The 55,178-nt window shown below is 45.1% G+C and overlaps 3 protein-coding genes across 3 annotated transcripts; 2 read left to right on the top strand and 1 right to left on the bottom strand.

Annotated features, from left to right (window-relative positions):
• Positions 1 to 34,493: 34,493 nt before the first annotated feature.
• LOC127199817 (C-C motif chemokine 3) lies at positions 34,494 to 35,908 on the bottom strand. The gene is made up of 3 exons (XM_051157806.1): positions 35,672 to 35,908; positions 35,000 to 35,111; positions 34,494 to 34,799 (listed from the first exon to the last, which is right to left on the bottom strand). The coding sequence occupies exons 1-3, from the start codon at positions 35,745 to 35,747 to the stop codon at positions 34,709 to 34,711; spliced, it is 279 nt and encodes a 92-aa protein (XP_051013763.1). The 5' UTR covers positions 35,748 to 35,908; the 3' UTR covers positions 34,494 to 34,708.
• An 8,019-nt stretch (positions 35,909 to 43,927) lies between these two features.
• Positions 43,928 to 45,767, top strand: LOC127199818 (C-C motif chemokine 4). Its single transcript, XM_051157807.1, has 3 exons — positions 43,928 to 44,246; positions 44,757 to 44,871; positions 45,421 to 45,767. Exons 1-3 carry the CDS (start codon positions 43,991 to 43,993, stop codon positions 45,506 to 45,508), a joined length of 459 nt encoding a protein of 152 aa, XP_051013764.1. The 5' UTR covers positions 43,928 to 43,990; the 3' UTR covers positions 45,509 to 45,767.
• A 5,193-nt stretch (positions 45,768 to 50,960) lies between these two features.
• Positions 50,961 to 54,918, top strand: LOC127200462 (WAP four-disulfide core domain protein 18-like). Its single transcript, XM_051158728.1, has 3 exons — positions 50,961 to 51,039; positions 51,623 to 51,771; positions 54,868 to 54,918. Exons 1-3 carry the CDS (start codon positions 50,961 to 50,963, stop codon positions 54,916 to 54,918), a joined length of 279 nt encoding a protein of 92 aa, XP_051014685.1.
• Positions 54,919 to 55,178: the final 260 nt, after the last annotated feature.

Raw genomic sequence — 55,178 nt, forward strand, 5'->3', positions numbered from 1 at the left:
TTTCATCCATCCCCGCAAGGATAGCTTCCAAACAGTGCGACCCTATTCAGCGCCCTCCCGCCCCACGGGCTTGACACCACGGCTCATCTTGTTAACTGCATGAAGATTGCTTCAATCCCAAACAGGTGGCGAGATGTTTCCTGCTCCTAGATTGTGGAATAAAGGCTCAAAGGTGAGTTAATGAGGCACACGAAAGCCAAGAGAATACACCATCCTCCTTCTGGACCCCAGTCATCAGGGATATTTCTGACCTCCTTTTTTTGGGGAGGGGGGAGGGCTCAGCCCAAAGATGAGCAAAACCAAAGAGGTCTCTGACCTGGGATGATTGAACGTGTTTCAATAAGTGATCCCAAACAACGGTGCAAACTGAGAAACAGCCATAAGGGTATCTGAGACAGTTCTGTGTTGTTTGTTTGTTTTTAAAGGATGGCTACTTTGTCCATTTTTAAAGTGGGAAATTACAAATACTGTGGTTTTTTTCAAAATCATTGTTTGCCAGCTCAGTTGCTCATTCACCCATCCTGTTCTTTTTGTTTTTTTAAATTTTATTAATTTATTGAGATTACAACTCAATTGTTATCCCATCACTTGTAACCTCCCATTCCTCCCTCCCTCCTGCTTTTACCCTATTCCCTTCCCCTAGGTCTATGACCGAGGAGGACCTCCTCCTCCACTATATGGTCATAGGCTATCAAGTCTCATCTTGGTAGCCTGCTTATTCTTTCTCTGAGTGCCATCAGGCCTCCCCACCAAGGGAAGGTGGTCAAATATGGAGCACCAGAGTTCATGTCAAAGTCAGTCCCTGCTCTCCATATAACTGTGGAGAATGTCCTGTCCATTGGGTGGATCAGAGTAGGGGTTCAGTGTTTACTATTGTATTGTCCTTGGTTAGTGCAATAGTTTGAGCAGAGTCCCCTGGGCCCCGATCCACCCATCACGATGTTCTTCTTGTAGGTTTCTAGGACCCTCTGGGTCCTTCTATTTCCCCATCTCCTATATTTCTCTTACCTAGAGTCTCAGTAGAAAGTCTTCACATCTATCCTAATCTCCTGGGAAGTGAAGACTTTCGTGGGACATGCCTTTTGGGCTAGTGCCAAAAGTATATACCATGTGAGTATATACCATGTGAGTCTTTCTGCTTGGGTTAACTCACATATTCTAATCATTTCTATTCCCATCCATCTGTCCACGAATTTCAGAATTTCCTTGTTTTTAATAGCTGAGTAGTATTCCATAGTGTAAATGTAGCACAGTTTCTTAACCCATTCTTCAACTGAGGGACATTTAGACTATTTCCAGGTTCTGGCTATTATGAATAAGGCTGCTATGAACATGGTTGAGTATGTCCTTGTTGTGTGGTGGAGCATTTTTTGGGTATATTCCAAGAAGTGGAATAGCTGGGCCTTGAGGAAGCGCTATTTCCAGTTTTCTGAGAAAGTGTCAGATAGATTTCCAAAGTGGTTTTACAAGTTTGCATTCCCACCAGCAATGAAGGAGTGTTCCTCTTTCTCCACATCCTCGCCAGTATGTGGTGTCACTTGAATTTTTGATCTTAGCCGTTCTGATGGGTGTAAGATGGAATCTCAGAGTCGTTTTGATTTGCATTTCTCTGATGACTAAAGACGTTGAGCATTTCTTTTTTAATTTAATTAATTAATTTATTTATTTTTAATTTATTCTTGTTACATCTCAATGTTTTTCCCATCCCTTGTATCCTCCCATTCTTCCCTCCCCCCCCCATTTTCCCATTATTCCCCTCCCCTATGACTGTTCCTGAGGGGGATTGCCTCCCCCTGTATATGCTCATAGGGTATCAAGTCTCTTCTTGGCAACCTGCTGTCCTTCCTTTGAGTGCCACCAGGTCTCCCCCTCCAGGGGACATGGTCAAATGTGAGGCACCAGAGTATGTGAGAGTCATATCCCACTCTCCACTCAACTGTGGAGAATGTTCTGACCATTGGCTAGATTTGGGTAGGGGCTTAAAGTTTACCGCCTGTATTGTCCTTGGCTGGTGCCTTAGTTTGAGCAGGACCCCTGAGCCCAAATCTGCCTATCATAATGTTCTACTTGTAGGTTTCTAGGGCCCTCTGGATCCTTCTACTTTGCTATTCTCCCATGCTTCTCTCATTTAGAGTCCCAATAGGATGTCCTCCCCTCTGTCCCAGTTTCCTGGTAAGTGAAGGCTTTCGTGGGACATGCCCCTTGGGCTAGTATGCAGATATAAGTGAGTATATACCATTTGAGTCTTTCTGCTTCTGGGTTAACTCACTCATTGTGAACATTTTTTAAAGTGTTTCTCAGCCGTTTGATATTCCTCTGTTGAGAATTCTCTGTTTAGTTCTGAGTCCCATTTCTCAATTGGGTTATTTGGTTTGGTGGTGTTTAATTTCTTGACCTGTTTATGTATTTTGGATATTAGACCTTTGTCAGATGTAGGGTTGGTGAAGATTTTTCCCAGTCTGTAGGCTGTCGCTTTGTTCTGTTGACAGTGTCTCCTGCCTTACAGAAGCTTCTCAGCCTCATGAGGTCCGATTTATTAATTGTTGGCCTTAAGGCCTGGGCTGTGCACAAAACTCAAGTCCAAGTGGATTAAAGACCTCAACATAAAACCAGAGACACTAAATTGGTTAGAAGAAAAAGTGGAGAAGAACCTGGAACACATTGGCACAGGAGACAACTTCCTGAACAGAACACCACCCATCCTCTTCTTTAGTCTCTTCTTACCCTTCTTCCTTCCTCCACTACCAACTTTATCTGGGTCTGCCTCTAGTTGGCAGGCTCCAAGGTCAAGCCTGAGAGCTCCTTCCCCCTGTGTCTGCACAGCTGCAGGCCCCTGCTGACCTGGTCTCTAATAGTCTTCATCCCACTGACGGCAGTGGGAGGGTGGCTCACAGGAGGGCAGCTCACAGAAAGCCATGCATTATGGATGTGACAGAGAAGAATGCATCAGCTCTCTGGAATCTTGTGGCATCCTCAAGAGATACAGAAGCAGTTTCTACCATCCCTTTTTATAGCTGGGAGGAAGCAGACAGAGTGAGGACGCTAAGCCATTCCTCAGGGACTCAGACATGCTACCCTGTTCCCCAAAATGGCTGGAGGTGACTTACTCTCATATTACAAATGGGTCTAAATTAAAAACCAAACAAACAAACAAACAAAAAGAAAAACCAAGCCAGAACAACAACAGCAAAACCAGAATTGCCGAGCAGCCATCACAATCAGCCCTTTCTCTGTGTGTAAGCATCTTCATCCTCCACTCGTATTTAACCAAGTGCAGCATCCTTTTTAGGGGGCCGTCAATAAACTGTACATTGTGAAGGAGTTGAGGATATGCTACTTGAAAATATGCTGCCCTGACATTTGGGGCATATAGATTATTTTGAATTAAAGGCATTTAGAGAAAGCACACGTGCTTGGGGTAGGTAAAAAGTATGGAATGGAAAAGTGACTCTGAAGATAAAGATAACAAAGTTTACCCAGAATATATGGGAATTTACCTGCTTTCAAGAACCACAATGAAGATGGAGTAATCTCCTGCACACTGGGATTACTGGGAGAAAAGTAGTGTATTTCTTTAATGCATGTGTTGAGTAATGCAGGGCCTCCTAAGCCCATGAAGACCCAAGGAAGCTGCTATAGTCAGTGACTTACAGGCTGAGCCAGGCAAAGAATAGAAGTTTATTAAGACTCAGGAGTGCTCTGTGGGAAGGTCTTGGAGTCTCCACTTGGACCTGCAGACAGCGGATAGGTAATTAAAAGCAGGATACATCTTAGAATCTCTGCCCCCATTTTGTATCTGTCTCCACCGTCCTAGAACCTTGGGTTAGGCTCCTGCTCAGTTCTGCATGTTGATGTGGTAATCATTTAAGGAGTTCCTGCCTACACACGAGTGATATAAGGTTGTTTAGCTCCTAACTGACCTCGCCTTTCTCAACCTGCCTCGAGACTGAAGACGTCAAGATAAGTGTGACTAAAGTATTTCATTGTTTGCCTTTATAGCGTCTTGTGCTAGATCCCTGGAAAGAAGGCATTGCCTGAAACCCGAAGTCACCCTGGATTCCAGGAACAGTGGGCTCAGACAGTCAGCACATGAGAAGCCTGTCCTTCCACCCAGTGGGGGCAACAACAACCACATGATAGTAGCTGAGAACCGATCATCTCATGGGCACAGAGCTACCTCCTGGAGTGACATAGCAGTGGCATCTCCTGAGTCACTACTGTTTGCCCAAGAGTGCTGACCTAGGCATGGCTCTCTCCCCTTACCCCAATCCTTACTCTGTGCAAGCCTTTAGTTCATGCCAGTACACGAAGATGTCGGGATGCCTGATCTCCATCTTTCCATTGTGGTCATATTGATTCATCCTTCCCTGCTTTCTGCCGTTCATTTCCAATTTTGATTCATCTATGCACCTGTTTATAAATATCATAGTGCATATATTCGTTCAATGAAAGATAATTGTGTTATTTTTCAGTTTGGGGCTATTGCAAGTGAAGATTCTATGGATATTTGTATGCAGAATTTAAATAATAATTAATATTACCTTTAATAGTTGTTTATTTTCTTATATACAGAGCTAGACCTAAGCGCTGCAGAAAAAGAGCTTGGTCAGAGTACTAGAAAAAAAAATATAAACCCTTCTGTGATAACAAAAAAGTTAAACATATCAAGTTAGAGGTCTTTAAGAAAAGTTATACGGAAAAAAAAAGAAAAGTTGTACAAGTTATTATATGTAAGAAAATATACAGATTTTTGCTTGGATATTAAACATTGATTAAGGCAAAATTTAAAGGCGAAACCCAAACAGAATACTCATCTTTCCTTCCAAATCACAATTCAGAATCTAATGTTGAGCTAGTATTCACTATCTATCGGTTTATTGTTTAGTGAGTGGATTGAATGGCTGATTAAAAGTGACTCATAGTAGTTGAGACCAGAACAAGAAAACTAGGATCGAGTGGTAGGTGAAAGGGATGTGCATTCTCATGACAGTTAGATGCTAAAGAAATGGTTATACAAAACTCTCAGATCACAAACTCTGATGTGTGACTGGAAGGAAAATCCCAGGATGCTTTGCGAAAGGATAACAGAAGCTCCTGAAGGAAAATCCCAGGATGCTTTGCGAAAGGATAACAGAAGCTCCTAATGAGGATTTCTGGGGCAAGGAGCCTGTGAACTGTAGAAACAGTGAGGTAGAAAGGCCAGTGAGAATTTTGTCTGGAGGGAACAAATCTGCAACTGTGTGCAAATTTATTTCAGCTCTCCTGATTACTAGTAAAAGCGTGTGTGTCTGGATTCTCTGTCGCATCATCTTTCCTTTGCGTATGAATATCTAAATGTTCTAGCAACATTTGCCCAAAGGACTCTCCTTTTTTTCCCCACACTCCTGACTTGGCTTGCATACTTGATTAAAATGTATATATGCCATATAGAAAGAAAAATATACGTGCTATAAATGTGAGGTTAGCTAGACTCTTAGTTCTGTTCCGTTGATCAAAACCTTGGTTCTCATGCCCCAGTCTACACCAACTTGATTACTTTAGCTTTGTGGTAAGTTGCAAAATCAGGAAGGGTGAGTGTTCTGGCTTTGTTCTTCTTTTTCTTATGGTACTTCATTGTTTTTTGTTCTTGGTTCCTTGTGCTCCTGTTCGAATTTTGTTCTGAGCTGGCAGGAATAAGGGTTCTGAGTAGCGATGTGTTGAGTGGGAGAACCAGGGATTGAAAAATAGAAAAACAACCCCCCCCCAAAAAAAACCAAAACCAAACCAAACAAAACAAAAATAGAAATGCAATAGCTGGGACCAGATGACTTGGGCTAAGCAAGTTTACCAGGAAGTTCAGTGTCTTTATACACTATTTGCAGGGAGGGTGGGTGGGTTGCAGCCAAAGTCAGCAGAAAGCTAAGTCAGATGACATTGGCAAAGACAACAAGGAACACCCTAGGCACAGCTGCCTAAGGACCGATAAACACAGCCAGGGCTGGGGGGAGTCTGGTACCCAGAAACTGAAACTTTGACTCCCCCAAGGCTCTGGCTTCAGCATCAAACCAGCCTTGCCAACTCTGTTCCCGGGCAAAAACTTTTGTCTTCTCATCAGGGCCTTTGTCCTCTTAGAAAGTCTTGGGTCAGTCTGGCTCCCCACACATTTTATACCAGGTCTGTCAATTTCTGCAAAAAAAAAAAAAAAAGTGGGTTTTGGATAATAATTGTGTTGCTTCTGTAGCATGGTTGGAGAACACCACCGTTTTAATAACATTGTCTTCAACTCTGTATATTTACTGACATTTATATTTATTTAGCTTTAATTTCTTCAATATTTTTCTTAGTTTTCAGCATACAAATCTTGTGCTTCATTTTAAAATTAATCTTAGATTAGTAGGTGAAGTAATGGACTTCATTACAACAAATTCATATATTATATGCATCGTTGTCATGTTTTTTCAGAGTTGTTTCTCTCTCCTGTGAGCCTCCCCGGTGTTCCCTGTTTTCCCCTCAGCTGCTTTTCTTCCGCTGCTCAAGGAGCTCTTACTTTGGCTTTTACTGTCTCTTGCTCTCCTTTCTGCGTTTCTCTTGTTAAGCTTTCTCATACATATTTTATTCTTTTTGATATTATTCTAAATGAAATTCAATTTCATGTGGAAGTGTTGATTGATATGATATAGAAACATGGTTGGTTTTTGCATATCAACCTAGAATCCTGCAAACCCTGCTGAACACATCTATTAGTATTAGTGATTTTTAGTGGATCCCTGTGAATTTTCTGAGTGAGGGAAAAAAAGGAAATAAAAAGGAAAGGAGAAGACATGACTACTTCTAGGTATGGCAGAGAAAAAGTTAATTATAGATACGTGGGAGAGCATAGACAGAGGCAGACACATCTGGAAGAGTTCAGAATTGTCATGACCCTGAGCGAAGGGAGAGGAGAGCCAATTACAACAGTTAGGAGGCCAAAGGCACAAAAGAACAGAAGAGGAGGGTAACCAAAATGTCTGGATTACATAGGTCAGAGCCTCCGGGGGAAGGGGAGCCCTGCCCCTGGCCCGGAAAGCTGTGGGTAGGGGCAAGGATATGCCAACCATACTCTGTAACAGGCAAGGACTGAAGGATGCTGGGAGAATCTGGAGGCCAGGTATGCTTTGATATGTCAAATAGGCACCTCAGCTCCTTGCCCTGGGTTTGAAACTTAACATTTTCAATGTGTTAAGGCTGTGTCTGAATTCTCCTCCCGACTAATTGTACCGGCTTATTGCTTGTTTACTTTATAAGTAATTTAGTAACAATCTTGATACTTTTTAAAATGTTCATATGGGAATTATTAGTTTAACTGATAGAAACTATTACTCTTTACCAAGAAACAGCTTATTGGGAGGAGCAGAAGAACAAGCTGATGTTTTTGGGAACTAAATTTGCATTGGTTGGGGAGCTGGGAGAATGGGGAAGAGAAGATGGCGAGAAAGGCAGAGGTCACACTTCACGAGACACTGGAGAGCAGATTAAATAATTTATGCTTCTATCCTAAAAGCAATGGCATGCCACTGAGAGTTTAAACCTGGGACCACTCTCCACGGGGGGGAGGAGGGGAATGGAGACAGATCCTCATGTAACTGGATGATGCTATGGCCGGATGCAGATGCGAGGTGATGGTGGCTGGAATGCGCTAGAGACATCGGGGATAGAACAGACAGTGAATTTGAAAGGTATGGTGTTTGGGAAAATAAGGAGCTTGAGAATTACCCATGGAGAAGGAAGGATAGAGGGGCTGACTACTAACTTCTTTGGCTGTTATCAAGTGAGCATAATGCCTGTTGGGTACCATGGATGTTTATGGTACTTGAGCTGTAACAAACATTAACATGGCAGCAAAGAGAGTACTCAGGAATAACACACAGACTTGCTCCCACCTAACCATTCTTCCCATGCGAAAGAGAAAGGAAGATAGCAGCGTGTGTGTGTGTGTGTGTGTGTGTGTGTGTGTGTGTGTGTGTGTGTGTCCCCTAAAGAGTTGTTAAGCAACAACTCACTTAACCCACAAAGCAAACAGAGATGCTGTAAACCTGGACTCGAGGTTATTGAGGGTCACGGTCACAGAGTCCATGACAAAGGCGAACTTGAGACCGCAGTGTTCTGCTCTATGCTCTATGCTCGTGACCAGGTAAGCCTGGGTAAGGATATCAGCTTTCTTTAATCTTGTTTTTCATAGCTGTGAAATGAACCAAATAATATCTACCTTACGGAGTTGTTCTGATGGGCACAGGCAGTATTTAGTGAGGATCCACATGAGTTCCTAGTGCCTAGTACCAGAAAAAAATGGACCTCTTGATAATGATGCCTATTTGACTTCTTGTGAGGTGATTTTGTGTTTGCAATAGACAAACGTGGCCTACTTATAAAGTGTTTATTGATTTTTTTTTTTTATTTTGCTACAGGCATGCCTATTGCTTGCCCCACAGCCCTATATCCTCCTACACTGCCAGTTTATTTATTTAGCTGACAGCAAGAGGAAAGCCCCGACAGAGACACTTTACCTCATTATCTCATCATCTGTCTGACCTCTGGGCCCCTGGACATCATCAGCTGGGAGTGTGGAAGATTCTAGAAAGGGCATCCCTCAGTGGTATTTCTACAGCCCCAGGCGACGAACAATAATTGCTCCTCCCACCGTTACCATGGCAGTGCCAACAAAGGGGTTTCGTTTCTTTTTTAAAAGTTTTATTCTCTTACTGAAAATAAAATTATCTCCATACGGTGTATTCTGATTACAGTTTTCTCCCTCCCTCATCTCCTCCTACACCCTCCCCATCTTCCAACTCCACACCTTCTTCTTCTCCTAAGGAAACAAAGAAGCCAACAAAAAAAAAGGCAAACAAAGAAGAAGAAAGCAGAAGAAAGCAGCTAAGAAGGAGTGTGACAAATGCATACACTTGCCCATCTCAGTGCTGGGGCTCTGTTTAGCTTGAACCTGTTCTGCTCTTATGTATGCTGCCACAGTCTCTGTGACGTCATACGTGCACCATTCTTCTTGTGTCTGGAAGGCAGTTTCCTTGCTGTCCTCTATCCCCTTTGGCTCTTACACTTTTTCCCACCTGAATCCTGAGGGGAGGGATTTGGTGAAGACATCTCATTTAGGATTGAGCGTCCAAAGGTCTCTCACTCTGTGCACACTGTCCAGTCGTGGGCACCTCTCTCTGTTCCCATGCACTTCAGGAGGAAGTTTCTCTGATGATGGCTGAGCAAGACACCGATCTATGGGTATAGCAGAATGTCATCGGGTGTCGTTTTGTTGTTAAGTTCTTTAGCAGAACAATAGTATTTGGTTTTCCCCTAAGTCCACAGCCTATCTGGCTTCAGATCCTTGGCCACCCAAGTAGTGCTGGGCAATGGGTTCCGTTTCATGGAGGGGTTTTTAAATCCAATCAGATAGTGGTTAGTCACTCCTACGACATTTGGGTCACTACTGCACCGGCGTCACGCAGGCAGGTGACCACTGTAGATAGAAGCATTTGTAGCAGGCTTTTTACTTCAAGTATTATTTTGAATAGGTATGGAAAGTGTAGACAACCTCGTCTTGTTCCTGACTTTAGTAGAAATGCTTTGAGTTTCTCTCTGTGTAAGCTAAGGCTGTCTGTGAAATCACCTTTACTATGCTGAGAAATGACCCTTGTATGCCCAGGGTCACCAGGACTTTTATCATGAAGGGATGTTGGATTTTGTCAAAGACACGAAGGAGGTTTCTTAATAGGAACAGTCTAGGTTCAAGGGCTTGCTAAAAACAGCAGTGGCTGAAGGTCATAGAATCATCTCCACTGCGCTCATCTGCAGCCCACCCACTGCCCACCCACGGCCCACCCACTGCTTATCCACAGCCTACCTACGGCCCACCCACTGCTCACCCATGGTCCACCCACGGCCCACCCACGGCCCGCCCACTGCCCACCCATGGCCCACCCACAGCCCACCCACGGCCCACCCACTGCTTACCCACAGCCTACCTACGGCCCCCCCACGGCCCCCCCACGGCCCGCCCACTGCCCACCAACGGCCCACCCACGGCCTACATACGGCCAGCCCACTGCCCACCCACGGCCCCCCCACTGCCCCCCCACGGCCCCCCCACGGCCCGCCCACTGCCCACCCACCGCCCTTTGGGAAGCTGATTCCTTCCTGTTGTTTCCTTGCCTTTGGTATTCTACAACCTGTCTGCCTTCCAACAATGTGCTGAGTTTGTCAGCATCTACCATGCATTGTCTCAACTGCTGAAAAATGGCTCCATCCACACCAGGGGCTTTAACACCACCTTTGTGGCACTTTCGTTCTCATCTCTGAGTGTTATGCCCTTTACAGCTTATAATGTGCCCAGGAAGAACTAATAAAAAGTGGAGACCACATGTTCTTCCTGATCTCATTCGCCTTTCAATGCCTATTCTTTCTTTCTTTATTTATTTATCCACTTATTTTGTACATACAGTTGTTCATCAGAGTATGTTGGGGACCAGTTCCAGGACCCCTAAGGACACTAAAGTCTGAAGAAGCTCAAGTTTCTTATACAAAATGGCACAGTATTTACATATAACCTGTCCATATCCCCCTGGGTTCTCTCTCTCTCTCTCTCTCTCTCTCTCTCTCTCTCTCTCTCTATATATATATATATATATATATATATATATATATATATATATATATATATATATATATATATTACCTTTTGACTTTTTGAATAGAGTCTTGCAATGCAGCTCAGGCTGGTCTTGAACCCACAATCCCCCATCTTAGCTTCCTAAGTACTAGAATTACCGGTATGAACCACAATCCCCAACTTTCCTCCTATGTGATAAAGTTTACATTATTTATCATACCTAATACTATGTTGCCAAGAGCCACCCTGTCAAGGGAGCTCATGAGATATGTAGGCTGTATAGGAGGTGATCCAGTATTTGCAAGGTCTGTACCGTGATGCATCCCCAAACTGCTTCCAGCCTCTGACATGCTCTCAGGAGCCATTGATTTGGGGAAGTTCAGTAGGCATGAAAAATCTCCGGAAGTGAACTAGTATTTGCAAGGTCTGTATCGTGATGTACCCCAGAATTGCTTCCAACCTCTGACTGCCCTGTCAATTGTGCTTTGTGGCATCTCTCTAAAATCTGGCATTAGAGCCGGGCGCATGCCTTTAATCCCAGCACCCGGGGAGGCAGAGGCAGGTGGATCACTGTGAGTCTAAGGCCAGCTTGGTCTACAAAGTGAGTCCAGGTCAGCCAAGATTACATACACAGAGAAACCCTGCCTCGAAAAACCAAAAGTAAATACATCTGGCATTGGTGTGAACTGTTGCTTTCTGGGTATTGAGCAGCTCTGATTGAGCAAACTTCCTATAGGATTTTGTTGAAGATGTACTGCTTCTTATTCAGACGAATTAATCCCTGATTATGGAATTCCTGATTTGATTCAAATAGTTTTAAAAGTTAAAGTTAGCTTATGGCTGCAATAAATACCTTTGTGGACCTCCAGATGCCTCACTAGGGATAGCCTCGTGGCAGATTTGTGGCTTCAGATAAGCCTCCACTCCAGATGGCACCAGGAATCCTGGTATTTCACCATAAATATACGCAAGTTGGTTTAAACTTTGCATGAACCCAAGGTAGATCGTGGCTACCCAGAGATGTCTAAATTTACTCTGTTTCTTAGAATTAAAGACAGATAAAGTTATTGTCCTAAACTGATTATGAACTAAGCGATAGGTGGATAATGTATAGTTAGGTCCGTCCTAATTGATAAGTCATATATTCTTGTAACCTTTAGACCTTTGTCGCTCTGAACTCACTGTGAACTTATGTAATGGATACTTAAATAAGAAATGCTTATATTTAAAACATGTAACCTGTTGTATTTTAGAATTCATCTGTTTTCATGATTAATTGCCTTTTTTCCGACTATGAGGTAATGCGCTTTTCTCAGAAGTATAAGTGTGGTCACTACAATAAACGGTGCTGAAATTGGGAAGCTTAACGTCAGCTGAAGTCGAGATGCCTAATTTCATCCACCTTTTCTCTTGAATGCATGTGTGTGAGTGGTTTATTTTCTATCTCTTTCTTATTTCCCTGTAGATTCGCAAATAAGTTAGCAGACTCAGGGCAATCAGCTTTTTATGGCTAATAAGCCCAAGTTTACATTGGCTTACTGGAGATCTCCGCAAGGAGGCCTATCTATAGATCAAAGGGCCTCCTTTGACAACCGCCCCCGCCCCCGCATCCCCACCCCACCCCCCTGCAGTCTCTAGCCAGAAGCCACTCTTACAGCCTCAGCCATAGGAAAATGGTGGTCAGTTTAAGTTCTCCTCCTCAGCCGCAGCACAGCCAGTCCCTAGAGAAGAAACCCTGGGCTCCCTTTCCTCTTTCTTCTTTCAATCCTGATCAGTTGCCTGAGCCATGGCGACCCAAGAGATGAAGCGAACTGGAGGGGCATCCGCATCCAGCACCGGAGACCCTACCCCGGACCTCTTCAGAGCCGCAGCCAGGCATTCACACTATGTAAATGGTAGATAAACAATCGTGGCTGTATATTGTGTAAGGGCTGACAACAAGAAAAGAGTTAAATAAAGATGCAATTAAAAACATCTCCGGTCTGTCCTTGTTGAATTCTGATACATGGTACCCACAGCTACTCAAGGCCACAGTATGTACTGAGTACGGTCTGAGAGCACTGGCATCTCAGTCATGAATAAGAAACACTGGTATTCTGAGTTAAACAGTAGACATTTGGTACTCTCTGCTTAGGACAAAACAAAAGCTTTGACTGTCATTCATTAATTTAAAAGCAGCTATAGGGAAAAACCTAGAAGACATTTAAGTAAAGGGGAATAATAAAAAATATTTTCTCTCTGCATGCTTTCCTTCTGGATGGGATTATAACAAAAACGTGTAAAAAGCCCCTATTTTGATGATTATGAGTGATTTCATTTAATTTTCATATGAACATATTTTTTATATTTTATAAAAATTATTTGGGGTGTGTGTGTGTGTGTGTGTGTGTATGTATGTGCTATGCACATAACTGTGGGTATGTGATCCATGTGCATGCATGCAGAGGCCCAAGCAAGACCTTGGTGTCTTACAGCACTTTCAGCCTTACTGCCTTCCCCGAGCCAAGCTCACCTTTTCAGCCAGGCTGGCTGGGGACAGCTCTTGCTCACCTATCTGCCTGTCTCCAGCCCTCATCTGTGTCTCTGCCCCCATTCTCTGCCCTGATTTCCATGCCCCAGTTCTAGGCTTAGAGGCATGCTCACCATGTCTAGCTTTTAAAGTTGGTGCTGGGGATCTGAACTCTGGTCCTAGGGCCACTGAGCCATTTTCCCAGGCGCTGGGCAAGCGTTCTATGCAAGGTAAAGCCAGCCTTTTCATAGCGTTGTTAAGGAAGAAGAGAAGAAGATCCCTGCTTATCAGTATGAATATTGTAGTGCTTAACAGCATTAATATTTTCCAGCAATTTTATTAAACCTGATAATCATATGATATATTCAACTGACATCATATACAATGTATTTTTTTTCCTATTCTGGTTTCTTGTATTTATCATGATTATTTTGACTACCATAAATATTTATGCTTAAAACAGTTTTTTCTTTTTTATTCTCTTTTCCTCTTTTTTTTTTTTTTTTAATCAGATAGCTTTTAGTATCCCTTTCCCCTTATTTCACAGTTTTACAGGACTGTATAAATGGTGTAAACATCTTACCACACTCTCCAGCTGTTTTCTCAGGCTGTGTTTGCACTTTCACTGTCTAAAGTTTTTCTTCTTTAAGCACTATTTATTTCATAACACATTTATTTTTGCTTACATGGTTGATATTATTATAAATAATATTATCTAACAGTACCATAAGGGCTGGGCTGTACTTGAGTTGGTAGAGCGCTTGCCTGGTATATAGGAAACCCTGAGTTCAACCTCCAGTACACCATAAAACTGGGCTTGGAGGTACAGACTTGTAATCCCTTCATACTGGAGATAGACAATGGAGAACCAGAAGTTTAAGGTCATGCTTGGCTGTATTTGGTGTTTAAAATATATGGGCTACATGATACTGTGTCCTAAAGGAGAAAGAGAAGGAGGAGGAAGAATAGGAGAAAGATGTTAAACATTTATTCTATTTTCCAAAATATTTATCATTTTTGTTTTTCTTTATTTCTCTTCTGTGGGTCTAGCATTCTAATATTTTTTCCTGTTGTCTTAGAACTTCTTCTTCTTTTTTTTTTTTTTAAGAACTTCTTAAATAATATTTGACATCAGTTCATTGGAGAGATGGCTCAGCAGTTAGGAACACCTGTTTCCTTTTCCAGCATGGAGAAGGTATCTGACCATTTTCTGTAATTCTAGTTCCAAGGAAGTTGATGCCTCTGACCTGTGATCACTAGGTGCACACCTGGCACGCGCACACGTGCGCGCGCGCACACACACACACACACACACATTCATTTTACTGTGTTTAATCTTTTTTCCTGTGTCTGATCTTTTTTTCATATTTAAATTTTATTTCCTCTACTTATTTCACCACAAACTAAATTAGTATAATAGCAAATAAAAGGGAAAACACTCAAACATATAAAAAAGTTCACAGTATAAAATGGAAACAGAAATTTAAACGTAAGTTCCCCAAAAAAATAAGTATGGTAATAATTTAATTAAAAGTGCAGTTTTCTCCATCTACTTAGTAGTCATGCTCTGAGGATTTTCTGTTATCATTCACTTTCAGCCATTATATTCTGACTCACTGTCACTTTGTAAATTGTATGGGATCCCTGAGAATCTGATCTGATTTCATTCATCATTTGTTTCCATTTTTCTTCCTTATGTTCACTCTCTTGGACTCCAAGTTCAGACACATGATGTTACTTTACATTCTAGTTTCCTATATGCCTTAATTTCCTTTTTAAGTTCTTAGAGAAAAACTTTCTTGCTTCCTCACATATATCATAATGTGTGACTGCATATTGGGCTTTCTAAAAATAAAACACCGATCAAGATGGAGATCAAGAGCATACCCAGAACAGATGTGCCTCTCCTTTCAGGCTGCTGTGATGTGACATCGGTTCAGTCTGACCTCTAGTGGGATGTGGGCTTTGGTGCAGTTTTAGATTGACTCAGTTTCCCCTGGTTTCAGATGTCCTATGGGTGAGACCAGAACTCTCTCATAGAACTTGATTTCTGACCTGCACCAATTGGTATAATATGCTATTGGCACAAGATAAACCGACGGGACAGAATTCAACAATAGACTATACAGAGATCTGTCTAAGATGGAACTACAGAGCGATGGAAAGTGACACTTATGATGGTTAAATTTAAGCATCAGCTTGACTGGGCCAGAAAATACCCAGACATAAGACTCAGGATTTCTGTGAGAGCGTTTTTCAGATGAGACCAAGATCCACATCAGGAAGCCAAGGGGAGCACATCGCCCTTCTTAAGGGGATGGGCCTCAGTCAGCCAGCTGATGGTGAGGTTAGAAAAAAAATGTCTGACTCTCCTGTCTGTGAAGAGGGTTGGTTGTTCTTACTTCTTTGGGCTGAACAATGGGACTACGCTATTACCCCTCAGTTTGCCAACTTACCCCTAAATATTGGGGCTCATTAATTTTCATGATTACATTAAACAACTCCCCAATTTTATATTAGGGTTCTCAGGGTGGTTCCCTGGAGAGCTCTGACTAGTACAATAAAATGTATAATCAAATAAAAGATGCTAGGTCTATTAGATCCTAACTGGTGGGTCTTCAAAAAGGCTTTTTTATACATCTTAGTTGTGGCGAACTTATCCACTCCCTCTCCCCTTCCCCATCCCTTCCTTAGCCTCACTTAATCCTTTAAACCCCTGTCAGCATTGGCCCCTCTTCGCTCATTTCACACACAGTCTATTAGCCTTCTAATTAGCTTTTAAATTGGGTTTTAGCATAATTGTAGAGGTATGTTAATTCAGAACATGGCTGTTCTGGCAAGAGATCATATTCAAAGACCTTCTAGGGCTATGTGATCTGGCTGGAATACAAACACACCTTTAATCCAGGAGACAGAGGCAAGCAGATCTGAGTTCAAGGCCAGCCTGGTATAGAGCAAGTGTCAGGTAAAGAAAAGCTTAGGTCCAGACGACTTTAATCCCAAACAATGAAGGTAAAGTTAGTTTGACAATTGTTTGACAATTAAGTGGCAGAAAAAGTGACGAATCAGAAAAGATTTGGCAGACTAGGATAGGCCCAATTCTCACAAGAAGAGAGAGGAAAGGGAAGCTACTTAAGAGGCATTTCTTTTTTTTCAGAGAGAGGAGGCACTTTTACTAGGACAGTAACAGAGAGATGGGTTGCAGAGAGAGAATTCAGGTGAAGATGGAACAAGCCAGAAAATGAGAAGAAGCCAGGATTAGAGAAGATTGTTGAGTTAGTTTGAGGCCAAGAGAGAAACCAGATTGTATAAATCATCTGGGAGAAGAATTTGATCCTCCAGAACAGCTGAGTTGAACCAGGCAAACCAGAGCTCAGAAAGAAGAAAGGGTGAGCTGATTAAGCAGCAAGTCTCAGTGCTGAAAACATTCTAGGCCTAGGTTAGATTGTAGGACGGCTAGAAGCTTCCAGAACTAGGCCCAGGGCAGCAGAAGGAAGCAGTAAGCTTCCCAGGCTACAATTGAGTCAGGAGAAAAAAATTAACTTTTACAGAGAATAGGCTGCCATGGGGGTTTTCATACTCTCTTCCTGCTAGCTCTCCTGTGCACCTCTGGTTGCCCTCACACTTATGAATCCCTCCCTGCTTTAGCCTTTCCATACCTCAGCTTTAATTTTGCCTATAATCTAATGTAACACACACACACACACACACACCCCTCCGTTCTGATAACTTTGAATGTCCTATTCTCCTACCTCCATCTCCCAAGTATTGGGATTACAGCTGTGTGCCATTACACTAAACTCAAGATCTCCATTTTCCCAACTAAAAACTGGCCCCAGCCTTCTCTTGCTTCTCAGACCCAGAAACCAGGACAAATAGGAGTCCTCAGAAACGACCCCGAACATTTCGCCACCAGAAGTGAAATTCTTTGATTTTTTTTCTTCTAGATAGTCAGAAGCAACAGGGATATAGATGGCTCAAATGTGTGACCTTCGCAGTAGTTGCATAGCAGATATTTTCATTATGATTCATAACAGTAGCAAAATTACAGTTATGAAGTAGCAACAAAATAATTTTATGGTTGGGGTCACCACAGCGTGAAGATCTGTATTAAAAGGTCGCCCCGTTAGGAAGGTTGAAAACCGCTGGACTAAGCTGATAGCTGCAGTGAGAAGGTTGTGGAGACCTGTATGGGGTCGGACCAGCAAAGGATTGTGGGAAAAGGCAAGGTGGGGTGAGCAAGGCCGCCTGCACCCTTCTGGGGCTCCAGCCATGCTCCCTAGTCTTGACTAGGAGCAGTTGAACGTTAGGGATGACCAGAGGAAATTACTTAGTGCTGCACACTCCAGGGCATGGTGAGGACCACAGAGTCAGGATGTACAAAAATAGCTCGGATGTTCACTTGCTGAGGCTGACCGTATGGAAACGTTGGTGGCGACGAGTGGAGGCTGGGATGCGAGCGTGGTGGCCGCACGAGAATCCACAGACGAACATTTCCTTCCACAGAGCCAAATCCAGAGAGAGTTACCATCTCTCTGACCACAGAGGGTAATGTGCGTGGTGACAACATCACGACCTGGGCAGTGTAAGTAACATTTCAACCACACTTTGGGTGAGAAGGGTTGTGACGTCATGGAGCTTGGATGTTTCTAAGAGAAAAAAAAAAACCATGCTAACCAGCCAGAGGCGGGAGCCTCAGAGACTGACGTGCAGGCTGAAGATGTGATAAGAACAGTGAACTCATCGTGCAATCCTAGCAGCCCCAAGACACAGACAGGGAGACCTCACGTTTGAGCAAGTTTGAGGCCAGCTTGACCAGGACTCTGTATCAAAACAAGAAAAAGAGTAATGAGCTCAAACTAATGAGCTCAAACTTTAAACAGTTGTTTAACTTATCAAAGCCGTCACAGTTTCTCTCTCTCTTTTTTTTTTTTTTTTTTAATTTGATTTTTAAATTTATATGCATTGGTGTGAGGGTGTCAGATCTTGGAGTTACAGACAGTTGTGAGCTGCCATGTGAGTGCTGGGAATTGAACCCAGGACCTTTGGAAGAGCAGACGATGCTCTTAACCACTGAGCCAACTCTCCAGCCCCACAGTTTCTTATTAGGATTTTGACTATGCTTTTGATATGGGACAGATTTTTTTTTTTCTTGAGAAAGGTCTCTCTGTATACATATGTATGATTACACATACATAGTACGCATGTACAATGAACACACATGTCTACATCATATACACATAAATATGTACGCACATATATACATATACCATACTGGCCTGGAACTTACTAGGTAGTACATGGTGGCCATAAACTCATGACGGTCCTCCCGCTTCAGGCTCCCAAATGCTAGGATCACAGATTTGACACACCACACCCTTTGCCAGTCTCAATCTTGCTTCTCCTGCAGCTGTGGCTTTCCTAATTCTGCTATCTCCATGCAAGGCATGGTCTTAACTTGGGTTGTGCTTTTCACGACTCCATGGCACACAACACTGTTGGGATAACTGGTGAGGCTGGCTGTCAGTAAGCCCAAGCTTACTCTGTGGGACGAATGCTTGGTATGCAGATCTGCTCTGGTGAGACATCACCAGCTCCCCAGCCACACATCACACCTCCTCTCACTGCGGAAACCATTTCCCCAATGAGTAAGCAGCTGGGCCATTCTTGCAAACTGCCTGAAACCTTGTGGTGACCCAAGGCTCTCCTGGGCCATGCGGTGTAGGTGTCAGTAACATGGTGAAAAGTCTTTCCTTTGTCTGCTCAGTGTTTCATCTTCCAAAGCCCCACAGTGCCTATAAAGAGGGGTGATGTCTTAGACCCCAAAGGCATGTCCTGCACTGGAACCCCTTTTTCTCACAGATGCTCTGCCTCCTGTGAGCCTATTACCCTTCGTGTCTGTGTCTGGCTATGGCTAGGACCACAGTGTCAAAGAATGTGCCTGACACCCTCTAAGTAGGGAGCCTTAGAGGGACTTGTAGATCACTTCTCAGAGAATTCTCCTTCGAGGAAGGGTCTGGTAATTCTATTTTTTTCTGGGAGGCACAGAGAGTGAGAGTCCTAGTTTCTGGATGGGAAATGGAGGCCTAAAAGATTTTGACAGGAAGTAGAACACTGACAAATAGTAGGTCCAACTAGGTTCTCGCAGCGTGGCAGAGCCCTCACTTTCCCAGTGAGCTCCAGGTAGCATTTCTCAATGAGAAGCGAAAGTAATTTCATCAGAAAATTAAATTGCCCATAGAGAGATGTGGAGTTTCAAAACCAAAAGCAAGAAACACCCTAAGAAATGAAAACACAGCGAAATCTAGTAAAAAATTGGCTGGCTTCCTTTGTCCTCTCTAAGAGTGTTGTCTGCATACACTTCTGCCTGTTTCTCAGGGCCAGGGCACAGAGTGGCTAGCTGGCCTTTCTTCTGCATGGCTCCTTCGGTGTTTCCATTCTGTCTCTCATAGACAGACACACTTGCCACAGAGAGACCAACTGCCCGATGCGTCTTGATGACCTCATGGAAGATTCCACAGAGATTAGAAATGGCTGTCATATGACCAGGAAGCTGATGGAGCTGAGAGTACTTGGTTCCCTAGGTCCATCAGGGAGGCTCCTGGCTGCTCAGACCTGGTCTAGGGCCTGCACAGCCCCTGGGCACTGCAAAGACAGGGTTGTCATAAGGGATGTCAAAGACCTCAAAGATGCTCAGAGTAGACCCATAATTCCTAAGATTGGAGGAAATTTGAAGAACATAAGGTCAGACCCTGGGATGTATAGGAAAAGAGGGATGTAGAGGGTCACAGGAGTCCCCCAGTGGGTGTCCTTAAGGTTCTACCATTCTACCATTCTCTGGAGTTTCCAGGTCAAGAGAAGCTGGCAGATCTGTGCTGATCCCAGTCAGTACTGGGTCCAGCAGAACATCACTGACCTGGAACGGCACTCTTAAAGGTTCTGGAGGCATCAGGAAAGTATAACATCTGTGAGCTAAACAAGGAAGAAATGCTTGCTCTGCATCTCTTCTGCGGCCCCACCCTAAAGCCCAGCCACGCTCTGGGCTCCTCCTTAATTCAATCTTGCTTATGCATCTCATTTCATGTTTGCACCGTGTTTTCATTTTTAAATGGCGTTGTGCAACGAATGCTCTGTGGCTGTCTCATGACTTCCTCTTCGTCCTTCTCCCTTCTCCTCAGCTCTTCTCAGCTACCCTCTGTGAATTAGTGAGTGAGATTAGCTTTCTGGGGGGGGGGGGCGGAGAAACTGAACCACACGTATCAAGAGTGGCCAACACACTGAAGGTACTTCAATCAAACGTCAGCGAGCGTTTCCTTGGGATGACTCTTGCTTTTGTTTTCCTCTCAAATCCGAAGCACAGATTGACAGGGAAATGGTAAGAGGCCAGGAACATCTGAGAAGAGGCCGAAGCCACAGAGATGGGAGCGCGTATATCAGATGCTTCCCAGGGGATGGTTTCCTGGGTAATCGAAACTGACAGTATTTTGTAAAGTAGATCAGGATTAATATGGTCTAGGGTGGCAGCTCTCATCCTTTGGGTTGCAACCCCTTTCAGGGTTAACTGAACCTTTCACAGGGGTCACCTAAGACCATCAGAAAACACAGATATTTGCAACTCATAACAGTAACAACATTACAGTTATAAAGTGGCAACAAAAGTGATTTTATGCTTGGAGGTCACCACAAGGTGAGGAACTGTATCAAAGGGTCGCAGCATCAGGAAGGGCTGAGAACCACTGCTCTGGGAATACTCCACTGGAACAAATGCAAACGTAGTGTGTTCTGTGTATGCCCTTAAGCTCATTTTCATAAACAAGCCACTGCTGAATGACAGCTAGACTCTGGACTGGTAGCTGGCTGGTAGCTTGGCTATATCCCCTGTTGTTCACATCTTTATTTTCTGGAGAATTTTTTTCCACGGCCATCTCTGTAGTGAGGCTCAGATGACAAATGAAAACACAGAATGAACAGGCTTTAAGGATAAGTATGCCTCGTGTATATTTAGAATATATGGAAATTGTTTTTTGTCCAGGTTTTGAATTTTCCTGAGTCTTCCTATATTATACCTGGCCACTCTCTTTGGGGTGAATATCTTTTATTCAAATATCCATTTCCTGATGGAGATACCTGCCTAAGGTTGGCTTAAATGTAAAGAGGTTATTCCAAAGTTGAGCTCAGATAGAGTCAGCCAGAGCCTTTCCTAAATTCCAGAGTGGGCTCTCACTTCCAAAGTTCAAACTCCATTACCAAACTTTAAAACTCCCCTGGTGTTATTAAAGTGAGTCAGGACTGAGAACCACCATCGAGCCTACAGTTGCGGGCTGGTTTGAGTCAGAGACAAGACAGGGCAGTGTTTCCTGAGTTTCGGTGCCTTGGATCTGGTGGGTTTTGTTAATTCTGTCAGCTGGCTAATCAGAAGCACAGGCCACCATGCACAGTGTGTCTCCAGCAGGTCTGGGAGCCACGCTGAGCCCTAGCTGTCCTCCAGCTGCTCTTTTGTATTAATTTCTATCCCCACATTACCCCCTGCTGGTGGAACAATGTCACAGGCGTGGCAGCCAACAAGGTTGTTCCCTGACTGTTGTACACCAGCTGCACCTTCGCAAAGAACACAATTGGGACAGTTAATTCTATGGCGTCAACTTTACCAGGCTAATTATTACTTAGATAAAACCTTATTTCGGGGTGTGCTTAGGAGGTGTTTCCAGAGGAGATTTAGCATTTGAATAAGAGGGTGACCTAAATTTGATCCCCAGAATCCACACAAAGGTAGGAGGAAAGAACTAATTTCACAAAGTTGCCCTCTCACTTCCATACGTGCACCATGGCATGTGCATGCCAATACATGTGTATCCATACATGTGCATAACACACAATACCATCATCATCATCATCATCATCAACAACAACAACAGTTAAAGTAATTTGAGACTGAAGTGTTATTTGGAAAGACATTTTATGGCTGGGTGTGGCCATAAAGTGATGACAATGCTGGAGACGCTAAGGAGAAGCATAATTAGGAGCTAAGATGGGAGAAAAGTTAAGCGTCCTGTTTTCTACTCTACAAGAGTCAGTAAATTCTGCTAGCCCAGGTAACAAAACCCGCCAGGTTTTTGTTTTATATACACAAGTTTTCTGTCCACACAGCATCAGAATTCCCTCTAGGGCACTTTTCAACAGATTTCCAGCATTCTCCCGGGAGACCCCGAGTCTATAGGTTGGGGACTTAGCTCAAGATTCTGCCTTTCTATTGAGCACTCAGGCGAGGCTGATAGGTCCAAGGACTATGCTTTTTGTGATTCCCATTTCAAAGGAGCTTCATTCCAAGTGGTGACTTGGGCCTTCAGGATGCTTCTGTCTTCATCTATAGGCTCTGCGAGGGGAAAGGCTTGAAGGCCACACTGACTTAACTGTGTTGTCTACAATTAATCTATGAGCTTCCTTGTAGTGATATGAACCTCCGCCTCTCCCCTCCCCCGCTCCCGCCAAATATTATCCAGAATAGACTCCATCTTCAACAAGCGTCCATGTGGATGCCCTACATCCCGCCCCCTTCCTCACAGCCAGACAGTGTTTGCTAAGGCCAACAAAGTCCCTTGTAAAAGCAAGGACAAAGACACACTGAGACACATGGAAAATAGAGTCTGCCTTTGCCTGGGCCATGTGTGGTCTTACCCTTTTGTCACCTCTGCAGCTTTAACCCTAGCTAAAAGCTCTGAACCTGGGTTTGCAGGAAGCCTGCTGCAGAGTCACAGCCATCTAAACTAAGGGCTGCCTAGGTAGGGTGGTTGGTGACTTCAGGGAATTTCTTCCACTTGCATTCATCCACTGCTCTGTAAGTAAGCCCCAACAAACTCGTTTAACCTATCAAGAGGAATGCGTATGGTGGTTACCACTGACTGCCAACTTGACAGGGTCCAGGATCACTGAAGAGACAAGGTTCATGGCATGTCTGTGAGGAATTCTCTACATTAGGTTAACAGGAGCAGGAAGACACACCCTACATGTGGGTGGCACCGGTCCATGCTTTGGGATCCTGAACTGCACCCAAAGGAGAAGCTTAGCTGAGGGCCAGTATCAGTCTCTCCTTTTGGACTGCGGCAGCCATGTGACCACCACTCACCTCCCACTCCTGCCATCATGTCTTCCCTGCTGAGATGGACTGTGTCTCCTCAAACTGTAAGCCAAGATATACCCTTTCTCCCTCATCTTGCTTTTTAGCAGACATTTTGCCACAGCAAGAAGAGTTTATTGATTTTTTTTTTTTGTCTTTTCATGCTATCCAAAATTAACATATGTTATTTTGTGTCTCCCTGGAAAGTCACTCAACAACTTTGCGCCAGCGCTCTGAGTAGCTTCTCCTATTTACTCATTAAAAAGTTTTACCACTGAGGACTGACTTTCACACGAACGCTGGTGCCCCATATTTGACCATGTCCCCTGGATAGGGAGGCCTGGTGGCACTCAGAGGAAGGATAGCAGGCTACCAAGAAGAGACTTGATACCCTTTGAGCATATACAGGAGGAGGAGGGTCCCCTCAGTCACAGTCATGGGGGAGAGGAGTAGGGGAAAGCGGGATGGAGGGAGGAATGGGAGGATACAACGGATGGGATAACAATTGAGATGTAATATGAATATATATATATATATATATATATATATATATATATATATATATATATATATATATATATATATATAAAGTTTTACCACTGAAAGTGACACAAACCAATGTGAACTCACATACTGATAGAATTTTTTATTTTTTTTCCCCATTCCCCCTGATTACTATAGACTGTCAACTTAGTATTCTTTGTCCCTCTTCTTCTGACCCTCTGGGGAAACTTGTTCAGGGAGCTGCTCCAGACTGGCATGCTGCTGCACGGAGGGCCTGGAGACCGGATGGGCTGGGTTGTGGGTCAGTGAAGCCCAGTGGCTACTCTCCTAGAGGGCGTGCAGGCGAATCCATGCTCTCTCAGACAGAGAGAATCCAGGTTCTCGGGCCTCTCTGAGGGAAGACGCCCACCACTGCACCGTCTCTCAAGCAGGGAGGGAAACCTCGGCTTGGGAAGTGCGAAAGAGACAGCCAGATTGGGGAACATGAGGCAGCTAAAAAGCTTTAATGTGCACTCTAAGTCTCCCCCGCAGTCGGTGTAGAAGAGGAAAGTCTAAGCTGGGCCAAAGATCAAAGATTAAAAGGAAAAAAGGGGACTGAAAGAGAGGGAGGAGGAGGAAGGAAAGGACGAGGGAGAAGGACCGGGAACGTGACCAGAAGGAGCCAAAAGGCTCAAAAGGCCACCCTCACTCAAGAAGTTTTTGTTTGTTTCTCTGTTATTGTTTTGGTTTCCTGTGACACTTTTCACCAAATGGGATCTAGGGAACTGATGAGATTAAAAAAAAAAAAAAAAAAAAAAAGGAGCCCCTGACCTTTCCTAGCACAGATGTACCACCTTTCCAGATGGGAGTGGACCAGCAATGCCCCACAATTCTTGTTACATATGAACACTTTGTGAAATATTCTTGAATTTTCTCTTCTTGCATTTTATTTAAAAAAAAAAAAACCCACAATATAGGGCATGTGTCCTCAAACTTTTCCTGTAAATGTTTTTAGCTTTGCAGCTATTCCTGTCTATCTTACTAGTGAAGAAGCAGTCAAAAATAGCAATGAATGAATGGACATGGCCCTGTATCAATAAAACTTTATATATAAAAACAGATGGTATGCTGGATTTCTCCTGAGGATCAGAGTTGGTGAGCCCTGATCTAGGCGATTGGTCTAGTAGGAAATCTGGCTGCAACAAAAGCAGTCTAGCAGCATAGAGCTGTGGTTTTTCACAAGTTTCCCCCCAAATACCCGTGTATTAAAGGATTGCTGTTGTATTGTGGGAAGGTGGTGGAACCTTTAGCAAGTGGTAGAAGGAAGTTGGGTTATTGGAGACATGCCCTAAGGGATTTGAAGTCTTAGTCTCTGTCTTTGCTTCCCCATGCCATAAAATGAGCAGTCAGTAGTTTTTGATTTGCATCCCCATGGTGATGTGCCATGTTGCCACAGGTCTAGAAGGATGGGACCAACAATCATGAACTGAAATTTATTGATGATTTAAAATAAATCCTTTTTCCAACTTGATTATCTTAGGAGGGTGTGGTAGTGGACGGCTTTAATCCCAGCAGAGGCGGGTAGAAGTAGAAGCAGGCCGATCTCCGAATTAGGTCAGCCTGGTCTACAGAGAGAAAGGGTTCCAGGACATCCAGGCAGCCAGGGTTAACCAGAGAAGCCCTGTCTCAAACAACAACAACAAAAAACCCTTGATTATCCTGTGTATTTTTTAACAGTAATGGAAAGCTGACTAACACATACATTGGTCAGTTTTCTTTTATTTAATGTAAATTACTGATTTTTGTGGGAAATAACATTGTGAAACATGCCCATTCCCATATGTACCTTGTTTGTTTGTTTGTTTGTTTGTTTAAATTTTTATTATTTATACAGTATCCTGCCTGCATGTATGCCTGCACACCAGAAGAGGGCAGCAGATCTCATTATAGATGGCTGTGAGCCATCAAGTGGTTGCTGGGAATTGAACTCAGGACCTTTGGAAGAGCACCCAGTGCTCTTAACCTCTGAGCCATCTCTCCAGCCCCATGTACCTTGTTTTTTAAAAATAGTTAAATTGTGCATAGTTATGCCAGTAGTTTTGGGTCTGCATGTAAATCACTTAGGGAACTAGAAAAAAAAATCCTAGATCCAAACCTAAGAAATTCTACTGCTTAAAATTCAGTATTTTAAATGAACATTTTATGTGATTCTAGAAGTCTCAGTCAAGCAAACATAACATGTTGGTCATAGTATTGATTATCTACACGATCCTGGACCATGGGCAAGTTATTTTAACTTCTTAGCCAGCGGTTACCATTCCACCAACCCTGTGCTTAGCCTTTGGTAGAACTGTTAGAATTTAAAGACGGGCATGCACTTTTTTTCTTTTTGAGAGAAAGTCCAAGCTACTCTTAAACACGAGACCACCCCTGTCTCAGCCTCTCAAGTGCTGGGATAACAGGTATGGACCACTAAGCTGCGCGTGGTTGCAGGATTCTTACAAGACAGTTTGTCAGAGCTGGAGAGATGGCTCAGTAGTTAAGAGCACTCGCTGCTCTACCAGAGGACCTGGGTTTGATGCTTCTAGCCGCCACAGGCACCAGGCATGCACATAGTAAATTATACAAAGATGCACAAACATGCAAGCCGAACACCCACACACATAAAATTAACCTTCTAAAGACTGACCGTATCTATGTACAGGAGCATTATATGTCAGTTGTACAATATTTTATAAGATAATCATGGTTTCATAAATAACGTTTTACTTCAGACATCTGAAGCTAGAGACACTCTGGCCATTTCCTGTCGATGACTCCCTCAGATATTTCCTCTTCCCCCACCATTTTTCCTACCAGTAATGTTGACTTTGCAGAACAAAGACGGCAGAATCACCAGTCTTTGGAGTGGGTCATTCAGAAAATAAGCCATTATCTCACACATCTGAGTGTGGAAACAGTAAATGACAAGCTATGAATATTTATTGGTTGACGGCTTTGGAACAAGGTCTTACAGACAAAACCAAACAATTACTCAACTACATATAGAGTAAGTGTCAACCACTGTGTGATTGGCAGGGCTAGAGGAGGGGTGGCATAGACAGTTACAGGAATCTCTTCAGCAAGCAGCTAAGAATGCACGGAAACGCCGTACAAAAATCAGCTACGCTAAACAGGCATGGCGATGCGTATCTGCGGTACTCCTAGGGAGGGGAGGCAGGAAGATTGGGAGTTTTGGCTGAGGCTGGTTGCCTCACAGCTCCTACTGTAACAGGGAGAATAGCAAAGCTGCCCAAGATTCAAAACACTGTGTCATTGAGAACAGCTAGGAAGTAAACTGTTTGTAATAGTAACTAAGGTTACTATTTAATCTATAATATAAAAGTGCCTAGTGAGGAAAAGAGAAGACAGAGGCTCACCTGGAGGGAAGACTCGATTGGGAATTCCACATAACTTCAAAGTGTTTCCCCAGTTGTCTCTGTTAAGAGATGTTGATGATGTTAACTTTTGTTTGCTCTCTCAACTGGGACTACTCAGCCGTGGAGCAGCATATGGCTCTCTGCTTCTTATACAACAGAGGACTATTTCTAGAATAAATAAGGAAGTAAAAATAATTAAAACACACACACACAAAGGCAAGTAATTCCATCAATAAATGGGCATATAAACTTCAAAGACACTTCTTAAAACAAGCACCCGCGGCAAACACATACAAGAAAAGGTGTTCAATCTTTAGCTGTCGGTCAACTGCAAAACAAGATGACACTGAGTTCTATCTCAGCCCAGCCAGAGGGGCTAAAACAAAAAATACAGGTGAGGGGTGGAGGCTGAGGAACCCTTGTGGACTGCTGGCAGAAATATAGCACACAGCCACGATGGAAATCAATATAGGGCCTCTTCAAAAACAATGAAAATGCCACCACATGATTCAGCTATATTGTCTTGGGCATATACCCAAAGATATCAGAGTCAGCATAAGGCAGAGACACCCACAAAGCCAGGTTTATCACGATACTAGCCACAAAAGCCAAGTGTTGGAATCAGCCTAAGCGCCCATCAACAGGATAATAAACAACAAAAAAGCCAGGTGTGATAGCGCACACCTTTAATCCCAGCACTCGGGAGGCTTCAAAGCCAGCCTGGTCTACAAGGTGAGTTCCAGGACAGCCAGGGCTACAAAGAGAAACCCTGTCTCAAAACGGCAAAAGGAAGGAAGGAAGGAAGGAAGGAAGGAAGGGAAAAAGGAAAGAAAAGAAAGAGAGAATATCATATATATATATATATATATATATATATATATATATATATTTGAATATTAATCTTCCATACAGAAGAACAAAGTCAGGACATTTGCAGGAGAAATGGATGGAACTGAAGGTCATTGTGCTAAATGAAAAGAGCCAGCCGTGGGAAAACAGGTGTCTCGTGCTTTCTCTTATATGTACAATATACTGGAAGGAAAAAAAGATACAATCAAAGTAGATGGGGCACTATCAGGTAGCAGGCAGGGAGGAGGAGGTAATAGGGGAGAGTGCATATGATCAAAATATGTTACACACATGGATGAAAATGTCCCAGTAAAGTCCGTAGTTTTGTATAATTAATGTGTACACATACATTTTTAATTGATATGCCTAAATAAATTCATTAAATATCCAGAGCATAGTTTCTTGGTAACCAGCCTGTCCTTGGGTCTCTGTTTCCTAATCTGCCCAAGATGTAACTGGTATTTTTATTGTTTCCAGGACTCATAGGAATTCATTTCTGTGTTGTACTTGATTGACACCAGGTACCTGAGAAAGACCTATTAGTTTTTGACCTAGACACTATGAAGACTGAGAAACAGGCAAAGGGAATTTCCGGTCTCACTCTTCTCTGCACCTCCTTCGGCTTGGGAAACCGGGGGGGTGGGGGGGGGAGCGGGGGGAGCTCAGGCTCATTCCAGTTTCTCAAGGCTGTCTCCCCAAACCTGTCACCTCTAGGTCTTTTCATAATAATGGGGGTGGTGGTGGTGATGGTGGTCTCATAGCTGCTAGCCCCTCTTCCTCTGCAGCTCCTGCCTGACTTCCTGCTGCTTCCAGGCCAGGCCCGGAAGTCCCCTCCTGGCCTTTCTGTGCATCCTCAAAGGGCAGGACTCCCTAAGATTGTCCGCAGCCACCCTGTGGGCCTTTTCAGACTCTCCTACCCTCATTCCTGATGACTTTATATGTCCTGCCTCTTCCAGAGATGGACAAGAAGACTGATTTTTACCTGACACCACCTGTTTCTTTCCTGATAATCACCTACGGATTTGTTAGGGGCCTGCTGCCGGTGTGTGTGTGTGTGTGTGTGTGTGTGTGTGTGTGTGTGTGTGTGTGTGTGTGTCATAGAAAGATTCACAGATGCTTGGGGGTCTGAGCCAACTCTGAGGGAAGGCACAGGCTGAGACTAAAGGAGTTTACATAGAAACAAATGAATCAGTTCCGTTTTTTTTTTTTTTTTTTTAACCAATGATAAAATCAGAAGACAGCAGGGAAAGACTGCTGCTCCGCGTGAGGACTGGGGGAAACTAGAAGGCAGCTGGAGATTGCTCTTCCTGTCCTGCCCCTTCCATTTCTGTTTCTGCTTGGCAGCTGGTCACTACCTCCCCCTGCAGGAAATGCCGCTGACTGAATGAATAGTCTGTCTCTTGTTTCCAGCTCTTCTGAGGAACTCCCCACAATCTAAGAAGAGACCAACCCGGAAGATCACCTGTGACACAGACTAGGGAACCCTCAGTACTCAGACGGCGACCCAGAAGCAAGTGTCGCTGGGTTCTACGGCTTGATGAAACTTGTTCAGCTTCTCCATTTCCCAAATAGGACAGGACTCAACCCTTCTTCTAAGCTGTATAAAAATAGGAAGCTAAAGTATTTGGCAAAGAACCCACCACCACCGAACCTATAGCCAAAGGCTCTTTGAAAATCCCTTGTGAAATTGTTTCACATGGTTACTTTGGTCTTCGGTATTTTGGTGGTGTGGTCTGACCCAAGCTAGAGGCAAGAACCACAGTCGAAGGTAGACTTACAGGAAGCCCAGGATGGCGGGGGAGCAGGGGGCGAGTGAGGAGAATAACATGGGCTTCTGAGTGTGGGCAGAACGAGATGGGGTCTGGATGCTCACTTGTCAGCATCCTTCTTGGGGCAACCTACATCTTAGTCTCTTAGTAGGTAGACCCTAGGCTGTGGGGAGGAGGGAACTGGGGGTGGGGTGATTGGAAAGGAAGTATTTTAACACAGCTGCGTCCTGTTGACTTGTACATGCAAGAGGGGTCTTGGGTAACCACTGAGCTTGGCATATCCTCAAGAACAGGTCAGGTGCTCACCCAACTTGGGCTGTTTACAGGGAAGTGGTTTCCACAGTACAAGGAGGTGAAATGTCAGTGCCATCCCAGGATCACACTTCGAGGGCTCCTTCTCACTAGAGCTCTGCAATCATAGTTTCCCCTACAGAGCAGAAAGTTCTGTCATAGTCCACAGCTGTTCTAACCACACAGACGTGAATAAACAAAGATGCCACACTCTTGGACAATACGACCCAAATGATTCCACCTAGGCTGCTTGGGATAGTACCAGCAAAGGGCTGGGCTAGTGAGCAACGAGGGCACAGCCAACCTTTCAGATGATTCTCCCTCCAGAGACCTTCCTCAGGAGCCAAAGTACACTAGTCAAATGGCATCAAGGTGTATCGGATATAGGGCTAAGCATAACGAACCAATTCTAACTAACCTGAAAATGCACTTAGGCTTTGGCCAAGGAAGTCTGCACTGAATAATTCATTTCTTCCCTTGAAAAATCCAACCCTGGGGGAGAGGTCATTGCCTACACATGTTTAATCTCCAATGCATTTACATCAACTTGAAATTGGATGTAATTTAGATCAATTACCACACAGAAGAATTCGGTAACCGTTACAAATTGGAAATCTTTGCATTATGATAATACATTAGAAAAAAGTCCAAAATGCAAATTAGCCCATTTTAAACAAGACCCGCCCACCCAGGCTCTGGGAATCTGGAGACTCTGATACAATCTTTCTATGTTGATGATCTTGCCAGAAAAGAAGGGAACTCCTAAGCTGAAGGTGGGTCCCATCTGTGTCTTCACTATGAAAGGACTCTCCTGTGTTCCTTAATGTGGGCAATCTCCACAAGTTCTATCACTTCCCCCATCCTCCATCGTCTGTAAGTGGAGGTGGGTGGTACTGGTGAGAGACGAGCTGCATGCATTCTTTCCGGAGTGGGTGTGTAGCTCCGTTTTCTGGTGATTACCTTCATGCCATAGAGAGTAGTAATTTTTCTTGAGTTTCAGATCTGGACAATAGACCTTTGTGGGGAAGCAGGAAGTACACAAGGCAAGACCTCTAAGCCAAAGGGCTCCCAATGGCTGACCTTTTCTAATTTACAGGGCAAAAGAGAAGAAATACACATCACATGCAAAATATCAGTGCGCTTCATATGCCTACAAAGGAAATCAAGGATAGCCCGCACTGCAGTCTATGCTACATCCCTCCCCAAAACAAAAGCCTGTATTTCCTTGGGCATGACACTTTTCTTTGTATTTCTTTTCCTCCTCCTCCTCCTCCTCCTTTTCCTCCTTCTCCTTCTCCTCCTTCTTCTTCGTTTTTCAAGACAGGGTTTCTCTGTGTAGCTTTGGCTGTCCTGGACTTGCTTTGTAGAACAGGCTGGCCTCAAACTCACAGCGATCTGCCTCTGCCTCCTGAGCGCTGGGATTACCAGGCGTGAGCCACTGCAGCCTTGTATTTCTTCAGCTTTAAATTGATATGAAATTATGTAGACATATGTATCTTGATTAACCTAAGCAAATAACAAAATTCACCACCAGTAATTGGCTAAGAAGCAAAAAATAACCCAGATACTTTTTTTTTTCTTTTCAACCATAACACACGCTTCCTTGATCACAAACAAACAAACAAACAAAAAAGGATTCATGGGCCAGTGGCGAGTAGGCTTCCTGGAAATACATCTAAGGGAGATGTGATTGTAGCTGGGAAGCTGCGTCTGGGTCACCTCAGCCCACAGCCCACTTTGTACCTGACAGACAGTTCATTGGCTCAAACCTCTTTGGTTTGGGTTGCATTGGCTTCCTCCTTAAAACAGCTGACACCCGGAGAAACACAGAGCATCTACCATATAGAAATATGGCCCTGGCTGAAGTACAGAGTGGTCTGAATAGAACACAGAGTTTCTAAACTCGAATGTGCACCAGAGGGTTGTGAAAACACAGCTAGATGGGCCCACTGCTTGGAAAAGGCTTGGAACGTGGGTTTCTGGTTCCTAGGTGATGCCCACCCAGATGTCCATGCATCACCTTTTGGTAACCACCACTGCCTTACCAGTCTGCTTTGGGCCCTTTTCTTCTATTCACACAGACATCACAGATAGCCAAGCAGAGCCCCTTTCTTTCAACTGGGTTCAGCCTGGTCTTTGAGAGCAAGGCCCAACACCTGGTTAGAGCTGATGTGTGTAATTGTCAGGCTTCTTGGGCGGGTGCTCTTTCTCAGCTCTCCGCCACCACAGCTCTTAGCCACCACAGCTCTTAGCCTTCTGCAGTCTCTTTGTTCTCTGAGGACTAGCTCAGTTCTCTGTGGTCTCTCACTTTCTCAGAACTTCTGCCACTGTTTGAAGACTCAGCTTGAAGGTACTGCTGCCAGACCTACCCTGAAGCACTTCGGACTCCTTTCTGGCCGCTGGGTGAGATGAGGGCTGCTAGGCCTGCACTTGTCTGTGTTTTGTGCTACCAACTCAACCCACTCTCTCACTGTTAAAAGACCACAAGATACCAATAAAGCTGCTTAGATGAGATCTTATTGGGGCTTAAGCTGCAAGACATCTTGGGATCTCTTGGACTGACCTAAAGAGTGAGGGGGGCTGTTTGCTCAACCAGCCACACACACTGTTGGCTAACCACACTTCATCGCCGCAGTGTGTACAATTTTACTGAGCCTGCCCACACTAGCTGTCATAAGCACAAGCTTCTCCCCTGTCCTACTGAGGACATCTTAAAGATGGACAGAAACATCCAGAACAGTTATAAGCAGTGCCACCCGAAGCTACTGGGTTACTGGAGGCAAGCTGGTACTTCTGGCGCTATATCAGGGTGCCTAGAATAATGGTGACTGAAACAAAGACACCCACATAATGTCCCTCATAGCTTAAGCAGGAGTTTCCACAGTGGCCGTGACAGCTGTGGCCGTTTCTGTGGGTAGACTGAAGTCTCCTGACGTTTGGGAAGCTGGACTGGCATCTCATCTCACTGGACACAACAATGTCACTTACACATGGGAGCAAGGAGGACACAGCAATGGTAGCCTCTCCCCTTTAAAAAATACTTTTTTGTTTGTTTGTTTGTTGTGTGTATGTGTGTGGAGGTCAAAAGATAATTTGAGGGAGTTGGTTCCCTTCTCCTACCACATAGGTAGAAGCCTGGGGCTCAAACTGAAGATGTGAGGCTTGGTGGCAGGACCTCTTTACCCACTGACCATCTTGTAGTGGTTCTCTATGAACGGCTGACCCGCTTGACCTGGTGTCATTGCCTGTTTGGGCAGTTGCTGCAGGTCAGTAGTTAACAGAATAGTCTGTAAGCAAAAGCTGAGTTTGGCAATTCTGTTGTATCACCTGTGCTCTGACCTTGGCCAAGTTGCTTAAGCTTTCTGAGGCCTGGTTTACTTTCTCATCAGCCTGGTTGGTTCATCAAGCAGTGTAAGGTATACAACTGCACCGGCAGGTGCTTCAGTCTGCTCTCGGCCACAGTGACAGAATACCCGAGACTCAGCACAAAGGAAGGGAGCATTATTTCGGCTCATGGTTTCTGGAGCTGGCCAGGGCACCTTCAGGCACATGGTGAGGCCTCGTCACGGCAGAAGCGTGTGGAGAAAAGCTGCTTGTTAGTGGCAACCAAGACATAGGTCTTGCTTCTACCACAGAAATCCCACCCCAAACTCCCCAAATCCATAGGACATCATACAATTCATGGGGTCAGAGCCCTCATGAGCCAATCACTTGCCAAAGGCTCCTCCTCTGAGCCCTGCTGTACTGGGGACCAATGCTCTGATGCCTGAGCTTTTGGAGGATGTATAGCTCGGCCCTTTAACTTCAGCACTCAGGAGGCAGAGGCACACAGATCTCAGAACTTCGGGCCAGACAGCACTATATAGTGAGACTGCATCTCAAAACAAAAGCAGGAACCAAGGTCAAGTGGACTCAAAACTGTTCTTAAGGAAGCCTGATTTATGGTATGCCTGACGGCTACTCCACTGGATAGTTATTTAAATGGTGACTTTTTCTAGAGCAGGTTCATTGTGAGCTGGTTCACAAAATAGCCACCATTCCTGTGTTCCAGAACCAGACTTCCAGGATGAAGTGGAGTGACTCCATGACAGCCCACCCACTCCCAATGCCCACCCCTTCCCACCACCCCTCCCCCATCCCCTGTTGCACATCTTCCTGGCAGTTTTTTATTCCTCTTAACCAGTAATTCTGACTTTCCAGGAAAAAAGTAAAATAAACAAAACTCAAAGCCAGTCACTTTTTAAAGGGCATATTTATTATTTCTCTGACATAGACAAAGCATCCATTGTAAATTTGTCAGTTTATGACTTTGTCATCAAGTCTCCGTAGGATAGGCTGTCAACAGCCACTCAGCTGTCACCACAATGTGAGCAACAGGGAGGGGAGGATGGGTGTCACGGGAAGTGCCCTGAGGTCTTTCAGAACATAAACACAAGTGTGACAAATTAAATAAATTACAAAATTAAATAGGATTAAATTAATAAGATTAAATTAAATTAAAATTCAAGTTGAGAGTCTCCGGATGTGGCAGCAAACAGCTTATAGGAGATGAAACTATGGAGGTGGCAGGAATGTTTGGGGGCTAGGCCCTTGCTCTACACAGGACCCATGGAGGCTTTGGGTTCTTTGCTGCCTCCAAGCCCCTCAGGCATTCAGCTCCAGATCAGTGATGTATTCTTGGACCCAGGTTTCCTTGGGGTCAGCGCAGATCTGTCGGTTTCTCTTGGTCAGGAAACTGCAAAGAGAGGTGAGGGTCAAGAAGTTGGCGGATCTCCTCTCCGTCCTGCCCGTCTTCTGTGATGCTCTTCAGGGCTTCTCTCACTGACCCCTTTTGTGCTTACTCCCCACCCCACCCCACCAAAGTGCCCAGAAAAATCCTCCTTCACCCCGTCCCACACCCTACCGTATCAGGAAAAGCAGGAGAACAGAACTTACATGACACCTGGCTGGGAGCAAAGGCTGCTGGTCTCAAAATAGTCAACGATGAATTTGCGCGAAATCTGCCTGCTATAGGAGAAGCAGCAGGCTGTTGGGGTGTCAGCACCATCTGCAGGGGAAGGGACAGAATGAGTCAAGTCATCACTGAGAGGGACGGGCCAACCTATGCAACTTAAGAGGTGGGAAGGCTGCCTCACTTGGGGTGAGAGTTGCAAGGCTAAGGCTATTGGGGCGGGGGGCGGATTTGGGCATTTGGGATCAGAAATGTCCCATGTCCGTTTTCATGTCTGTGTCTGTTCTTTCCACATCATCACTGCAGGCTTTCTCTTTCTCTGTGTTGCCCTATGTCTCTTTCACAGCTTTCTCTGATACAGGAAGTCAGCAAAAAAGGCATAGGGATAAGAGGACGTTGCTTAAGGCACCCCAGAGACAGAGTACCTTAGGAATCCTAGATCAGGCGGGTAAAGGCATGACACCACTACCCTCACTGTGTCTAGGTCCTGGGTAGCTATAAAAGACACTCCCATCACCTAAGAGGAAAATAAAAGTCTAAAAGAGAAAGATCAGTTTCTTTTCTCTCGTAGACCCTAAAGCCACAGAAAAGTCTACTGTGGTCTGCCCAAGACCAGTGAGCGAGTGGGGACACCCGTGGTAGCAGTGTGAACTCACATGGTGCTGAGAAGACTTGGTTGCAGAGAGCCATGGTGCAGAGAAGGACAGCAAGGGCAGCGGTGGGGACCTTCATGATGCTGAGCAGGTGATGGAGCGTGTGCTTGTCAGCAGAGCTGAGAACGGACTGGTACTCTCTGCCGCTTGTGTCCTCCTGGTGTCTGAAGCCATAGCCCCCTTCTCTTTATAAGTAGCCCTGGAAGGTGATGAAATGGAATCCGGGGGGTGAGGAGGGAAATTTTTAAGCACAGCAATGGTGTCATGTCAAATATTACACAACCCCGGGTCCCCGGTGACCACATGGGCTCAGGATATCCAAGAATAGCATCTCTGAGATATAAGTCTCAGCTCTCAACTCGTGACCTATTCTTACTTCTTGTGGAGAAGTAGTTTCTCTCATGAGCAAGAGGAGCTAGGATAATGTCAGCCCAAGGCTATTCTTAGCTGGTCCCTTCTCATAAAAACCATTCTGTGAATGAACACTCCAGCCCTGTTCCTTGCCATGGAATGGAAACTCTTATTTCTCACCTTCTCTAACCACTTGGATGGAATAGCTGTGGACCAGGGGGCGGGACCTAGCACCGCCATGTGGGGCTGAGTTAAGATTCCCTGCGGGAAGGGGGCAAGCAATTAACAAATACAAGGCACCAGACCACACTTCAACATTCTCCTATAGTTATTACATATACATATTACATACTGAGTTCATTTACCATTGCTTTTACATATATGTCTTTAGGGCTGGTCACTTGGATTTGGATAGCCTATTGGGAGCTCATCCCTGAAGAAAACTTACTGGGCCTCTCTCAGCAGCCATTGCTCGCCCGTAGCTTTTCATCTAGGCGTGGGGCCTTGTGAAATGCCCCCTATGCACACTGGCCCATGGACCAGAGCGCCTGGAAGCATGTGCCCTAGTCCCTGGCTCTCACTATCCATCTCTAAGGCACACAGGCTTTGTCCCCATTCCTCCTGATAATTGCTAATGCTGATAGCAAGAGACATAAAAACAAAGGCAAGATCAAGGGCAACGCGCCGTCACCAGGACTGGGGCATCCAAATTTCTTTCCATTTGCTACCAATTCTAAAGAAAAACAGCATAATCATGTGTTTCATTAGAAACTACATCCCAGGAAAACCAGGAGTGTGGTCAGGCATGCCTGCAATCTCAGCTCTCTCAAGATAGAGGCAGGAGAATCAGAATGCATTTGAGGCTAGCCTTGGGTATGTGAGACACCCCTCCCTTTCTCTCTCTCTCTCTCTCTCTCTCTCTCTCTCTCTCTCTCTCTCTCTCTCTCTCTCTCTCTCACACACACACACACACACACACACACACACACACACAACCCCAAAAAGCCAAAAACAAACAAAAAAACACGCAGTCTTCCCATAACACCTTGAATGTGCCCAACCAGGTCAGGAACTACTTAACAGACCTATCTCCCTACTGTTTCTGTCTCTCCCCTCCCCCCAGCTCCCTCACTTCTTAGGAAGCCACCTTCATACCTAGGATTCTAAGAGCTGAAGAGGGCAGAAGAGGAAACGAAAACTGCTGCGTCAGTCACTTTTCCGGCAATGGACACTTTCTATGTCCAGAATTACAGCACTTACTGCAACGGGTCCTCAGTCATCTATGTAAAGATTTGTTTTCAATTTTAAATACTGCCCTATCAGATTTATTAAAATTCAGACCATGTCTAGTTGGTGGAATCTAAGTACCCAAATCCCAGCACATGATGAACCTACAGTGGAGGGTCTCCTGATGTAGTCTCTAACTCAGAGAATTCCATTCTTTTAAATGAAGGTAATTGATGGAATATGCAATCCCTAGTGTTTTTACACTAGGGTTTTACAACTTTCTATATTGATCCCCAAACCAGAAAATAGCCCTTCACCATGTGTTTCTACTTGGGTTGGAAAAATGACATGCTTATGTGCATAGTATGTGCTTAGCACACATACTGAGTGAGTCACGGAAGGGTTGAGTTAGAAGGTGTCAGAAATGTTCTAGGTGAGAGATTGATGTTTCCAGGAAAGATGGTTTGCTTGGGTCACACCCAGAACTGGTCAGCAACACTCTTCACTGTCTGCCACAAAGCCTGGCACACCATGAGGCTTAGTAACTATTTGGTAAGTGAATAAATCACAGATCTGATAAACTGTATTGTGCATTAAACTCATCATAGAGCTGAAATACTAATAAGAAGGAAAGGATTTAAAAAAAAAAAAAAAAAAAGACCATAGTGGGGCTGACAAGATGGCTCCATGGTTAAGAGAACTGGCTGTTCTTCCAGGGGACCTGGGTTCAATTCCTAGCAGCCACCTGGCAGCTCACAACTGTCAGTGAGTCCAGTTCCAGGAGATCTGACATCCTCAGACAGACATACATACAGGCAAAACACCGACGCACATTAAAAAAAAAAAAAAGTAAGTAAAAGACCACAAGTGGCAATATCTTCATCTTTAGGGGAAACACCAAAAGCAATTAGGTGGCCAGGACAGAAAGTAGCACAATGGACCCACAACCATTGGTGTGGAGGAGTTTGATCTGTGTCTTGGGTTTCCAGTTCACTCCAGCCTTTTCAGGCCCCACCTCAGTCCAGCAGAGTTTCCCATCTGTGCGCCCAGGGAGTTCTGTGGGGGCAATGCATCTCCTTTGTCTCTGCCTCTCAATGCTCTCTCCGCTCACCTCTTCCCGCTTCCCCACACGTCCCATCATCCAGCCCTGCCAATTGATTTCTTTCTAGTTTTCCCACCAAGGTTCCACTTCTCTGGGTACCAGTCTCAGCTCTTGTTTGGCATCAGTGGTCCCATGAGTGGGCTAACTGATACTAACACCCTTGTTAGGTCTACCTCTGGCTATCCTTAGGTTGCAGCAGGCCAGGCCCCATGACTCATAAAGGCAGAAACAGCATCCTGGAGTCAGGCCCCCTTACTCACATCCAGCAGAGACAAAGACTCAATGATGCCAATCCTTCCTTTTGCATCAAGCCCTTCATTTCCTGCATGAGTTATTGCCATTTACTCTGGGGTGTGTGTGTGTGTGTGTGTGTGTGTGCGTGCGCGCGTGCGCGCTCGCTTATCCACAGTAGATCAGGTTGCATATCTTTTTGTTTTGTTTTGTTTTTCAAGCCTTGGCTGTCCTGGAGTCGCTTTGTAGACCAGGCTGGCCTTGAACTTACAGAGATCCGCCTGCTCTGCCTCCCGAGTGCTGGGATTAAAGGTGTGCGCCACCACACCCCGCTAGGTTGTAAATCTTGATACTGAACTCCATCGACACCCGTCCCCCCCCCCCCCCCGCGTGAATCTTGAATCATCTACCCCATGAAAACATCCTGCCCTTTCAAGCTTCCAAACCTGAAACCAGGAAGTCACAGCCACCTTGACTCCTTCTCTGTTCCCACAACTTCCGACATCTGTTCAGTCACCTACACTAGACTGTACTAGAAATTAAAACTTGGGCAACAGTGGCAGCCGGTGGGGGTGGGGGGTTGCGGTTGCTGGAGAGGTGACTCAGCAGTTAAGAAAGAGCTCTTGCCGAAGTTCCCAGCACCCACATCGCAGCTCACAACCTCCTGTGTATCTGCTCCGGAAGCATCAGTTACCTCCGGCTTCTACGAGCACCTGCTGTCAAGTATACACACCAACACACACAATTAAAGATAAAAGAGATCTTTTAAAAAATTAAAATAAACCTAAAGCAGCTCAAATAATTTATCTTAAAAAGAAAAGAAGAGGTAGGGGCTCTCCAGCCACTCACTACCTTCTCCCACACCCCCACACCCCACCCCCTCCCAACCCCCAACGCCCCCCCTCACCCACCCCCAGTGCTGCTGAGGTCAGCCCTCTGAGGTGCTCAGCAGGCCAAGAGCAGCAAATTTGCCAGAGTGGTCTTGCTAAAGCACCAGACAGGCTCCCCGTCCTCTGACACTCCTCAAAGCCACTTCCTGTTTTCCAGTAACATGGAAACTTCCCTTTGACCGGGCCCTGCCTGCCTGCCTGCCTGGCTTTGAACCTTGGTTCTTTAAGCTTCCTGGTCGCCAAGACCATGCCACTGTGAACTGCCCGAGACTGTCTATGATGAGGAGTGCCAACTTGGCAGGGCACAGTGTCCCTTTTCTGCAAAGCACAGGTCATAGTGGAACACCATGGGCACAGGCCATTCCCAGGACAGCCATGGGGATCCATATTCAAGACAAAGAAAATTTCTGGGGTTTTTTTTGTTTTTTGCTTTTTTTTTTTTTTTTTGGTATACATATAATTTTATTACTTAAAATAATTTATTTATTTATTTATATTATGTATATGTGTGTTTTCGTCTGCATGTCTGTCTGCACACTAGAAGACGGAATTCGATCCCAGTTATAGACAGTAGTGAAATGCCATGTGGGTGCTAGGAATTGAACCCTTGACCTCTGGAAGCAAAGCCAATGTCCTTAACCACTGAGCTAACTCTTCAGCTCCGTACTTTTACTTCTTAAAGGTGAAAAACACATAATTTTGTCATTTTTATAAAAAGATTAAACTTTGGCTAAATATTTGTTGCTGGGGGGCATACCATGTCTTCATCCTTTAAGTACAAATTATTTTTTTTTCTCAACCCCCATTCCCTGCTGTTGCCACCCTTCCCCTGGCGTCTCCCTTATGTCTCCACATCACGTGTGCATTTGCTGCTCCCCTATCAGCGTTTTGAAAACTACTATTAAAATTACCAAACTTTCTAATATTAAAAAAAAAAAAAGGAGAAGTTTGCTCAAAATCATGTGAACCGAGAGACCGCGGCACACTCACAGGACATGCCCGTTAAGCTTATAACAGAAACTCACAATGAAGTGGCTTTCCTTTTCTGATGAACTTATCCCGGAGCCAGGCTTCCTTGGTTTCATTTCCAAATATGTGGCGTGTTTCAGCTGTGTGCATTTCTGTAGGTCCCTTGCCTCTCTGGGCTCCGTGCCTTCGTGCGTAACAGGGGCTATTAACGGTGAGCACTTCAGAGGACCACTGGGAGGGTTAAACACATCAGCGCCAAGGCTGTCACTGACTCACGTGTTAGCGCTGTGCTAAGTGCCAACCACCATTACTATCACTTACATTTTTTTTTTTAATCCCCAGTTTTTTAATTAAAAGTAATTTAAGATTGAAGCACGGGTTTTTACACGTTTACTGGCACTGTGTGATGTTTTTTGATGTATATAATTGTATGATGGGTCTGAATACCTACCCGGGCAATTTCTTGGTGAAAACATTCTCAATCCTTCATTCCAGCTCTGTTGAAATATACACACATCGCCAGCTGGGCGTGGTGGCGCATGCCTTTAATGCCAGCACTCAGGAGGCAGAGGCAGGCGGGTTGATGTGAGTTCGAGGCCAGCCTGGTCTACAAAGCAAGTCCAGGACAGCCAAGGCTACACAGAGAAACCCTGTCTCGAAAAACCAGAAAGAAAGAAAGAAAGAAAGAAAGAAAGAAAGAAAGAAACATACATCGTGTTGTCTTTAGTTGCCCTAGTGTGAAAGAGAACGCAACAAATGTGTCTCACACATAAAAGTCTCTCTACTTTTGCCTGAATAACCAACACCCACTCTCTGCCCAGCTCATCAGCCCTCAGTTCTCAGCCTGTTTTAGACAAAGGTTCAAAACAATCAAACAGCCTACCTAAGTAGTAGAATCAATAAAGGCAAACGTTAGTACTTCCAGGCAGTGGAATGCTGTATAGTCGGCAGTAACCGTGTTTCAGTAACGACTGAGTCTTACACACCCTCGATGGGTATTAACCAGCAATGCGAAGACATGCTAATGAGAAAGAATGCTAAGTACTCACAGCTAAAACGAGGTACGTAATGACAGATAATTTTAAGTCCTCTTAAATCTTAAGAATTTGGATATTTGTTTTCCTAGAGTTTCTAAAAAATTTTATAGCAACTGCTGTAAAATTGTTGACAATTTTTGATAAAAGGAAAACAAACTAATGTAATTTTCTTTTAAAAGTTCAGACCAGATTTTTATCTGATTTATTCTTTGACACCTTGATGCATGTGTGCATGGATCCTATGCACCTTTTAATTCCTCCTATCCCAGTGACATCCCTCACTATGCTCTTTCCCCAACCCTGCCATGACTTTTCCCTCCTCTCTCCTCTCCTCCCCTCCCCTCCCCCTCCCCAATCTTTCCTTCTCACCCCCTCTTCCCCCTTGCCCTCGCCTCCCCTCCCCTTCACTCCCTTCTTCTCCCTAATCACCCCCTTTCTCTCTCTACTCCCCTCTCCTCCACAATCACCCTCTTTCCTCCTCCCTTCTCCCCACCCCTTTCCCCTCCACTCCCCCCTCCCCACCTGGTAACCCACTGAGTTCGTTAGTGCCTTCCTGCTGAAATGTCCACTGACTTTGCTACTTTGTTGGCTTGATCTTAAACAGGTCTTGTGGAGGTAAGAATAACTGCCAGTCACTGGTGGCATAAGCCTTTAATTCCCGCACTTGGGAGGCAGAAGCAGGCAGATCTCTATAAGTTCAAGGCCAACCTGGTCTACAGAGTAAGTTCCGTGACAGCCAGGGCTCCACAGAGAAGCCCTGTCTTGAAAAAATGGCCCCCACTCACAGAAAGGAAGAGTAACTGCCATGCACGTGTACAACAGCTAAGACAGCACCTCACAGCACTTCTCCCCACCCTCTGGCTCCTATACTCTTGCTGCCCCTCAACATTTCACAGCCACCATTTAAAACAGAAACCTCCAACACTGCCACGGCACCTGTCACCTACTATGTCTGTAATATGAAGGCAATGTAACAGAGTCTGAGGCCCATTCCAGTTCTAATCTTCTAGAATAGTCTTCGCCACCTGTGAGGATGCTTTATTTGCAATAAGACTCCGCCTCACGTTTAGCATCCTCTGGTGCTGCAGAGCAGATGGCTCCACGGCCCTCATCAAATGGGGATGGAGACACTGACGTAGGCAGAGGCTCCTCCCTAGCCCCGGGAGTTTCAACCTTACTCGGAACGTTCTACCTACACCTGAGGGGTAACCTTCATCCTCAGACTCCCCAATGCCTCGTTACTACCTCTCATGTGCCACCTTACTCCACCTCATGGGACAGTCGCTTCTATCACTGTCCTTGCCAACAGTAGGCTAAGATCTCCACTGTCTCTGCTCTAACAAACAGCAGATGAGCAGAGAGTTGGGCTGAATTGAAATGCTATGGAAGCGAAGTTTGTGTGGACCTAAGAGCCCGAGGCACAAGTCCTTTGATGGGTGATGGTGAGGCTGCACCAACTCAGAGAGCTCATGAGAAAGACTCACTTGTGTGCTGCCAGGGAGCACAGAACCTGGGAAGCTAGGTGATGATGCTGAAGACAGAAGACACAGGGGCGGGGGAGTGCGGGCTGTGCATGGGGAGAAGAAGAAGAACAAGGTAGCACAAACGTACGCTTTGTGAAATGGTCATGAAGTGCTTCAGGATGATGGTCTCTCTGCCCCTCCCAAGCACCAAGGAGACCTAGCTTCTTGTTTTCCTCTTTGTTTTCTGTTTCTCAGAGGAGCATGTTGCAGTGTGAGGTCTAAGGCAAGCGGCTGAGTCAGGTGAGTGAGAACTTGGGGTCCACCTTCCAGTTTCCCTCGTTTGCCCTATTTGGAGTTCGACTCTAACCCCAGCCTTGGTAGGCTGCATCTTCTACACAGGTCTCCCAGCAGCTAGGAACATGAGGCATTTCCTTGGGACTGCCTACACATTCTGTCTGTAGCAAACACTATTGTTAGGCATCAATCTTTAGTTGCCCTGGAACATTCTTTGTCTGGGTCTCTCAAACTTGTTTTCTTTCTTTGCTTCTCTTATCATTCCAATAAAATAATCCTGAAATCTCTCTCTCTCTCTCTCTCTCTCTCTCTCTCTCTCTCTCTCTCTTTTTCTTTCTATCCCTTCTTCATTCTAGATAGGCTAAACAAACCCTTCTGGATGATGCTGATCACAGAAGAGCCTGGAGTGTGGTCAGGATCTTCTCTCTTGTGGTCACACCCCATGGGTTTTTTCCTGGAGACTATAGCCACCCTGCAAAGACTGACGAGAAGGTTCCGCTGCCTGAAGGTGCCCACCGCCAAGTGCAGTAACTTCTTATCCACAAGCCCTTGCTAGCAGGTGTGAACCTCGCATCCTTCCTCTTGGGTTCACAACCCCCCCCTTCATCTCAGTCACTATCTTTGGTGTACCACTTCCCCCTCCAGCATGCACCCTACTCTCCTCCTCCATCTCCCTCCTTTCTCTTCCGTGATGTCACTGCAAGTACAAGGAACTCCTCACTTTCAGCCGATTTCAGTTTCCGTCTTGATGCCATGACATGATCTTTCCTCAGGAAATTCCGTTTTCATTCCTGCACCACCCCTCCTCTGTCCCAGGTCCCCAGAGTCCCTATAAAGAGGGGTTCCCAACTCAGATCATCACCACACTCAGCCGTCTTCTCAAGCTTCTGGGCTCTGCAGTCTCTCAGCTCTGTGCAAACCTCTCCCTCAGCAGCACCATGAGGCTCTGCGTGTCTGCCCTCTCTCTCCTCCTGCTCGTGGCTGCCTTCTGTGCCCCAGTGCTCTCAGCACCAAGTAAGTTGACCCTCCCACTGCTCCTTCAAGCTCTAGTGGGTCCAGTCCTCCAGCTGGGGTCAGCCTAAGAGTGGGGGTTGGGCAGGAAGACCAAAGGAAGCAGGGAAGATTCCCAAGTCTGCTGTTAAATACAGTCTACCAGACATCCATTAATATTTACGCTTCTATTTCCTCAAGGATTAACAGTCAATAAGGGAAAATAGTGGGATGGAAGTCAGATATTGAATCTGCTTTCTCTCTGTTTGAGGCTTGTCTCTAGGCCTTGATTTCCCCACCTGTAACATGAAGGAATTGGGAGGGGTTCTGAGCCTCAACCCAGTTTCAGTCTCCTGGAATGTTTTTTCCCTTCTTCCTTGAGGACAGTCTTTTTAGAGTATAAATCTCATTCTGGGTAAATAACCATGGATTCGAGGGAGCATGTTTTGGGTGCTAGTTGTCAATAGGGATGCTCAGTGACGAGCTAGAATGGACAGTGCCCGGCACGGTTTTGACCTTGGCTTTTCCTTCCAGTGGGCTCTGACCCTCCTACTTCCTGCTGCTTCTCTTACACTTCACGGCAGCTTCACCGCAACTTTGTGACAGATTACTATGAGACCAGCAGCCTTTGCTCCAAGCCAGCTGTGGTGTAAGTATATCTGGGGGTGAGGGCAAGTTGGCTTCAGGTGCAAAGGTTATCTAACAGAGGGAAGTCAGTTCTAAGGGTTAAAGCTCTGCCAAAGAACAGTGAGGTCCTGAGGTCACTTTTTGAGTTCTGATGGTGGCTGAGAGGTCAGTAAAGGGAGGGGGGGGCAGGTGGGTGGGGCTTTGGGGGAGGAAGATATCTACAGGCCATGAAACTAGATGCATGCTATATAGACAGATTGCTTAAACTAAGCTAAGGAAATCATGTAGAAAGGCCATTCAAAGGAACAATGAAACACTGGGAGACATTATTTAATTGATTATAAAAACCCATTGTTTCCTAAATAAGGAACCCCTGGGGCCATAGCTACACCCATGGGTCAGAGTTACAGGGAGTCTAGTGTCAAGTTTAACCAGGAAGGATCCCATCTACCATGCTCGCCCACGCGGATAATGATCAAGCAGAGCAACATGCCTACCACAGGCAAAGGACAGTGGTGGATGCCCTCTAAGGTCCCATGGGATTCTCACCTGTACTCTCCTTCTTCTACAGGTTCCTGACCAAGAGAGGCAGGCAAGTCTGTGCTGACCCCAGCGAGTCCTGGGTCACTGAGTACATGAATGACTTGGAGTTGAACTGAGCTGCTCCAGACTCAGGACAGGAGGAACCTCTTCAAGGAAAGGCCTCCTGAGCCCTCACACTTTTCATTGAGAAGTACCTTGCTCCTTAACATTCAGAATCCCTGTCCCACTTTGTAATGTAAAATCTTTATACAGGCTTTGTTATTGTACTTGGTGTTATTTCTATTATTTATGTTCCGTTAAAGGACACGTGTCTCCCATGGGGATGGTCCACCATTGCTGTTTCTCTGCTATTGTGGATATGATCATGTAATTGGTTTCATGTGTTTTCATAATAAATACTTCTTTGAAATGTAGTTGTGATTTTTAACTTAATTCTGATTTGGGTTGAAACTGTCTGGTGCTATTAGGTATAAACTGCAGTTTGCAAAAGTGGCGAGAACATTTCTGATGAGAATGTTAACACCAGTCCGAGGTGGGGACTGGTGCCTACAATTTCACAAACCAAGAAACAAAGACACAGAGAGAAGGGGCTTTCTGAGACTTGTAGATTTGCTTGGGAAGCATTGTGAAAGAATGATCCAGAAGGACAATGTTGATCCTAAGGGTAATTAGACCGACATTCCAGGGGGAAGTGTGAATGAGAGCAACAGCACACAGCAGAGGGAAGGGGGTGTGTGGCTCTCCTCTTCCCTGGGTGGGGCGGGGCTGGGGCTGGCGCAGGGGGCTGCTGGTCACCAGCCCACCAAGGCAGGAGGAGCAGAGAGCAAGGCTCAGAACTTGGGAGGCATTGAGGACTATCGATATCAGACACCCTGGGAACCACTTCAAGGAGCTAGTTTAACTTTACTCAGGGAAGACAAAAGCTGTATAGTCCTTGGGGGTGGGGTGGGCGGGGGGGGGCTTGGGTGGGGAGCTTCCAGGATAGGCGTACACAGTTGCTTGAAATAGGCACTCTAATGATGCTTGATTTGCATTAGGCATCATGCTCCTGTCATATGAATGGGAACACAGTATCCAATTATCCTATAGGCGCAAGGAGCTGTGTCAAGGGCCATATATCAAATGTGGCTGAGGCATTTATGTCTAAAGATACTCTCCAGATAGAATCAGGCAGAGCGCAGGAGGCCCTGCTGGGGACAGCCTTGAAAGCCACTTCAGCCTTGTCTTCTGTCTAAGAACGAAACGGAACCTTCTTCTCTGAGCCAACAAGCACAACTCCCTTCCTTATCCCTCCCTCAGGCACTCCTTAGCATCCAAACTACTTCATAGAAGTGGACCTAAGGTAGTTCTGAGAGGCTGGCAGTAAAGAACTGTTGGCTTCTGATGTCCTGTGCCTGGATCTGAGCTGTCCGATACGTTAGCCACTGGCCAGGTGCAGCATGCTGAGAGGAATGAATCCTATCAAGGTCTGTTCCAGCAGCAGTGCTCTTTGTTCTGAAGACACACGCATTATACAGTTCGAACACTGTATTTGTATGAGATGTGCGGGATGTACAGAGCAATTAAGGCCGATTCTCTGCTCACTGCATGCACTCATAGGTGCCGATGGCTGCTGTGTTAGAAAGCATTAGTGTAGAAGCCCATCCGGAACCCGCCTGTCATCACAGAAAGCTCCATTGCATGGCGCCTTCCTGAGAGTGGTGATGGGAGAAGTCAGGGTAGCCTAGAAGGTTATGGTATAGATTCAAAGACACGCAGCTCCATTCTGAATGGATGGGACAGGAGAGAAAACAGATGGTCCCCGGAACGGGAACAAGGTACAGATCACTGTAGAAGGCTGAACAATGACTTCCCAATATGACCACATCCTAGTCCCCAGAACTTGTCATTGTCACCACACATAGAAAGCAGGACATGGTAGATGGGGTTAAGTTAAGAGTCCTGGGGTGAAGCGTTTACCCTTGATTACTCAGGCCCCAAATGTAGTCATACATTCTGATAAGGGTGGCAGAGGGAATTTGGAAGACAGGAAAGAATGCAGCAGGGTGACAACTGAAGAAAATGCCATGCCACTGCCTCTGATGACGGCGATGGAGCCCATAAGCCGAGAGTTGGGGAGAGATGGCTCTGCAGTGAGGAAAGCTTTCTGCTATTGCAGAGGACCTGGATTTGATTTCCAGTACCCACACAAGAGCTCATGGCCGTCTCTGACTCCTGTTTTGGGGGGAATCCAATGCCTTTATCTTTTCAGGCCTCCACAGGTACCAGACACCATATATGATCCATATATACATATACATAATATACGCATACACATATGTATACACAGGCAAACAGGATTTTTTTTTTTTTTAATCTTAAAAGAAATGAATGTAGCTGTAGATACTGGATACCAAAGCCTCCAAAGTGAAAGAAGCCTGGTGAAAATAATTTTGGATTTCTGACCCCCCCAGAAGTTTAGGAATTAAATGTCTTTTGATTCAAGGTACCAAGCTTATCATGATTTGTTATAGCAGTAATAAGAAACTGGTACAATTGATAGTCACTCTCAGTGATCCCTACAGGAGCAGAAGAGAATGGAACATTCTAGAAAGTAAGCCAAACATCCCTAAAGGGTACCCCAGGACGAGGTGAACATATTCCAGGGAGGTGGACTACAGTGAGATTGGGCATCTCGGGATGAGGCTCTGTTTCCAGAGTGAAAGAAAAGAGTTGAGTCTTTCCCAAAGGTACCTGACTCTCAGAAAGTGCAGCTCTGCCTAAGATTCCCACTGCATCCTGGGGGACTTGAGATTCTTAGCTGGAGAAGAATCCATCTTCTCATTATATCAGAGGAGGCCTAGAGTAGAGTCATGGCCTATTTGTGTTTGCATTATTGCTGAGAGAGCAAGGTTAGGACCAGAATTAGGATCTCCTCCTTCATAATTAGTTCTTGCCCCATATAGCCCTGCCCTGGGCAAACTAGGAAGGAGGAAGTCAGTTCCACAGAGGAGGGGTCGCTTCACCCAGGAACAAAGGACTTCATGGCGCCTTGCCTGTGGGAGTCTGCTGTTGCTTCATATAAAATGTAAGTCTCACCCTTCTCCCCTTGGTATGTGACCTCCTTTTCTAGTCTACTGTGAGAAAGCTTTTCTACTTGCTTAGTTTGTCATGTGGACTTTCTCCAGGTTTCTGGGTGTGCAGCAGAGCCCGAAGGGAGAGGGCAGAGCAAAGGAAGGGACTTGTGACTTCTAGAGCAATGTCTGAGTGCCATCCAGTACCATCCAGCATATATATATATTGAACTTTAGTGTGGTTTTGGGGTCCAGGAGATTTCTAGTAGACTCAGTACATCTGAAAAAAGAACAGTCTTTCTTACTTCCTCTTCTCCTATTATTATTATCCCTTTTAAGTATTTTTCTTGTCTAATTTCTATAGCTAAGACTTAAGGGATATACTAAATAAGAGAGATAAGTGTTGACATCCTTGTCATGTTCTTGACTTTTAGAGGAAATGCTCTCGGTTTGAAGCTTTTTTCCCCCCTGAGACAGGGTTTCTCTGTGTAGCCTTGGCTGTCCTGGACTTGCTTTGTAGACCAGGCTGGCCTCGAATTCACAGCGATCTGCCTGCCTCTGCTTCCCTGAGGGCTGGGAACTGCCTGGCTTGTCTCTGAGACTTTTATCATGAAAGTATGTTGAACTTTGTCAACTACTTTTTTTTTTTTTTGTAGTATCTTGACCTGGTTTGTGCATCAGGATAATATTGACTTCACAGAATGAATTTGGTAGTATTTCTTCATTTATACCTGGTGGGAAAATTAAGAAGAATATGTATGAGTCCTTCTATGAATGTTGGCTAGAATTCACCAGTAAATCTGTCTGGTCCTAGAGCCTTTCTTTGAATGGAGACTTTTAATAACAGCTCCAATCTCGTTGCTTATAATGGGTCTGTTTAAGTTACTTATATCTTCAGGGCTTAATTAATACATGGTATGTATTTAGAAATTATTCTGTTTCTTCTGGCCTATCGGCTTTTCATAGTATAAATTTTCATAGCAATTTCTAAGGACATTGTGATTTCACATAAGTCAGTTGCAATGACACTCCTTTGATCTCTAATTTTGTTAATTTGTACTTTCTCCCTTTTTCTTTTTTGACAAATTAGCTAGGGGTTTGTTGTTCTTATTAACTTTTTCAAAGAACCGACTCTTCATTCAATCTGTGTTGTGTATTGTTTTCTTAATCTCTATTTCATTAATTTCTCCCCTAATCTTTGTTATTTCTTGCTATCTGCCATGGTTTGGACTGAATGTTTGTTGTTTTTCAGGAGTCTTGAGATGCATCATTAGGGAATTTCTTTGACATCTGTTGTATTTTAAAACACAGGCACTTCATACGATAATCTTTCCTCTTAGGGCTACCTTAGCTGCATCCCAGAGGTTCTGATAGAATAGGTTTTCATTCTTATTTGTTTCTAGGGTTTTTAATTATTCTTCTCTGATATCTTGGATAACTCACTGTTTACTCAAAAAATTATATTATTTATTCCCCAAGTATTTTTATGTTTTCTGTAGTTTCTCTTATTGTTGATTTCTAGTTTCATTGCATTATGGCCTCATAAGAGACAAAGATTTTTCCCAATTTTTTGCATTTGTTGAGACTTAAGTTATTTCTGTCTTGTGATATAATTATCGTTAGAAAGGGTTCTGTGTGCTGCTAAGAAAAGTTGTATTCCATTTCTGATGGGTAGGAGAGAGAGAGAGAGAGAGAGAGAGAGAGAGAGAGAGACTCTGTGTGTGTGTGTGTGTGTGTGTGTGTGTGTGTGTGTGTGTGTGTGTGTGTAGTCTAATTAACTGACAGTATATTTTAACTCTGAGATTTCTTTGTCTTTAGCTTAGAATACTTCTCTAATACTGGAATACTTAAGTCCCATTATTATTGTGTCAGGACGTATGTGTCCCTTTATGTCTTTTTACTGCATGTTTTATGTATTTCAAAGCCCCAATATTTGGTGCTTAGAATTTACAAATAATATATCTTCTTGAGGAATTATTTTTATTAATTAATATGTAGTGTCCTTTTAAAAAATCTATTATATAAGGATAACTATGCCTGCTTTTCATAGTTTCCATTTGCTTAGAAGTTTGTTTTTACATGGAGCAAAGCACAGCCACCATCTCCCCCAGAAGCACACCACATCCTTACATACCTGTATCACCTAGAAGCCACAGATGGCCACTGACACACCTCACTGTGGGTCTAAGAGTCAGCAGCCACTGTGAGATGCTGAGCTACACAAAAAGAGCTATTTCCTTTGCTCATCACTCATACACAGGCCAAGCTGTGATGTAAGGAGGAACACAGTGCTACACTGTGTTCTTGACTTTTGCTAGTTATGATTTACATCTACCAAAGAACAATGAGAGAGAAGCCAGTGATGCAACAGAAAAAGGAGGCAGGTGATTGGGAGACACTTTCTGAAAAGCTGCTTTCTCTATATTTTCTGATGGACTGCCTCCTCCCACACCCATGCTTCTCTCTTTAGAAATTGTATAAATTCCTTTGTGAGTTCAGCCCAGCCAGAGCCAGCATGAGGACTGCCACAGTCTGGGTTCTGGTGGCTTTGATTTCTGTGGAGATGATTGCCTGCGCTCTGTCTTCCCCTAAAAGTAAGTGCATTAAGGAGATCCAAGCTGAAAGCATAGAGGTCTCAAAGCCTGCTAGGCCTGAGCTCAGCCACCACAAGGGAAAGCCATGTGCCCACTGCTTAGATCAACTCACTTCCTTTGGCCTATAAGAGGGATCAGCCTGCATTGCTGGGGGGGCGGGTTCTGAAGGCACAGCAGCTGGGCTCAAGGTAGTCTAGAGACGGGTCTTGCAAGTGTGACTCACAGGAGCACATGATCAGAGGTGACCCTGGAGTGTGGTGGGATGAGAGACACAAGACGGTCATCTGAGATTTCATGGCATCTTCTAAGGGGTAAAGAGGGGCTGTGGTGGTAGAAGTGTCTTTCTACTGAGAGTGCATAGGCTGTGAAGAGGAGGGGCACTCTTCCAAGGGCCAGACTGAACAATGGGGCTGAAGAGTGAGACTGGAGCTGGTAAGGCTGAGGGAAGGGTCCTTGGGTGCAAAGGAGGACACAGAAGGACCTAGTCTCTTGCAGGTGAGGAGGCTTTCAGACTTCTTGCATCAATTCTCAACTTTGTTTTTCTGGTTACTTCAGGCTCCATAAACACCATTGTATATTTTAGAATTACAAAAACCTGGAGCTTGTCCTGAGCCACCCCCAGAAGGATTGGGAGTTTGTATTGACAGATGCATAGACGACAAATCATGTCCAAAAAACCAGAAGTGCTGCAGCACAGGGTGTGGTCATCACTGCTCGTCTCCTGTCTTTAATGTGAGTATAGTCCTGTGTCTTACTTGTCTATTGTTATGATAAGATACTATAACCTGGGAAACATGTAGAAGAAAATCAATTTGGGGTACAGGTTCAAAGAGCAAGCCTAAGACCATCAAGGCGGAGAGTATGGCAGCAAGCCGACAGGCGTGACACTGAAGCACTAACTAAGGCTGACATCTTCCGAAGCAATCATGAGACAGACAGTGAGCTAAGGGTGAATAGTAAGGGCCTTTGAAGTCTGTTAACCTCTCCTGACTGATTTTCATCCACCAACAAAGCCAAGCCTCCCAGTACTTCCCACAAAGTCCCAACAACTGGGAAACAAACACATAAACACATCCGGCTAGGAGAGACATTACCATCCAGTCCACAACAGCCTGTTCAGGTATGTCCAAGGGAGTGAGGTTCCAGGGACATTGCAGGACAGTCTGGTGTTGCTTTGCCCACTGCCTGAATACAAGAGTCTCATGCGGAAAGGAGCTGGAAGGAGATGGCAGAGGACACTGAGTTACAACATCGTGGCCCTCTACTCTACAAAGACAGTCCCACAATGACTAAAGTGACAAAAGCCACCTTGACTTAGGGCCACATGGTCACATCCAGGGACATCTCACTCTTCTTTTCCCCAGACAAACAGGGTTAACTCCCTCAGGAAACCATGTGTTCCTGGGAGGGAGATGACAATGAAGCTGAAGGCAGCATTCACTTATGGAATACCTTAAATGTCAGGCAGGAATGTACTAGAATGGGCGCCAAAGGTAAATGTAAGTACAATGGAGAAATGGGCCTGCATGTCAGCGGGAGCCCTGTGCCAGTTTCTACCAGGTTCTCAAAGTGGGTGACTAGCTTTGCCTCGGGGGAGGTGGGAAAGATGTCAGACTGGAGATGAACTAGGAGACAGCTTAACTTAGGATGCACAGAGCCTACCAGACAGGGAAGGCAAGATCAGATGGTGGCAGAGATGAGGGCCCTTGATAGAAGTTGGGGGAAATGGTTGTATCAGACAGCTACAGTGTCTAGTTGGGAGGACACTACAACAAGCCCACATCCAAACAGCAATAAGCTGCCAAGCACAGAGCAAGGGCTGAACATTGGAAGATAGCTTTCCCCTGTGGTAGCTCAGCACCAGACCCTAGCAGGCTCTGAGACCTCCATGCTTTCAGCTTGGATCCCCTTAACCACTTATTTTTTGGAGAAGACAGAGCACAGGCAATGTTCAGACCCACAGAAATCAAAGCCACCAGAACCCAGACTGTGGCAGTCTCCATGTTGGCTCTCGCTGGGCTGAACTTACAAAGTAATTTATACAATTACTAAAGAGAGAAGCATGGGTGTGGGAGGAGGCAGTCCATCGGAAAATATAGAGAAAGCAGCTTTCCAGAAAGTGTCTCCCAATCACCTGCCTCCTTTTTCTGTTGCACAACTGGATTCTCTCACTTTGTTCTTTGGTAGATGCAAATCATAACTAGCAAAAGTCAAGAACACAGTGTAGCACTGTGTTCCTCCTTACATCACAGCTTGGCCTGTGTATGAGTGATGAGCAAAGGAAATAGTTCTTTTTGTGTAGCTCAGCATCTTAGACCCACAGTGAGGAGTGTCACGGCCCATCTGTGGCTTCCAGGTGATCCAGGTGCATAGGGATGTGGTGTGCTTCTGGGGGAGATGGTGGCTGTGCTTTTGGAGCTCTTCAGATGAGATTCCTAAACAGGTGTGGGATCTGGGCCCCTCCTCCCTGCAGATGTAGGTAAGGAAGTCACTCATGGAAAGATGGATAGTCACGGCCTCCAGACTGCCTGGGCCAGGTGAAAGTGAAGAGGCAGGATCCACAGTGATGGTTGCTGGTCTTTGACCAAAACCTTTCTGGAAGACAGGTCTCTGGAAAGAAGCCATTACAAAAACCTGGATCTTGCCCGGACGTACCCACAGGAGGTTTTGGAATTTGTGGTGAACATTGTTTAGACGACCTGTCATGTCCCTATAAAATGAAGTGCTGCAGTAACGGGTGTGGCCGTACGTGCATGAGGCCTGTCTTAAGGGTGAGTATAGTCCTGTGTCTTACTCTCCTATTGCTATGATAAGATAGCATCACCTGGGAAACTTATAGAAGTAAATCCATTTGGGGTCCAGTTTCAAGGAGCAAGTCCAAGGCCATCATGGCGGGGAGCATGGCAGCAGGCACATAGGGGGGATGCCGGAGCAGTAACAAAAGCTGACATCTTTAGAAGCAATCATGAGGCAGAAAGTGAGCTAAAAGGGACTAGTAATGGGCCTTTGACGTCTGCTAACACTTCTGACTTGTGCATGTCCACCAACAAGCCACACCTCCTAGTCCTTTCCCACAATTTCCAGTGACTGGGAAACAAATATATAAATACATCAGGCTAGGAGAGACAACATCCTGTCAAGGTATGTCCAAGGGAGTGAATGAGTTTCCAGGGGACGTTGTGGGACAGTCTCAGGTACTTTGTCTGACTGCACACAAGAGTCTGGGTGTGTCCAGGAGAAAGGAGCTGGAAGGAAATGGCAGCAGGACACTGAGTTACACCATCATGGCCAAAGACAGTCCCACGGTAACTAAAGTGATAAAGGCCACCACGACTTAGGGCCACATGGTCATAGCCAGGGACATCTCACTCTTCCTCTCCCCAGACAAACAGGTTTAACACCCTCAGGAAACCACGTGTTCCTGGGAGGGAGATGACAGTGAAACTGAAGGCAGCATTCACTTATGGAATACCTTAAATGTCAGGCAGGAATGTGCTAGAACGGGGGCCAAAGGTAAATGTAATACAATGGAGAACCGGGCCTGCATGTCAGCGTGAGCTCTCTGCCAGTTTCTACCAAGTTCTCAAAGTGGGTGACTAGCTTTGCCTCGGGGGAAGTGGGAAAGTTGTCAGCCTGGAGATGAACTAGGAGAAAGTTTAAGTTGGGACGCACAGAGCCCACCAGACAGGGAAGGCAGCTGCGGTGTCTAGCTGGGAGGATGCTACAACAAGCCCACATTCCAACAGCAATGAGCTCCAAGCTCAGAGCAAGAGATGAACAACGGAAGGTTCCTAAACAGAAGAATTAACTATCACATTTGTATTGTAGACCGATGGCAGCCCTGTGAGAGCAGCATTTGGCAATTATAAGCATGACTGATGGCCAGCCCCGGAAGATTCCTTCTGAATCCACGAAGCCCATGCTTGCCTACTCCTTAGACCTAGAACTGCATCCTTACAAGATGAAGATCTCTAATGTGGGGACGGCTTCCTAATGGGTTTGTGTCCAAAATAAACCATCCCTAGCAGTCACTTTGCTGAAGAGTTCTTCCCAGTTACACATCCTAGTGACCGCTCTGATCAGCAGAGTCATCCCTGGAGCTGGCAGAGAGTCCTGTGAACACCACACTGACCCCTCTG

Source organism: Acomys russatus, chromosome 16, assembly GCF_903995435.1.
Source record: "Acomys russatus chromosome 16, mAcoRus1.1, whole genome shotgun sequence".
Classification (NCBI taxonomy): domain Eukaryota; kingdom Metazoa; phylum Chordata; class Mammalia; order Rodentia; family Muridae; genus Acomys; species Acomys russatus.

Excerpts from the sequence above, each read along its gene's own strand:
- LOC127199818 (XM_051157807.1), top strand. The coding sequence starts at position 43,991 with ATGATCTTTCCTCAGGAAATTCCGTTTTCATTCCTGCACCACCCCTCC. Across the intron at positions 44,247-44,756 it reads CCCAGTGCTCTCAGCACCAA|TGGGCTCTGACCCTCCTACT; the intron begins GTAAGTTGACCC and ends TTTTCCTTCCAG. Across the intron at positions 44,872-45,420 it reads TGCTCCAAGCCAGCTGTGGT|GTTCCTGACCAAGAGAGGCA; the intron begins GTAAGTATATCT and ends CTTCTTCTACAG.
- LOC127199817 (XM_051157806.1), bottom strand. The coding sequence starts at position 35,747 with ATGAAGGTCCCCACCGCTGCCCTTGCTGTCCTTCTCTGCACCATGGCT. Across the intron at positions 35,112-35,671 it reads CCAAGTCTTCTCAGCACCAT|ATGGTGCTGACACCCCAACA; the intron begins GTGAGTTCACAC and ends CTTCCCCTGCAG. Across the intron at positions 34,800-34,999 it reads TGCTCCCAGCCAGGTGTCAT|TTTCCTGACCAAGAGAAACC; the intron begins GTAAGTTCTGTT and ends CTCTCTTTGCAG.
- LOC127200462 (XM_051158728.1), top strand. The coding sequence starts at position 50,961 with ATGAGGACTGCCACAGTCTGGGTTCTGGTGGCTTTGATTTCTGTGGAG. Across the intron at positions 51,040-51,622 it reads CGCTCTGTCTTCCCCTAAAA|AATTACAAAAACCTGGAGCT; the intron begins GTAAGTGCATTA and ends TGTATATTTTAG. Across the intron at positions 51,772-54,867 it reads GCTCGTCTCCTGTCTTTAAT|ACCGATGGCAGCCCTGTGAG; the intron begins GTGAGTATAGTC and ends TTTGTATTGTAG.